Source organism: Lytechinus pictus, chromosome 10, assembly GCF_037042905.1.
Source record: "Lytechinus pictus isolate F3 Inbred chromosome 10, Lp3.0, whole genome shotgun sequence".
Lineage (NCBI taxonomy): Eukaryota > Metazoa > Echinodermata > Echinoidea > Temnopleuroida > Toxopneustidae > Lytechinus > Lytechinus pictus.
In genome coordinates this window covers 30328982-30401070 of record NC_087254.1, presented here as the reverse complement: position 1 = coordinate 30401070, position 72089 = coordinate 30328982, and the positions used below count along the sequence as shown (strand labels likewise).

Sequence of the window (72089 nt, the reverse complement as noted above, 5' to 3'; positions counted from 1 at the left end):
AGTATCAGTTTTACACCATCCAACAGGTCATCAGCACCACTTCATCAGATACCGCAACAACGTCGACAGTTTCCATACCAACAGACGCCGCGCCCACCGTATAATCCATCACGTGACCGAACACACCCACAGCCGAGCCCCCAGCCACTCCCTTTTAGATTACAATACGCGACGCCAATGAATCGTTCACAACACACACGCTATGGTAGACCATCCTACGCATCAGTGACTCGCTCTTCATCCCAATATTACATGCAAGGATGTGAATACTGCGGCGAACCCAATCACCGCGCACTGCAATGTAGGCACGGCGCTCCAGTTCAGTGCCGTCAATGTTTACAGCCTGGTCACAAGCATAAAATCTGCCCATATAACATGTACTAAGATGGTGGCCAAGAAGAGAGTGCCTCCAAGGTTACTTTAAATGTACACAACGAGTTAAATGATAATAACAACAAAACTAATTCTGTTCATGACTTAGACGATAATAACGCTACCAATAATTTGAAGATTACGTCTGTTACCGCTTCAGATAGACCTACTGTCTCCCGGGATTACCTTATTGATAAATGTTCAAAATCTTTCAATCTTGTGGATGGCAAAGTTCCCAAATTACCGAAAGGAAATGTGTTTTTGCATGTTAATATCAGGGGTCTTGTCAATAAAATCGAGTCACTTCGTTATATTTTGTCAAACAATTCCATTGATGTTCTCTGTGTTAATGAAACCTTTTGTGATAATTCAATATCTGATGAAGAGATTTCTCTTGATGGTTTGAGGGTTGAACGTAAGGATAGAACACGTCACGGTGGAGGAGTAGCCGTTTATGTATCTGATAAGATTTTTTGTACCAGAAGGTACGACCTTGAAAACCAAGATTTAGAAATGATATGTCTTCAAATCACTTTATCTTTTCAGAAAAGTATCTTAGTCATTAGTATATATAGACCCCCGTCAAGCGATGTTTCTTTTTTTTGAAAGCTTTGAACAAAGTTTGGAGTCAATTTGCTCGTACAATACTTCAATTGACGAAGTACTCATTTTAGGAGATCTAAATTGTGATTACAGTCAATTGAAGGATTTGTACCTGTATCATAAATTAGAATATTTGATGAGCTCGTACAGTGTTGTTCAGTTAATTGACACCTTTACACGTGTCACAAGTAATTCATCTACAATCATTGATCTCGCTTTTACAACTCGTTCTTCAAGAATAATCAAGCATGGTTGCATTTTCACTTCTGTTAGTGATCATTATATGATTTATTTAATACGTAAATTACATTCTAATACCAGTATTTCTGTTCCTAAAACGATAACTTACCGTCCAAAAGATTTTGACGAAGATCAATTATTTAATCTTCTTGATTCAGCGCAATGGTCTAAATTAAAGGATATTTGTGATGTAAATGAATTTTGGAGAACATGGAAAACAATTTTTATTCATATTTTGGATAAAGTTGCTCCTAAGAAGTCGGTAAGAGTTAAAAATCGGTCACTCCCATGGATTTCTGCTGACATCAGAAAAATGATAAGGCAACGTGACAATGTTCATTGTAAATTTTTGAAAATGAAAAATAAGATTACATCACAAAATGATTTTTCGAAAAATATTTTGTGTAAGGATTTATGGAATACTTACAAAAGGCTCAGAAACAAGGTCAATATTTCTCTTTTTGAAAGTAAAAAAGAATATTTAAAAAATGAAATAAAGAATAATGTTAATGATATGCATAAAATGTGGAAATGTCTTAAATCTTTATTGCCTACTAAACGTTCGTCCGTTCCATCTATTATATATGACAATGAAATGGTTTTTTATTCAGATAATGATATTGCTGATGCTTTTAATGATTATTTCATTCGAATTAATGCTAAATCCCAACAAGAGATGAATGCACATGTTGAAAATGATCAAAATAATTGTATTAATACTTTTTTGGATCCGACTTTTACAAGTGTTTTTAACTTTGAGCCTGTTAAAGAAGAATGCGTTGAGAAATTGATTTCAAAGTTGGATGTTAATAAAGCAACAGGATCTGATGAAATTGATGCAACATATTTATTAAAATCTAAAGCTTTTATAGTTTCTTCAATAACGAGGCTGATTAATTTATCTTTTGCATCCGGTGTTTTTCCCGATGACTGGAAGTATGCTAAGGTTTTTCCATTATTTAAAAAAGGTGACTTTAATTCTGTTTGCAATTTTCGACCAATTTCTATTTTACCGACTATAAGCAAGATCTTTGAAAAAATTGTCTATCAGCAGTTATATGACTATTTGATTTCCAATAATATTCTTAGCATAGCACAATTCGGTTTTCGACCGGGCCATTCCACAGCTTCGGCCCTCGGTTTTTTAACTGATGATTGGTTAAATGCTATAGACAAAGGTCAAATTACAGGAGCACTTTTCATTGATTTAAGACGTGCTTTTGATACTGTGAATATGTCTATTTTGTTGAATAAATTGAAGAATATTGGTTTAAGTGATTTGTCTTTAGCATGGTTTGATTCGTATTTAAATAACAGAAAACAATATGTTGCGATAAAAAATGCTAAATCAAATGATCGATGTATTTCCCTTGGAGTTCCACAAGGATCAATATTAGGTCCCTTACTTTTTTTGATTTACATTGATGATATGTTAAAAGTTTTGAATCATGGAAAGTTAGTAATGTACGCTGACGATACTACCCTATATGTAAGTGCTACGTCTATTTATGAAATACAAGTACAACTTCAGAATGATTTTGATGCAATCACTAAGTGGATCAAGTTAAATAAGCTATGTTTAAATGTTGATAAAACCAAATATATGATCATTGGAAGTAAAAAAAGACTAAATGTATTAAAAGATAGTGCAATTTCTATTAAGTATGAAAGTATTGAAATTGAAAAGTGTAATAGTTTCAAATGTCTTGGTGTTATTATTGATGATAATTTGTTATGGTGCAATCATGTTGACTATGTATGTAGAAAAGTATTTGCAGGACTTGCCATGCTCAGAAGAGTCAAACCATATGTTGATGAAGCTTCAATGAAATTATTATATGTATGCCTCATTCAAACACAAATGGATTACTGTTGTGAAATTTGGAGGAATAGATATTTAGGTCAAATTGATAAGTTGACTAAATTGCAAAAGAGGGCAGCAAGACTTATTTTAAACTGTAATATATACACCCCCTCTAATGAAATGTTTACTCGTTTAAGATGGATGCCTTTTAAGAAAAGAGTAGAATACTTCAGGTGTATATTTATTTATAAATGTCTTCATGACTTATCAGCAGATTGTTTTAAAAATGTTTATAAAGAAATTTCTAAAGTTCATAATGTAAATACTCGACAAAGTGCTCATCATGATTTAGTTATAGGTAAATGCCGTACTGATTATTATACAACTGCTTTATATTATGATGGCTGCGTTCTATGGAATAGTCTCCCACAAAGTGTTAAAAATGTTAAAACCCTCAATAATTTCAAACTCTCTGTTAAAAGACATTTCCTCAATCTTGCCTAGGCCGATCAACTGGGATGCAATACCATTCCCCTTTCAGGACTGATGCTATAAACTATCATCTCTTTTTTGATATATTACTTTATATAATACTGTTATCACTTTATACGTCTGTATTTTAACAATATCATATGGACTGATGATTGTATATGTATTATCACCATTGATTGTTTTTAATTGTATATAATTGTATTGTTTGTTATCCAGGGCCTCATGGAAGATCAACTTTTGTTGAATGAGCTACCCTGGTGAAATATGAATAAATAAATAAAAATAAATAAAAATATGATTGTAAAAATAGGTAATATTGACACTTGATTGGAATGTCTTCAGAGTGTTCATATTCCTGATAGTACTTGGCAGTCTATTCCACATAACTGGGGCCACATAGCTAAAAGCCCGATCTCCATAATGCTTGGTCCTGCTACGCGGAATCACAAGGGTGGTAGATGTGGAAGATCGTAAAGAATAGGGGCACTGCTTCATGACAAGGAGATCATTGATGTAAGTAGGTGCTGCATCGTGAAGAGCTTTGAACACTAATGTCAGGATCTTGTATTCAATTCTTCTCGACAGAGGAAGCCAGTGGAGTTCTTTTAGGGTTGGAGTAATATGTTCACATTTGCCCACTCCTTTAAGAACTCGGGCAGCGTTGTTGAGTATTCTTTGTAGTCTTGAGGCCGAAGAATGTGGTAGACCAGCAAGCAGGGCATTACAGCAGTCCACTCGCGACGTGACAAGGGCATGGATGACTTTTGCAGCATATGGTTCAGAGAGGAATCTGCGAATCTTCGCTATGTTTCGCAAGTGATAGAAAGCACTTTTGCAGGTAGACGAAATATGTGCATCCATGTTCAAAGACTTGTCAAAAATTACGCCCAAATCTCGAACAGTATTAGAAACAGGCAGAACATCTCCGTTTATTGTAAGTTCTTGCAGGTCGAAAGTGGAGTGCTGGTGACGTGAACCAATGAGGAGAAGATTTGTTTTCTCATTGTTCAGTTTCAGGAAATTTCTCTCCATCCATGTCTGCATATCCTTTACACAGTTCTGAATACGAAGGTATGCATTATTTTGATCAATACCTTGATTGAAAGCCACATAAAGTTGAGTGTCGTCTGCGTAGAGATGGTACTTCATGTCGTGATGCCGTGCAATGTCTCCAAGAGGGGCTGTGTACATAGTAAACAGCACCGGTCCTAGCACAGATCCCTGCGGCACACCACAATCTATGATGTATTTCTCGGATGTGGTTTCCCCAACTGCTACCTGCTGTGATATCGCCTGCATATATGACTGAAACCATTTAATAACATCACCAGTTATTCCAAAGCGGTCAGACATCCTTCTCAGAAGTAACTCGTGATCGACAGTGTCAAACGCTGCTGACAGATCAAGCAGGACAAGAAGCACCATCTGCTTTTTGTCTACAGCTGTTAAGATATCATTTGTAACTTTAATTAAGACAGTTTCAACTCTGTGGCCAGGCTTGTAGGCTGAATGCAAGTCTTCAGTTAGACAACTGTCTTTTAAGTAGGTACAGAGGCGGTGAGCTACAACTTTCTCCAGAACCTTTGAGACAAATGATAGCTGAGAGATAGGTCTATAGTTAATTAGGCAGTCAGGATCAAGGGTGCTCTTCTTCAGAATTGGAGAAACAAGAGCAACCCTGAAGCATTCTGGCACTGTAGCAGATGACAAGGAAGAATTGATTAAAGTCAATATCATCTCTGCAAACACATTTGGCGCTTTCTTCACCATCCATGTAGGTACTGGATCGAGAGCACAAGCTTTGTGATGATTTGATGATCTTTACTATTTCAGCACTTGAAGCTAGCTTAAATCCTGTCCATTGATGCTCAGGAGGTGTTTCAGACACCCTGGTAGAGGAAGCCAATCCAATCATCGGTTCTCTTATATTGCGAACTTTTTCTTGGAAAAAGACACTGAAACGCTTTTCGATATCTGTTACATCCGAGGGCAATGCAATGGATTTCGATCTGCCAAGAAGATTATCTCCAAGTCAAAAAAGTGAATCGTAACCATATAGTTCTTGCTCTTGATTGATGTAGATATTGTCCACTATCCATTTAAAGGGCTCTCGACTTTTCATGCAGGAAGTTATTGTTAAAATCTCCGTTTTAATAGAAAAGCAAGATTAATGAGCAAAAGGGTTTATTTCCAATTCGTCTAATGCCAATTCGTCAAATTGCCAACTCGTCTACTATCATTTGGTCTACCATCAGTTCGTCCACTCACCACATGGTCTTCTTTCGTTAAGTCTAATGCCATTCCGTCTAATAACCAGTTGGTCCGATAGCCATTTAGTCCATTTACCTTTTGGTCTAATTGGACTAAGTATTAAATTGTGCAAAATGAATGAAAATGAGATAGGTATTAGCCCAACTGGTTAATAGACGAAATGGTCATAGACGAACTGGTGATTAGACGAAGTGATTATTGGACCAAATGGTTATTGGACCAGATGGCTGTTAGACGAAATGTTGATGGACGGAATGGCATTAGACTAAATGAATGTAGACCATCTGGTAAGTGGACGAGTTGGCAGTAGACGAATTAGCAATTTGCCGTAGTAAAGGGGAAGGATGATTTCTGCAAGTTTTTCAATACTTGTAACATAAGAGAGTAGGCCTATTAGCAAATATCCATAGACATTTTTTTCAAATGCATGTTTGTTTGATAATTACTTTTTATCAAAAGACAATTTTAGCCCCCCCCCCTCCCCCATAGAAACAATGTTTTTATATTATGGCGTCACCCAACCGGAAAAAAAAAGAATCGAATAATCTTCATAAAAAGAAATGACGAAGAATTCGCCATCCATTTACTTTAAAGTCTCAAATGTAAACATGGTATACAAGCATATTATTCTTAATGGGTACACTCAATGCCAGAGCTCTTAAGATTTCTGAATGCAGACAATCGATATGTACATCGCGCCATTAAAAAGCACTTACTATACCTTCTCCTGTACGTGTATCATCGACTATCGAGTAGCGATCGGAAACTATTCTTTCTCCACATCAAATTTCATTGCTATAAAAGTTTGCTGTAAATATATGTTTAGTTCTTTCTACACAAAACGGATCCTTAAGAATACAACGTGCCTTCAGTCACAAGTGTTTGATCGGTGCAATGAAGACTATGTTGTTAATCTTAATTGAATATGTAACTTTAATAGTAAAAGGTCAACCATCTGTGCAGAGATTTTCGTCTTAGATGATATTAAAGGACAAGTCCACACCAACAAAAAGTTGATTCGAATAAAAAGAGAAAAATCCAACAAGCATAACACTGAAAATGTTATCAAAATCGGATGTAAAATAAGAAAGTTATGACATTTTAAATTTTCACTTAATTTCACAAAACAGTTATATTCACATCCTTGTCGGTATGCAAATGAGGAAACTGATGACATCACTCACTCACTATTTCTTTTGTATTTTATTATGTGAAATATGAAATATTCAAATTTTCTCCCTGTTGTCGTGTGAAACAACGATTAATTCCTCCCTGAACATGTGCAATTAGCATTGTTTAATACTATATGGTTCAATCAAGTTGGTCCTTATTGTCAAAATCTGTAAAAAAAATGAAATATTGTATAATTCAAACAATAAAAAACAAAAGAAATAGTGAGTGAGGGACATCATCGACTGTCTCATTTGCATGTCACTGAGTTGTGCATATCACTGTTTTGTGAAAAATAAGCAAAACTTTAAAATGTCATAACTTTCTTATTTTACATCCGATTTTGATGAAATTTTCAGCATAATTCTTGTTTGATTTTTCTCTATTTATTCAAATCAGCATTTTTCTGGGATGGACTTGACCTTTATTAAGGTTTTCAGATGGCACCGGATCGGGGGGGGGGGGAGGAGGGGCGGTAGAACTGGAAGGCTAGATACACCACCCGATCATTCCCTTAGAATTTTTCTTTTATAATATCACTTCTTGCAAATTAACATTTTAAAGGTAAATACTCGGCAGAGATGTTCTTTTGGAAGATTACACATTTTTAAAAATCTAATGTAGGGCATTAATTTCTTGTAGATTTACGCAGAAGAATCGAGCCAAATATACCATCATATCACAGATATTGTAAAAAAAAAAAAAAAAGAAATGACGTAACGAAAAATACAATCATAAAAAGTTAGAAATTATGGGTGTTAATCACAGTAAAGTCTTGTTAATAAAAAATTTATTCAAATTGCTCTTCCTCCATCCCACTCTCTTTGTCTATCCCTGTCACTCGTATGTGAACTTAGTCAGTTAGTACTTACTCTAGTTCGGGGTTAGATGTATCATCGGGATCACATCGCATTGTGATACCAAGCAAGAAAGAACAAGAAGACGAAGACAAGCCTGTATTCCAATGGAAGCAAGGAGGTCTATTGTCCTGGGGTCATTTAAGTTTGCGCGCCAAAAAACCCAGATTTCCTCGTTTAGATTTCCTAAATACACCCACGCTACTTGAAATCATTTGGTGGAATAGTTAATCTTCTGATAAACGTATAAAAAAAAAAACAGCAACAATCAAAGTACAATAAAAGTTTATCTTTCTTATTTGTTGAAGGCAGTGCAATGGCATGAGTAAAAAAAAAAAAAGGGGGGGATACAATACGGCGTGAGTGAAAATGTTCCTAAAAGTCCCGGGAAAGCCGGAAGTGAGATGGAAAAATGAATATTTTTTAAAGGAAAATCGAATTTTGTGATGAATTTTGACAAAATATTTAGAAAATAACATTATATCATAATCTTATCCTTGTTTCTTTCCCTTTTATATTTTTTCCTTGTTCGTCGAATTTTTTTCGGGGGGGGGGGCGTGGCCCCGAAGCCCTCTTATAATTATTCACGCCAATGGTAATGCTGAATCAGCATTACAATTGGCGTGTTGCTGATTAAGTATACTTTTGAGGCTTGAATTCATATTCCATAATTCAGCTTGTGTTTTATCGATGAAAAATGTTTTCTCTTGACCAAAAACACTATTATTTCCACCCTCATACCTTGTACAGTTGTATATACCATCATACTATATAGTACTTGCACGTCGAAACCGGAATTACCGACACAAAATAAATCATCTTGTATCTTGTACGTATCCATCGATTGACAACAGCATAAATGTGTACATGTAGATCAATGCAGGGATATTGTTTTGGTGGCTCTTATGTAGAGTCATGTGTCATGTGTGTTTGGCGCCCTCGAAATGAGTTCTATTCACTTTATGTTCACACTCTTAAAATGTTGGGCAACACACTGTCCACACAACAATTGGTTAAAACTTTATCAAATTCTGGGTAGTTTTAAACGTGTGTGCTTTGGGTGAAAACTACACAGTATTGATTGAAAGCTACCCAGAGTTTGATAACTTTTTAAACAAATTGTTGTGCGGACATTATGTTGCCCAACATTAATTAAAAGAGTGCATATTGACGCCTGCAGCCACACCAACGAAATCGATTCCAAACCAACCGCTAGGTAATAACGTGCAAGCATCAAACGGTAGGCGGTTTCGTCGATGCCACTGTGACATTAACAATGAATGTAGAACTCACATTACCTAATACCTCGGTCACATTTGCTCTACGGCGGCCGTACAGCGATTCGAAAACAGCCGTTTTATTCATTCTAATTCAAACCACATATGTAGCTATTAAACAAAAATGTTAAAGCGGCTGTTTTCGACTCGCCGTACGGCCGGCGTAGAGCAAATGAGACTGAGGTATAAACGATAATTCCGTAAGTCTGAATGATCCGATATCCAATCTTAAATGTTCAAGGATGGACGAGGAATGAGAGTATACAGTATATCGCCCCAGGGAGTGACTTCTGCATTGATTTATATGCCCATTTTGCGCCACATTCCCTCGGCGTTAATCTGCAACCATTCCCATCTATTAACATGTAATAGCAAATGGCGACAAAGTTCATGAATACAATCTTGCCTGTATTCTTGTTGAGTTTACTTATTTCCCTTGTTTTTGGATGAAGTGGTATTTCAAAACGACTTTAGTGTTTGTCTCAGTATGCCATGGTATTTCTTTAAGAGAAAGGAAAAACATATTCAATTTTATACAAGCATCAATGAAAATCATGTGCGAAATTATTATTATGTCAGGCTCTGAATGCAATTTTGACTGATTGTCAAATAATCAGCGAACGGTTGTTTTTCTTAAAATAAAAGTGAAAACACATAAACTTCTAGACATTAACACGGCAAATATAATTAGGCCTTATTATTATTAAGTTAGCTGTAATGAAATTTGGACTTTACTCTCTGGTCAAAATACAATTAATCAGCGAGCGATTGTATTATGAGAGAAAAAGGGGAAAACTAAAAACACGTCAAACAATGGTTAGGTCCATGGACATACAATCAAAATTATAATTGTAGGGTTAATCATCATTATGTTAGATGTAAATCATAAAGATCTGATTGTATGGTCAATATATAAATAATCAGAGGATGGTTGCGTGATCTTAAAGGTTGAAAATACAAAGGAAAACATCTCGTTCTGACATTAATGATAATTCATATGCCAAATAACCCTGTCATCATGACGTCAGTAGTAATGCAATTCTTGCTAGATTGTATATAAGGTCATAATACAAATAATCATCAGCTTATTATCTAGTGTACATCTGCCTTTTCTTTGAATTATTTCATTCCAGAAATTTGTTATACTACATGGATTCACATGAAAAGACCCAAATTAATTATAAAAAAATAAATAACAAAGATGAATAGCATGGGACTAAGAGAATTCATCATCACGAAAACTAGAAATAAAGCTGTAGAATAGAATCAATAACACAAGTAAGGATCGATATTGAGATATAGTTAAGGATAAAGTTTGGTTTTGGGTGTTATATTTTTATGTCCGTTTTTAAAAAGAAAATAACTGCATGTCTAAATGATTTAGTGAGAGATATATTCCTACTTAATAATTTGAGTTTGCTGTAAGTTTATAAAATCATCCAAAAGGTAGCTTTGCCTCAGTCTGCTGAGAGTCAACGCATACGGGAATATATGGGACTACACAAAAATAGGCGTTCTGATCGTTTCAGCCGGTATCTATTATATTTCGTCCATGTAGAATATTTGAAGATTTTTTTTAAGTGATTCATTCGGTCGTTATTCTTACTACACTTCAGATTAAAACTGAAGCCTTGTAATACCTCATGTTTGTTGTTTCATCTTGCCCAAAACTATTATAGACCTTTAATTGATTATAAAAGGGCCACCAGCGTTATGCAAACATATTGATCTGTAACACAGATGAAATGGAACATAGAAAAATCCATCAAAGATCATAATTCGTGCTTGTTATTTTGGTGGGAAGCTATTCCAATCAAAATTAACTGGTAAAAGCCATATTACTTGATTTGTGGAATATATTTTTTGGGGTGTGTAACACGATTTAAATGACTGATTGTTTTTCTAATTCTCAAAAATCAATTTCTAACACTAACTCACCGGATGACACAACTCCCACAGTGTGTTCACAGTATGGAACTCATGTTCACACTGTTTAATATCATCATGTTTATAGCGTGAATCACAATCTCACAAAGGCCTGGTCGACCATGTGAACATACTCTTAACAGTGGCGTACAGATTGGGGGGCGGGGGCTTGGGGCGCTTGCCCCCCCCCCCAAAAAAAAAATCAAGACCAAGAAAAAAAAAAGCAGAAATGAACAGAAAATCAAATAGAATGGTAAAACATATGATAATATTTTCTGAATTTCATGTCAAAATCATCACAAAATTTGATTTTTGTAATAAAATATCAAATTACTCTTTTTAAATTTTGACCGATACGCCATAATTTTGACCGATCTATAACCCTTTCCAAATTTTTGGCTCATTACGTCATTGGCTATATGAATAGACTGTGAACGCACTGCCTGAAAATGTATTCTTTCCTACACGGGATTTGTGACAGAATCTTCTGTATGTTACTTGCTATCAGGGGTAGATATGAACTAAATCCAAAGAACAGGAAAATTGAAACGCAAAAGAACAAGATGATGGAATTAAATGCGACGGTTGTTTGAAATTATTTTATAGCCATTTTGTCCATATACCAGTAGTTCTATTTCTAATTCTAATATGTTCACTGCATTATGCCCCCACATACCCTTTTCCGGTAACATCAAGATCCACAATCAATAGGTAATGTATATCTTGATATTATTATAATTTCTTCCTTTTACAATAAAAGTATTGCGTCTTCTAATCTGAATCTCACAGAAATTGTCGTCTTACCAGTACACACAGGAGATGCCCACCCCCCCCCCCCCGTTATAATTCAAATAAATCTAAATCTTATAAGAACCCGACCTATATAGACTTGTCGCCTAACACATGCCTAGCCGTGTATTGTGTTATGCGCCACATGCGAAACGCAAATAACATACATACACATATACCGTGTTCATTATAATATCACGGATTGTACTAGTAGGATCCATTATAATATGTATGGAAATTTGGAGGCAAAGCTTGGTTCGTTCCTAATGCAAATATAATTTTGAGAGACCTCTTTTGTTACTGATCTCAAGGGCCTCGCCCTTATCCTGTAATCAGTCACTAATACTTACAACTGTCCCTAGAAGCGAAGGATGTGTTCACTCACTATCTCTCTTTCAAACACACACACACAACCCACACACCCTCACACTCACACCCTCACCCACACATACACTCACACACACGCACACACACACCCTCTGTCTCTCTCTCTCTCTTCCTCTCTCTTCAAGTATATGACTGTCCTGTTTTATGTTCTAAACTTATTTGTCGCTATTTTATTATGTTAAACTATAGATAAAAGATTATAATGTTTGTAAGTATATTGATGATTGAATTATCTTAATTACAGTATATAAAACCAGAACGAAAATTGGCTATAATGGCACTGAAAATAAAGTTGATGAAAATTATAATGATAAAATGATAATACAAAAATGTCAGTGGTGGTGATAGTTGTGGTGATAATGATAATGATGATGATGATGACAACAATAATGAAAATTCCTACAATAATATTGAGCTTGATACGATCATTTTAATTACTCTTAATGATAATTTGGGAGAAAAAAAATCAAATTCCTCAGCCCGGCATTTCCAAATTTGTTAAGGTACTCATTCATCCACCAATTGTTTTTTTTTTTAATTCCTGAGTCCTAACTCTATCTTTTAAACCTTTCTCATTATACTATCTTTCTTTATATCTCACCATCTTCTTCTCTTTTTTATCTTCTCATTATTCCTATTAAAATGTTGGGTTTTTTACTCATATATTCTGTTAGAGAAATCCCCCACAGCTTCAACTCGATTCTTGTGAACAATAGAGAAAGTAAGCCTGTTCATTCAGTGGCAGGCCGGGACCTTTCAAATAGTGATAATGCTTTGCTAAACATCTTGAAGCAGTTTTCATTAAAATCCTATTATGTAACTTCATTTGTATAAAAAAAACTATTTCTTAAAAACATTCATAACTAAACATGAAAGGATTTTTCTATATAGAAACCAACTTTAAGATATGCCTTATTCTCTACATATATTTCTAATGCGGTAATTAGTTTTATGTTCGGCGAATGATACCATGGTTTATTCAAAATTGTTGTAAAATGTTTCCATGATGGCACAAATATCATGAATAAAGAATCTATTTACGGCATATATATGATCTTGCCTACTAATAAACGTCACAAACTTGCAAATAATCTTAAAGACTTTGACAATTTCGTAAAGCACCTTACAAAGCAATGTAATCGTATGAATAAAATCAATTTCAAGTATTTCTATTGACTAAGATAGTATCATATACGAAAAGGTTAAACCACTTAAAGTCCATTGATATTAATGAGGGGTAAGAGCATTTCAAATGAATATCGATATGGAATGAAAAACTACATGCAGTTCAATTTCCTTTAAACGCTACGTGCTTCGGATTTCAATACAGCAAAATGCTCGCATCGGCAATAAATCCAAACTAAGCAATAAGAGTGCGGTTATATTTCATCGATATCGAAGAATGATGACGGAATACCAGACGATATGGAACCGAATGATATAGAGGATAACGTAAGGAAAACCGAAATGCACTTATACGGTGGAAACCGAACATTTTTATCAAGATTATTTCAAATTCAGGCGTCTCCAAAGATGAATCACAATTACTCTGAGCTGACTGTATCAGTTATCGAATGTGGCTTTATTTATAGTCATGGGTTGAATGTAATCGATATAAGAAATGTAGAAACAAAATAGAGTGATAGAAAATCTAATGATACTCCACCAACGGAGTCCGGTTTTTAAGGTATTTTGTCACCTATTGAGGACAAAAAAGTCCAGAGTTAGATCGTCTTGAAGAGCTTAGTTGTTTTTGATCAAAGGTAAATGTATCGTTCATTGAACCGCGTTCCTCTTTTCATTTGTTTTAAATAATAATAGATTTTAAAAGGGTCAAATCCTCTCTGTCGAGTGATGAAGGTGCAATGAACAAAAAACCAGTAAAACAATCGGAAATGCAGGCGTTTCTTCAAATAACGTTTAAATTTATCGACAGAAGTAGTCTCGTAAAGCAAACAGGAGTCATTCCAGAGAGATGGAAATACGTGTGCAAAAACCATACACTGTAAAACAATATTGGGTAAAATTTCAAACAGCACGGGGGTAATTATGTGTCCAACCAATTTGGGGCAGTATTTTACCCAATGCGGGAAGCATATTGTCCGGTATGGTTAAAAGAATAAGCAGCAATTGCTTTAGAATGGGCAAAATTTTCATCACGCTGGATGAATGAAAATGCCCAAAAGAATTGCTCAGTGTTGGTTGGACACATAATTACCCCCCATGAACCATTTTACCCTAATTTTTTTTAGTGTAGGCCAACTTCCAATGCCTTTGTAGAATCGGGAATAACAATTAATCAAGAATTGAACGAATGTAAAGATATGATAGGAAATTAACTGATGAAATGTAACTCACCCCAGGAATAGAAGACAGAAAGGAATAAATTTTGATGAGATTAGAAACCATTTATGCAAAAAGATCAAAAACTGACATTCGATAACCATAGAACAGAATAATTTAGCCCTGCTTCAGATGCATATTAGCATCAAGATTTGAACATCTTCAATTTCACTTTCCTTAAAATTATAGGTTTAAGTAATTGAAACGTTTCCATCAATTTCAATCAACTGCCTTTTTTATTTCTTTATTTGAAACTTCAATTCAATTTCGGAGATTGTTCATCGATTTTCTCGTGCTCAACCCAATTTCTAGAAAGACAACAACGATACACATTGAGAATCAGAACAATCTGCACCTGCTGGAAAAATTAAATATTTATTATTTTTTGTACACAGTCCTCTCTAATAGCGTTTATAAAAACAAAATGCGGCATACAAGTATGGATAAATTCCTGTTCTCTTTATTTTGTCTCTGCAAATTTTCTTATTCATGTCTTTATTCTACTTCTTTTTCTCCAATCAAAATAATAAATAAAAGTGAAGAAATAAAAAAAATAAGAACAACCCGTTCCTTATGTTGTCTACTCCGATCCAGAATGTCTAGACCAAGCTTATGTAATCAGGTCCACTATCTTTTGGATCCACAAATTGATTTTGCCATTTGATTTCATTTGTCACAGTCCCAAAACTCAGAGAAAAAAAAGAGCATAATGCATTTTCCATATCTTATGTTTGTGAATAAATTCTCAACAACAAAAAAAGGTTAGGTGACTTTGATGGCTTTGCCAAGATGTTTTTCTTTCCTGTACTAATCAATGGTGACGTTTTTTTTTCTGGCAATGCCTTGAATACATGCAATCGCGTTGCTATGAAATATTATTCATGAAGATTTTGCATTCTGTTTATTATGCTAATTAAAAGGATTGTAATTTTGTTTTTGATTGAAGGTCTTATAGGATATGCTCTAGATTTAGATATGTTAATAGCACTTTGTTGTTACTTGAACGAAACGTGGGAGGCGCCACGTGGACTATTCACGATTTTTAACACCCCATTTTGCTATCTTTAATCTTCTGTTTACCGTATTTTATCCATTTATCAATCCATCCTTTACCATCCTCCTCATTTCCTTTCATCGTATTTATCAGATCGAACATTATACAGGGGGGCAAACATGCAATAAGTTATATAATATAATCAATATGCATTCGATGTTGCCTTTTATGCCTGTTGTGCTATCATGTATATTCATCTTGTATCATGCGAAGTAATATTATTCATGCCCGCTCTTCTCCTACTACTCGCTCGCCCCTCTATCTCTTTTCTTCTCCTCTCCTCTATCTCTTTACCTTTCCTTAGCACTTTCTTTTGGTATTTGTTGTTCAGTTGTATACTTTTACAGGCGTATCCCAACACAAGCACCTGCTGCTTTCCAGGGTTGTTACGCCTTCTTCCTGTTACATGAATTATATATTGGATTTACATTCACTGTTATACTACTATATTACTGATCTGTTTATTTCATTTGAAATTGGATGAAATCTGTGTAATGTCAATCTGAAGAAAATACATGATTAATTGTATTGAATTGAATTCACCCTTTTAAGATTTTCAAGGAACGACAAAAAGAGGAACAGATAAAAGAGAAAGAAAAGGAGAAGAACACACAAAAAAACAAGAAATGTACGAAAAAGAGATATAATCACTGGCGGATCCAGGTAGGGGCACATCCCACCCATGCCCCCCCCCCCCCCATTTTTTGAGAGACAAAAAATTGTAGGGGCTGTAGGGGCTAATGTCAAGCATACGCAAGTGATTAATTTTTTAAGCATTTTATTTGCCTGTCAATTTTTTTCTGGAACAAAATGATCTCCATATTTCGTTGGACTCCCACTTTTTTTTGCTTGCCAAATTTTTCCTGGAAAATCTTGGAAAATCCTGGATCCGCCCCCGGGTATAAGTCGTATAAATAGATATAACTCTTCTTTACTCCTTTTTTTGTGTATACTCGGATTTTGAACAAACATGACGTCACATTAAGATTAGTTAATGTCATTCCTGAAAATAATACAGATTTCAGAACTTATCTATCTGAATCAAATTCAAAAACTTTGTTTTTAAATCGGGTAAGCCAACGTGAAGTATGTAACATTGCCATTCGTTTCGATAACAACAAAGCCCCGATTGCTCACCTAAGATTGTTAAACTTGTAATCGAATTAATTAGCAAACCTTTGCGTCATATATTCAATCTATCGTTAACCTCTTGGGAATTTCATGATAAAATGAAATTTGCTTGAATTTCTCCAATTTTTAAAACCAGTGACATAGAGCAGATCGATTAATTATAGGCCGATATAAGAGCTTTCTATTTTTCTAAAATATTGGAAAAGATCATTTATAAAAGGACCTATAATTTTCTTGAAAATAGCAAGTGTCATTTTGAATCTCAATACGGATTTCGTAGTGACCACTTAACAGAGTTGGCTCTTTTCAAATTAACAAATACCATAATTGATTGCTTTGAGCACGACTCATTCGCAATAGGGATAATAATTGACTTGTCAAAAGCGTTTAAAACAATTAATAATAATATACTTTTATCAAAACCAAATAACTATGGTATTCGTGGAACTGCCCTCGACATTTTTTCTAGTTACCTCTCAAATCGTAAACAATGCACCATTTATTACTCTGTTCAGTCTAACTTTAGGACAATCATAACGTGGAGTACCACAAGGGTTATTTCTTGGCCCACTTTTGTTTATTTTATTTATCAATTACATTTATCGTTCGTCAAATCTCACTTCCTTTATCATGTACGCCGACGAAACAAATATTGTTTATTCTGATAAAAATCTTTATCACTTTGTGTGAAACTGTAAATACTGAACTATCTAATGTTTGTAAATGGTTTTGTGCAAACAAGCTTACTATTAACATTATATGTCGTAACTCCACGAGGCATATTAATCTTAATTATGTAGTGGTTAAGCTTCACAACCAAATTATTCCCAGAGTTGAAAATACTAGGTTTCATGGCGTAATCATTGATAGTAATTTAACATGGATACATCACATAAATGAAATTGAGAACAAAGTTGCAAAAAATGTTGGAATAATAATTATATCGCCGAAGTTTTTACTTGCCTAAAACTGTATTGCGTACATTAAACTGCTCTTTAATTTTGCCATATTTCTATAACTGTAAATTGGTCTGGGCTAACACATACCAAACCCATCTTTAAAAACTATCGTCCCTTCAAAATAAAATTGTACGTATAATCTTCCAACACAACATTCATTATACTGGCACCAAAATATGCAGCGAATCTGGATTAAAAAAAAAAAAAATCTCTATCAACAACTAGCTTTATATTAAAAAATGAAAGAAAAATTGCTTTTGTCATCCTACATATGAATATTTTCCATCTTTCGTTTCCTTTTGACATGATAATATGAACCATGTACAATTGTTGCGGCATTCGTATTATGCCCCCACTGATACATTTGTTGATCACTCTTTTACTAGTATTTAGAATTTCGTGCCCGCCTCTCCGCTCACGCCTCCCTCTCTCATTCCCTTTCCTTCTCTTCTCTTCTCTGCCCTTTTCTAGTATGGTGGCCCTGAAGGGACATCGCAAATAGACCAAAACGCGAATATTCACGACGAAATTGGCGACGAAATTCACGACGTCGCCAATTTCGTCGTGAATTTCGTCGTCAATTTGAATATTCACGACGAAATTCACGACATCGTGAATTTCGTCGCCAATTTCGTCGCGAATTTCTTTTGCTTGCCTGGGCGGTATGCGGGTTGAAACCAATTCGTCTGGTGCTAATTCCTCCACTGCAGGGTCGATCTACATTCATTTAGTCTAATGCAATTCTGTCCATTAACTTTTCGCCTAACAACCATATGGTCCAATAACCATTTGGTCCAGTCATCACTTCGTCTATAATCACCAGTTCGTCTATGACCATTTCGTCTCACAACTAGTTGGTCTAATATCAATTTTATTTTCCTTAATTTCGCACAATTAACACTTAGTTCAATTAGACCAAATGGCATATGGAATAAATGGCAGTTGGACCAACTTGGTTATTAGACAAAATGGCAGTTAGACCATGTGGATAGTGGACGAACTGATAGTAGACCAAATGAAAGCAGACGAGTTGGCATAAGACCAATTGAAAAAAAAAACATTGAAACGACAGAACGATGTCCACTGCTATCCATATGCATAGGCGGATCCAGGGGGAGGGGGGCCGAGGGGCACGCCCCCCCCCCCTATTGGCGGAGCAAAAAAAAAAGGAAAAAAGGAAAGAAAGAAAAAAAAAAGGAGGGAAAAGAGAGTAGAAAAAAAGAAGAAGAGAAGACGAGTGAATAAATTAAGATGAGGGGAAGACATGGAAATAAAAAGAATATTTCATGTCACTATATAAAATTTTCTGCTCGCACTTTGTGCTTGCATCATTAATGTAGGAATTACTCATTCTTTTCCAAATTTACAAAACATGAATAGAGTGTCCCGTATTGTTCAGTTATATAGCTATCCTGTTCACGATTACAAAAATTGATTAAAATTTTCCATTCTTTATGTAGAAATGTCAATACCTATTCTGTTTAAGTTACAAAAAGTCCTTAGAATTTCAATTTTTAAGTAAAAATGTCAAAAAATTCAGCTCGCGCATCGCGCTCGCATTATTTGATTTTTAAAATATATAACGTCTTCATGACTAACTGCATGCAGTCTTTAACAGGGACCTATTCCACCAGTTCATTTCTGCTCGCGCTTCGCGTTTGTAGTAATTATTTATTTGCATACACATTTTTTTTTGAAAACAAACATTGCCCAGAATGTTAAAATTATTTAAAAAAATACATAAGATTTCCAACAAAAATTTAGCTCGCGCTTCGCGCTCACATTATATAAATAAGGATTATGATATTATATATTTATGTTGCTTTATAAGAATAAAGCTAAGAAGACCACCCATTCACAGAAACCAAAAATCATCTTCGAGCAGCCGATCGGGGAAAATATGGCTGAAAAATAATTCCCCCCCCCCCCCATTGGCGAAGGCTGGATCCGCCCCTGGAACACCTAACAGGCAATGCGAGTGCGAAGCGCGGGCGAAAATTTTATATAGTGACATGAAAGATTCTTTTTATTTCCATGTCTTCCCCTCATCTTATTTTTTTTAACTCGTCTTCCTCCTCTTCTTTTTTTTATCCTCTCTTTTCCCTCCTTTTTTAAATTCTTTCTTCCCCTTTTTTTTTTGCTCCGCCAATAGGGGGAGGGGGCGGGCCCCTCGGCCCCCCCCCCCTCCCCCTGGATCCGCCTATGCATATGGATAGCAGTGGACATCGTTCTGTCGTTTCAATGGTTTATTTTTCAATTTCAAATGCCAACTCGTCTGCTATCATTTTGGTCTACCATCAGTTCGTCCACTATCCACATGGTCTAACTGCCATTTTGTCTAATAACCAAGTTGGTCCAATTGCCATTTATTCCATATGCCATTTGGTCTAATTGAACTAAGTGTTAATTGGGCGAAATTAAGGAAAATAAAATTGATATTAGACCAACTAGTTATGAGACGAAATGGTCATAGACGAACTGGTGATTAGACGAAGGGGTCATCAATACAAAATAAAGATTTTCGTACCAGAAAAAATTTGACAAGCCAAAAAAAAAAAAAAAAAAAAAAAAAAAAAAAAAAAAAAAAGGTCTTCAAAATCTCGTCAGGGGGAGCAGAGTGCCCCCCCTGCCCCCCCCCGTAGGTACGCTAGTGTTGTTAGGCGAAAAGTTAATGGACAGAATTGCATTAGACTAAATGAATGTAGATCGACCCTGCAGTGGAGGAATTAGCAGCAGACGAATTGGTTTCAGCCCGCATACCGCCCAGGCAAGCAAAACAAATTCGCGACGAAATTGGCGACGAAATTCACGACGTCGTAAATTTCGTCGCCAATTTCGTCGTGAATATTCGCGATTTGGTCTATATTTGCGATGTCCCTTCAGGGCCACCATATTCTAGCCCTTCATCTTTTCCGTGTATTGTTTACAGTATTGTATGTATGTATGTATGTATGTATGTATGTATGTATGTATGTATGTATGTATGTATGTATGTATGTATGCGTGTATACAGGCGTATCCGCCACAAGCCTTTGCTTTTAGGGTATACGCATTCTTATTTAAACCTAACATATACGTATTTATATATATTTTTTTAATGTATGAAATTATGTTTACGACAAATGTGGAAATTTGTGAAATGGAAGAAAAAAAATGTTTATTTGAATTGAATAGTCGTGCCTCTGTTAATATACTCTGACGCTACCCTTGTCTTCTCTGTGTATCTATGTTTTTTTTCTGTTATTTCGTTTTTCTTTTAAACTCAAATGATCTCATTGGTGCACGTCGGATGTACAATGTTTAGTTCTCTTCCCCATTTTCCTTTCTTTCTGTGACATCTCCCCCTCCTCCCTTTATCTTTCTTCCTTCCTCACGTTATTCTCATCAGTGTATTATCATCAGTGTGTGAAATCTTAAAAAGTGCTTTTATATTTTACAGAAGTAACGTTGAAATTTTATATTGACTTAATTTATCGAACGAGAAAATGGCGGCACAATTAATACGGTAGTCATAGTAACCATTGTCAGATCCTACACCTTTCCCATGGACTTTTTTAACAGCGGAACTCTTCATATTCATTAAATCATAGTCTATCTTTCAGACCAGAGAATAATGTATAGCAAATCCAAGGCTCTACTTTTTTCAATGCCAATACAATCAAGAAAGAAGGATAAATAGTCCAATACCGAAAACAAATAAACAAAAATTATTGAATATAACCGAAGGGGTGGCACTAAGTGTTAAATTGATATGGATTTTGACAATAAGTTCGGTTTTTTTAAATCTTTGCTAGCATTTTCATATAACGTGTATGATGTCTATGTCCCATAAGTTATTTGTATGATAATCTAAAAAGACAACAGTAATTTTCTTCTTCTTTTCTTGTTTTTCCTCTTTCATCATCATCTTCTGCTTCTTTGTCTTCTTTGTCTTCTTTTCTTCTTCTTCTCCTTCATTTCTTCCTCTTCTTCTTTTTTTCTTCTTTTTTCCTTCCTCCTTTTCTTTTTTCTTCTTCATCAACATCATAATCATCTTCTTCTTTCTACCCCTTCTTCTTCTTCTTCCTTCTTCTTCTTATTTTCTTCATCATCTTCTTTTCCTTTCTTTCTTTTGATTCTTTTCTTTCTTCCTATACTGTTTTTCCACGTTTACCCCGTCTTCCCCCCCCCCTTCTCCTCCACTTTTTTCCTGTATCTCTTCTTCAAGGGTGAACGTTCTCCAAAAATCAGAAACTTTGACCTCCGTGAAAGACGCCAAAGAGTCGTCGAGAATAGTCCAACAAAAAATAGCTGAAGGCTCTCCCTCATCCTACTCCGAAACAACGAAGTGACTTGATCAGGAGTGTCATGCTTTCAATGAATGTCCGTCTTGATTCTTCATCCCTTCAGTAAGCAGCATGGTCAGATATCATTTCTAATGGCACGTCATTCGAGTGCATTCTAAATTCAATAATTTTCCCCCCACGATTTTATAAACAATCGACTCTCAAAAATGTTTTAAAAGGGTTCACCTACGAAGGTGATGCACATTTCAAGATTTTTTTTTACTTTCATGATGGCTCTGTAATTGAATTTATCAAAGATAGGCCTTTATTCCTTCATTGTAAGAAAATATGATGCAAAAATTGAGAGTTAAAGAAATTTAATATCATAAAAGATAAAAAGAACATGGTAAATAAAAAGATTGTTCAAGGCAATAAAAGCCGTGCTGGGGATTATGAAAATATGTGATGATATAAAAGAGCTTTTTACATAAAATGACTTACTCAAGGTCATATATCTTGCGCCGGGAACTGAATCCGTGACTCTATGTTTATAAAAAAAAAAGTTGCGAGCGAGCGAAGCGAGCGAACAATGATTCCACATTTTTATTATAAAAATCAAAGTTTGTAATAGATTTTGACATGATATTCAGAAAGTTACATCATATTTCACCCTGATCACTTTCCTTTTCTTTTTTTATTTTCTTGGTCGTGAGAAATTGGGGGAGGGGGAGGGGCAAGAGCCCCCCCCCCCCCTCTGTACGCCAGTGGTAGCCAAATAGGTAAAATGTTAATTTACAAACGAACGAGACAAGAATATTGATCGCATATCTACCGAAGATGTGAATGCAATGAAAATGTATTCAGTCAATGCTATCTGAATTGTCTTTCCCTCTGGGGAAACAACAATGGTTTTTGTCATCGGAATGCATTATACTTCCCGGTGGTAGGTTCCATAAAGCTGTTCGTAAGTTAAGGGCGACTTTAAGAACGACTGGTGAACCATTCTTATACGCGCTCAACCATCGCCAACGAACATGTTGGTGTATACCATTTACCACAAGAAAGGATCACCAGTCGTTCTTAAAGTCGCTCTTAACTTAGGAACAGCTTTATGAAACACCCACTAGGTGTTCCATTCCATCGAGTTGTTCTTATTTTAAGCGACTTCACGCATCAGTTATCCGTTCTTCGATGCAAATCTCCATGATTCCCATCAGCTAATTGAAAACTGACCTCCATATATTTTTTTATGGTATTAGCAATCATCTGAATGCAATTTTGCATTTTTGTCGAATTAGATTAGGGCTTTAGAGATTCTCTCCTGCTAAAAACACGGTCGTCTCATTTATCAAAATAATTGGTTACCAGTTGTATGTAAAGTCGTACGCAATGACATTTAGGAAGAACTTCATAAAAAGGGTTCCAAAGTGGCTGAGAAAGGTGATTCAGAAACTATACATGTTCGAGGGAATCTCTGCATATGGGGGTTCCAAATGCGTGACAAGCATAGAACCCTCTAAGAACCGTTTTTTTTAAGAGTATACAAAAAAGCTAGTATTTTAGAGGTGATACAAGGTATAGAGGTGAATGATTATGAATAATATTGGAAGAGTTATGATGAGGGAGGAGACGAGAAGGGTGTATGCCTATGTTATTATAAATACACTGATGAAAATTTGGCTAAAAAAAAAGAACAGAGGGAAAGAAAGAGAAAAAAGAGGGGAAGAGGGGAAAGAAAAGAAGAAAAAGAAGAAAGGAAGAGGGGGAAGAAGGGAAGGAAAAAGAGAGAGGAAAAGGGGGAAAGAAAAGAGGAGAAGGGGAGAGGGGAAAGGAAAAGGAGAAAAAAGAGAGGAAAAAGGAGGAAAGAAGAGAAGAGAGAGAAAGGGGAAAAGAAGAGGGGAAAAGAGAGAGGGAAGGAAGAAGAGGAGAAAAAAGAGAGAGGAAAGGGGGAAAGAAAAGAAGAAAAAGGGAAGAGGGGAAGGAAGGGAAGAAAAAGGGAGGGGGAGGGGGAAGAAAAAAGAGGAAGCGGGGAAAGGAGAGGGGGGAAGAGAGGGGAAAAGGAAAATGAGAAAAAAGTAGAGAGAGGAAGAGGGAAGAAAGAAGAGGAAAAAAGAGAGAGAAGGGGGAAGAAAGAAGAAAAGGGGAAAGGAAGAGAAGAAAAGGGAGGGGAAGAAAAGGAGAGAGAGGAAGAGGGAGGAAAGAAGAGAAAAAAAAGAGAGGGGAAAGAAAAGAAGAAAAACGAAGAGAAGAAAGAAAAGAAGAAAAAAAGGAGAAGAAGAGGGGAAAGAAAGAGAAAAGGAGGAAGAGGGGGAAGGAAGAGAAGAAAAAGGGAGGGGGAGGGGGGAAGAAAAAAGAGGAAGCGGGGAAAGGAGAGGGGGGAAGAGAGGGGAAAAGGAAAATGAGAAAAAAGTAGAGAGAGGAAGAGGGAAGAAAGAAGAGGAAAAAAGAGAGAGAAGGGGGAAGAAAGAAGAAAAGGGGAAAGGAAGAGAAGAAAAGGGAGGGGGAAGAAAAGGAGAGAGAGGAAGAGGGAGGAAAGAAGAGAAAAAAAAGAGAGGGGAAAGAAAAGAATATAAAAGAAGAGGGGAAAGAAAATAAGAAAACAAGGAGAAGAAGAGGGGAAAGAAAGAAAAAAAAAAGGAAGAGGGGAAAGGAAGAGAAGAAAAGAGAGAAGAAGAGGGGAAAAGGAAGAGAAGAAAAAAAGAGAGAGAAATGAGGGAAAGAAAATAAAAAAAGGGGAGAGGAAGAGGGGAAAGGACGAGAAGAAAAAAAGAGGAAGAGAAGGAAAGAAAATGATGTTCGAACCAAAAGGGCGCCGAAATGATGTTCGAAGGAATGTTGTTCGAACTGGGGGCCGAATTGATGTTCGAACGGGGGGGGGGAGCGAATTGATGTTCGACGTAGGGGCGCCAAATTGATGTTGGAACTAGGGGGCGCCAAATTGATACTCGAACTAGGGGCGCCAAATTGATGTTGGACCTACATGTAGGGGCGCCGAATTGATATTCGAACTAGGAGGGCGCCGAAATGATATTCGAAGGGATGTTAAAATGATGTTCGAACTGGGGGCGCCAAATTGATACTCGAAAAGGAGAGAGAGGAAGAGGGAGGAAAGAAGAGAAGAAAAAGGAGAGGGGAGAGAATAGAAGAAAAACGAAGAGAAGGGGGGGGGGGCGAATCGATGTTCGAGCTAGGGGGGCGCCAAATTGATACTCAAACTAGGGGGGCGCCGAATTGATGTTCGAACTAGGGGGGCGCCAAATTGATACTCGAGCTAGGGGGGGGGCGAAATGATATTCGAACTCGGGAAGGCAAATTGAGTTCGAAGGGATGCCAAAATTATGTTCGAAATGGGGGCCGAATTGATGTTCGAACGGGGGGGGGGGGGGGGAGCGAATTGATGTTCGACGTAGGGGCGCCAAATTGATGTTGGAACTAGGGGGCGCCAAATTGATACTCGAGCTAGGGGGGGGGTGAATTGATATTCGAACTAGGCTCGCCAAATTGATGTTGGACATACATGTAGAGGCGCCGAATTGATATTCGAACTAGGAGGGCGCCGAAATGATGTTCGAAGGGATGTTAAAATGATGTTCGAACTGGGGGCGCCAAATTGATACTCGAACTGGGGGGGGGGGGCGAATCGATGTTCGAGCTAGGGGGGCGCCAAATTGATACTCAAACTAGGGGGCGCCGAATTGATGTTCGAACTAGGGGCGCCAAATTGATATTCGAACTAGGGGCGCCAATTTGATGTTCCAACTGGGGGCGCCAAATTGATGTTCGACCTAGGGAGGCCAAATAGATGTTTGACGTAGGGGGGGGGGTTGCGCCGAATTGATGTTCGAACTTGGGGCACCACATTGATGTTTAAACTAGGGGGCACCACACTGATATTCGAACTAGGGGGTGCCGAATTGCTATTAGGGGGGGGTTGCGCCGAATTGATGTTCGAACTAGGGGCGCCAAATTGATGTTCGAACGAGGGGGGCGCCAAATTGATGTGAGAACTAGGGGGCGCTGGAATTGTGTATGGGTATGGCTTAAAAAGAATGCAACTAGTATAAGTTATACAAGTTGCATTCTTTTTAAGCCATATACCTATAATTGCATAGGTTACAAAGCACATGTTAACATCGTCACGTTCAACACCAATAACAAGCAAGCAATGACCCACCGTGTAGCTAGTTGTAGGTCGGGATAACTTGTGCTCCATAGTTATTTGAAAAGTGGAAATTGATAATAACCGTATATTCAGACCGCCTCGATCACATTACAAGAACTTGTTCAGGCCTTAAGACTATTCGTGTTATTATTTCCGCATTCATACATTCCGTCCCGAAGAGACTTCCGAGAAATTCTCTAAGTTCTTTAAGTTGGCGAGCATGCGCATTATGGTCTGGAAAGCGGGCAAGGCGCGAATTCAAACTCGCCAGTCTGCAACTCATGGCGCCCAGGCGACCACGCCCAATTACAAAGTTCTCAAGTACCATGGCCAGCAAAAAATATTCAGGTTGCGAAAATCGAACAAGAAAAGCGGAGAGGCTAAAGCAAGCTGGCTCCCTAGACAAGTACCTCCCCCCAAATTTGAGAGGTAGGAACACATGGTGAAACATGAACATTCATCGATTCAGTGGCGTGACTACGGGGGGGGGGGGGGGGGGCATGGGGGGCACGTGCCCCCCAATCGGCTGACCCCCCAAAAAAAAAAAAAAAAACGGGGAAAAGGAGAACAAGAGGGAGAAAGGAAGAGAAACGTAGTGGGAAAGAAGACGTTATTGTTCATTATAATGTTATATTATATCATAATTATGTTATGTTCTATTGCATAAGAAACATTTTTTCATAACTTTATGAAACATAATTTGCTCAGGGCCTATGTCTTCATTGTTCCTGGTGCTCGCATTGTCTGTTTACCGAGATATATAATCCTGTTATACTAAAACCTCCCGTTTTCAAGTCAATATACACCAAACTGCCAAATATATTTCCTCGCACTTCGAGTTATTATTGTTTTATGTACAAAAGTATGCTTCGTTTTCATGACTACTTAAAGTGATTGCCCCATTTTAAGGTCTTAATATAAAACATTTCCTGTCCGTGCTTACGTTCGCAGTAGTAGATTGGTGAAATATGTCTGCTCTCCATGAATTCGTAGAATCACTCCTTGAAATGTCCCTTTTTCTAATCTGAATATCAAAATTTTTCAGCTCGCGCTTCGCGCTCGCATCATTTGGTTAGTGAACTACGTATGGTCTTCGTGAATTCCCACAAACAAGCCTTAAAATGCCCCTCTTCAGGTCTGAATTTCCTAAATTTTCAGCTCACGCTTCGCGCTCGCAAAATTTGATTAGTGAGATGGGTATATGTTAATCATGATTACAAGTGCTTTATGTGCATGTTTAGATACAATTCTAACAAAATCAGCAAGCGCTTATTGGCACTCGCATTAGATGACTATGGTGAGATGTGTATACTCTTAATGAATTCCTAAAATATAGTCCTTAAAATCTTCCTGTTTGGGGGTCAATATTTACAAAAATTTCAGCTCGTGCTTCGCGCTCGCATTATTTAGCGAGACAGGTACGCATCATGATTACAAAAGATTGATTATAATGTCCCCTTTTAGGTCTGAATATCAAAAATTTTAAGCTCGCGCTTCGCGCTCGCATTATTTGACCAGTGAGAGACATATCCGTTTAATGGAACTGTCCTTAAAATGTCTCTATTAGGTCAGTATACCTGGCAACTGGGCGCGCTTACTAAGTGACTCAAAATTTTTGCTGGTGCCCCCCCAATGCCGTGACCCACGGTACGCCACTGCATCGATTGATAATTTGATGTCTCATTGAGAAGTTAGAATATAGTGAATCCCCAGAAAAAACGAAACCGTAATTCCGTGAAAGTTTTTGCTGCCATAATCATAATTTTTCTTCATGTGATGTATAAATCGAAATATAAGATTTCTTTCTGTCATTTAAAGACCATATCAATGGTCATAAAACATGCATGACTGAGTTAGAACAATGGAAATGGTGTTACCAAATTTTCGTTTGCACGTGCAATTTTACGATTTTTTTGGCTTTTACTGCTATCTATTCAATCAAAGTTCATAACTGAAACATCCATTTCTTCTTTTTTCATAATTATGAGACCCTCTTCGTAAAATATGAATGACGCACGGTCGAGAAAAAGTTGCATGAAACATACTTGATTCCCTATACCTATTCGATGAATCGTTGGAAAAGAAACATTTCACGGCAAAAAATGTTCAGTTATGCCAAATTAAATATTTGTTTCCTTTGAATTATGGCTCAAAGCTCATGACCAGTTGACCACCATAGTCATGAATGTATTTCGACCTTAGTGATGTCGGTATGTTATACAATGAACCCTAGGCTATGAGGATAATTGACTGACGGCTATTTTGTTATTTGGGGGCTAGATCTATTTATTTAGTTCATATGGGGAGCTAAAAAAAAATCGGCCTTAGAGCTGAGTTCCAGTGTATTTCCTACCCTGCTTTGGGGCCTTCTCATACAATAGTTGACATAGACTATATGATATTTGACATTTACCAAAAAGAAAGACTGGCAAATTTTGTGCGCACGTCAACATTTCGTGTGTCACTCTGTGGACTTTGCTTGCAAACCGAATATCACCCCCCCCCCCAAAAAAAAAGAGCCGTTATTTGCCCACAAGGTCAAAACATTTCTATTGATGTATAATTACCATTACCATTACATACATAATAAAAACATGCATAAAAACATTTTGGACTTAATGATTTCACAGATTCAAGTATAATTTATTTCCATAACGACTTTTGGGGTCATTTTCCAAACGATATTGGATTCGACGTTTTCTTTGTACACTGCAAAATCATCACTACTACCAGGGGCGTCGATCCATTTTTCAGATTGGGGGGGCAAAATCATGAATCAACTTTCCAAAGGCGCTCGATCACACAAAACAAACAGACTCAAACACACACACACACATATGCCTATATGTATATATATATAGATTATATATATATATATATATATATATATACACACACACACACACACATACATCTCACCAACAAATTGAATTTTAAAAATTTAAAAAATAATAGATGCGAGCGCGAAGCGCGAGCTGAAAATTTTGATATTTTGATCTTAAAAAAAAAAGAGTTTAATTGACGTTTTTAATAAAGAACAAGAAATATATCCAACGAAAGATTATTGCAAATCGAAGTGGGAGTTCTTTTGAGGTATAGAACTGAAAACGGGACATTCTATTCACCTATTCAATCATGAAAAGTATGGGTTTTTGCTACAGAAATGATGCGAGCGCGAAGCGCGAGCTGAAATTTTTTTATATTCTAATCTGAAAACCGGACATTTTGAGCACGATTTTAGATGAAGAACGAGTTGTGTATCTCATTCTCGCTTGCTGATTTCTGTGTAACATTACAATCTTATTTTATTTTTTGCACATGCGGAATTATTGGGGGGGCAAAACGATATGTTTGCCCCCCCCCAATATTTTCATTGGTGGGGCGGTTGCCCCCCCTGCCCCCCATGATCGACGCCTCTGACTACTACATGTCTATGTATTATGAATTATGTATATACCATGTTTATTTAATGTTTGTCGGAAAAATTGTAAATGTTTATACAATGTATCAACGGCATGTAATGTTATTTTTAAGTTAGGCCCCCACAATCCCAAATCAACTAAATTAGATCTACTTCAAGAAGGTTTCCAAAAGTTTCAAAACTCCATAAACTATTATTATCTCACATACAACTAAATCTACATACAAGCTAAAGATCCATTGTATTTCAAGATTATGGTTAATTATTTACATAAACACACTAACGCCAAATAAATTCAAATTACTCAATTCATATATTGATATAAAAAAAGATATTTACATTTAGCGCATGTTTCCAATTCAAAACACTTTATAATTATATACACTACATGATAGAAAACATCTCAATGTTACTTATACCATCGAACTTGTCACATACACGGGTGTATCTGCTAGTTTATATAATACGACGTACATTTTTTATATTGTATTTTTTTAATTGAATACATCCAATGTGGGAGATTAGCTTTAATCTTACACACGCTTTGGAATATTAATATTAGTTTTTAATTTTGGTAAGATTTCGATATTGATTCTCCCAACATTTTCTAAGTTCATTGACCCAGGCGGCCAGGCCTGCAATGACCCTAAATTACCTTTGACCTTGGTCATGTTACCTTAAACAAACGTAGTCAGGATATTCCGCTATACTCTATTACCCTTATTTCCAAGTTTCATGACCTATGACATTTCAAAAACTTAACTTTGGTTAAGATTTCAGTGTTGTCGCCGTCCCCATCGTCAAAAAGAGGCGCCAATTATTGTCTCGCTCTGCTATGTAGGCGAGACAAAAATTATGTTCTGTCCTAGCGACTTTTGTAACATGTTAGGGGGCACGTAGGCAATTCGTCAATATTTAATGAGTAATTCGTGAGCTTCACGAGCTGAGCACTCCATAACTCTATTCCTAACAAAAGTCGCTCTTGTTTATTAAAGGCTAAAAAACAAAATATGAATAAGAGTTGTGAATTCTTCTTGCATGAAGCGAAGCACTCTGACAAATGTATGAGAAGCGTCTGATTTTAACTGTTGTTTTTATATTGCTTGCAACATTTAAGCCACTAATCCCAAACGGATTGGAAAATATAATGTTAACAAGTGGAATATAATATTATATATAGGTCCTATGTTTCAATTAGACGGTGAATGGAGTACACGGCCAACAATTATATAACTTTAGCAGTAGTGATAGTATTATTCTTTGATCTGAGCAGATTGAATAACCGATTTTCTTTGACATTTCTGTTAATTTCAAATTACATTTTATACTGACACTGTTTACATTTTGTACTGATACTCTTGATATTTATCAGAACAAATGAGGATTTCTATTCTTAGGTGAATGTTCTCTTGTTATTTCTCTATTGGAAAGCCGTTTAAGAAAAAAACGGTCTAGTAGTATAGTCACTAGTTACTAGTAAACGTTTTGCATGTTCTATAGGTGGGTAGACATTCATACCACAACGCATATCATATTCTGAAATGGGATGTGCAGTATACCACAATGTGAACTTAATTGTATATGGATATATTAATATATATTATTTACAGAAATGTTGAAGTTTACTTGCAATATGTAAAGGAATAAATGAAACTTTCATTGTAATGGTGAAAGTTTCGGATGCATTTTTTATTTTTTGACGAATCGTCAAATACTCAAATAACTGAAATAACTCTATGGTTTATATCGTTCCTATATTTTTGTTTCAAGTAGTAATGCGTAAAAGACAACTAGATACAGTTGATGATACGACACCTTTCTAATCTACAGTGGGAAATCACGTTGTAATTTTTTAAAACGAATTCCACTGAAACTATTACGTGGATTTACTCAGGCCTAAACTGCATTGCTATCATTTACATTTATTGTTACATCTTGAAATCGTTGATGTATACAAGATACATGGGACCTTGGAATTCATGTTTCACTTGTACTGTATGAAAAGAGAGAGATAAGAACTTATCGTCCAAAATGATGCGAACTTAAGAGCATTGTTTCCATATTTATATAGACATTGCAAATAAATTATATTTTTACAGCATATTTATCTTTAGTTTCTTATATTTGTTTTATTTACACCGTTTACACGCATTCTGTTTCTTTTGAAAATCTATTTGGAGTATATACGATTTGAGCAAGATTATAAGATACATTTCATACATAACCTTTTGATACTTGATATGATTGTTGCGAAAGCGTAAGATCCAATGTTTGTTGAATAGGACAAGACAACTCACTGTTTTGAATGGATTTCAAGCGAATAACAAAAGATTATATAATATATCCAAACACTTACAGATCTAAGTAGGCAGTGCACTCCCAATCAGTAAATGCTGAGTGCTGACTACTGAGTCTACCTCAACTCTATAATAAAAAGCATGTATATCTTTTCAGGAATATATTACCCAAAATAAAACATTAATTTTTTCTCATGCAGAATATGCAATTTAGTTATTGCACAACCAGTGTTCATACGCGGCGATACAGGGGCGTCATCCCCGTAAGATTTATCAAGCCCTGAAACAAAAAGTAGAAGAAAAAAAATGGGGGTACCCAGAAGAACGAAGTATGCCTATACAATGCAAGAGATGTTTCTGTGTGAAGTAACTAGACATTACCCATTCGGCAATGGGAGTCAATATTTTGGCACGATTATTACTTGACTTGAAATTAGGGCCCCCTAAGAAATCCTGGATCCGCGCCTGGCTCCCGCTCACATAATTCAAGCAGGGCATACTCTGATGAGAAGTTAAACGAAATTGAAAGCATTAAATGGTTAAAATAGAAATCGCTCGCGCTTCGCGCTCGCATTGATTCTTTTTTAAAGTGATATTACATTTATTCATGAACACATCATTATGAAACCATTATTCAATTGCCTCTTCTTCATGTGCCTATGAAATAAGATAATTTAACATGCATTTAAGGCACTTATGATTGCCTGGGTGAGGGAGGGGGAGGGGCCGCCATTTTTCCGAAAAGTAAACAGGGGCGCCAAAATCAGGTCGAATTTGGGCCCCCCCCCTCCCTACGAAATCCTGGATCCGCGCCTGAATACATACCAATATAGATAATTATACAAATACTAAATATAACAATAGAATGATGGTTTGGTGACCCCGGAGAAAGCAGAGCTTATAAAAAGGGGCCACCTAGTTAAAATGTACACTGATAATATATACAACAAATAATAATAATTACACTGAGTACACCGATGCAACAGCCGCAAAAAAAAAGGGGGGAAGGGGGGACTTTCAATGAGATAAAAACAAATAATTGACTGAAAGTTTTTTAAGCACATGTTAATAATTTTCTGATAAGTCTCTTGAACCTAGAAAGAGTTGAACTAGATTTTATGTCAGAGGGGAGGTTATTCCATAACTTAGGAAAACAAGTTTTAAAGGAATTTAAAGATATAGTTGATCGAGCTAAAGGTAGATGAATTTGATTGCTTTGGCGAGTAAAATGGGAGTGTATTGTAAAATTTGGGACAAAAATGTCATTGAAAAGAGGAGGCAAGATTTTAGCATAAAATTTATACATAAATACGAGGGAATTAAATGATATCAAGTCCTGTAATGGCATTATGTTCAGTTGAGAAAATAGAGGCTTTGTATGTGAGTGCGGTAGGGAGCGTTTGAAATAATACGAACTACTTTTTTTTGTAAAATACGTAGTTTATTTAAGTGTAATTAGAAGGTGTCGCCCCAGACAACATTGCAATAATTCAAATGGGGTAGTATGATGCTATTATATAAAGTAATAAAAATTAATTTAGGAACATAATGCCGTAACTTGGACAGAACACCAATGGATCTTGATATATTTGTACTAATAGAAATAATATGAGATTTCCAAGAGAGATGTTCGTTTAAAGTCACACCAAGGAATTGTATATTGTCAACCCGTGTGATGAGATTACCACCAATGTGAACATCAAGAAGATTAGATGGGACATTCCTTCCTTTTGTTCGAATAATCATATATTTGGTCTTCTAAAGATTAAGGAATAATTTGTTGCAAGCAAAACCATTTGTTTAATTTATCCAATTCAATATTTGCTAACGATACAAGATGATGTATATTTTTGTGTGATATTGACACAGTGGTGTCGTCAGCAAACAGAGAAAATTTAAGACTTGGAGAACAATTAATAATGTCATTTATGTAAACAAGAAAAAGAGGTGGGCCTAATACAGATCCTTGTGGAATTCCACATGACACATTACTAAAATGGGATCTGACACCATCGATCACCACATATTGATTTCTGTGTGATAAGTAACTATACAACCATTGGAGTGGGACCCCTCTGATTCCATAAAATTCTACTTTTTTTTACAAAATGTTGTGATCAATGGTGTCAAAGGCCTTAGATAGGTCCATAAAAACGCTTAGGCAGTAATTTCCAATGTCTATTTTATCAGATATCACATTAGATAAATTCAGTACACCGAGATCGGTTGAGAAGTTCTTCCGGAATCCAAACTGCTGGGGTATTAGAATGTTATTGATGGAAAGAAATTTGTAAAGTCTACTGTGAACTATTTTTTCTAACAATTTTGAGAAAAAGGGCAATAATGCAATTGGTCTGTAGTTAGTAATGTCACGTTTGTCGCCATTTTTGTAAATTTGAATTACCTCAGCTGTTTCTAGTTTGTCGGGAACAATACCATGAGAAAGTGATTCATTGAATATATGACAGAGAGGATTGATAATAGTGTGAATGCATTCCTTGACAACACGAGCTGCTATTGAATCAGAGCCCGGAGCAACTGACGATTTTATGGAAGAAAGAACATTAAGTATTTCGGTATTTGACGTTGGATTAAAAAATAGTGATTTGGGTACATGGTTACATAAATAATCACAAAAATGCGATGAAGAAGTTTGAATTTTTTCTTGAGTTACCTTTCCAATATTGATAAAATAACTATTGAATACCTCAGCAATGGTTGATTTCTTCGAGATCTTTTCCTGATTGAAATACATATAAGATGGTAAGGTGTTTTTTCTTTTACCTAATAAATTGTTTATCCTCGACCAGATTTTTCATATCACCCCTCATCTTATTAAATAAATTTTCGTAGTAAATCCTTTTGCTTTGTCGAATAACACATGTTAATAAATTCTTGTATTCAACGTATTTTAATCGAGTCCGAGAGTCATCATTTTTTGTATACCGATAGTATAATCTTTGTTTTTTCTTAATGGATTTCAAAATGCCATGTATAATCCAGGGTTTGTCGTTTCTTTTATGTTTAGATTTTACAAGGGGAAAAGAATCATTGTACAGGGAGCTGAACTTTTGAATAAATAAGTTATATGACATGTTAATATCTTCATTGCTATAAATAGCATTCCAGTTAGTTAAACTTAACTTTTGTTTAAATTTTGAAATATTTTCTCTTGTAATTTTCCGGATTTTGCTACTGATTGTATGGAAAGGCAGGGATATATTATTACTCAGGCAAAATATAGGAAAATGGTCCGAGAGATCCGAATAAATAATACCGCAAGTATTGTTCTTATGGATACAATTGGTGAATACATTATCTATCAGGGTAGCAGAATGCCTTGTTACTCGAGTTGGCTTATCTATACAAGAAAATAATCCCTGGGTAAACATTATATCTAAAAAATCATTTGTTTTGCGATCAATATCATGATTGAGTAAATTTATATTAAAATCTCCAACTATGTATAAATCAGTATTGGAGGGATTTATGTCTAATAACAGATTCGTAAGTGTTGCATTAAATGCGTTAATATATGTATTTGGTACCCTATAGATACAACCAACCAATATTGGTTTACATCTATCTTTTAACTGTATTTCAATAAAAATAGTATCACAATGATCACTACTGAGGGATAAATAAGAGCATAGATGGTAATCGACATACATACAATTTCGTACTCGGTCCTTATCGATATATTTTTGTAAATGAATATTAATTATTTAATCAGACAACCTATCGCAAAGTCTTTGGGAGATTTGTTTTTTGGGGGTTGAATTTTCCAATATTCTTCACACGATTTTGCGGGATATTGAAATACCTTTGAGAGTGCCTTAGTTTGATATCATCTCGTCTATCTTTATGTCAAGCTCGAGACGATATGATTCATTTAGCCTGTCATTGATGCTAAATAAGTGCTGTGGTTTATTTCCGATTGAGAGTTTCTTTGATTTTGTACGATCGATCATTTCTGTCTCCGTATCTCTCTCTTTCTCTTCCCCTCTCTTCTCAGCTTTATCATCGGATCGTATCAATGTTAAAAAAAATCAACTCCAAAAGGAAGAGAGTGAAGCGAGACGAGAATTACGTTGTGGCACTTTTTGCTTCAAAGCCTAAAACTTAAATTATGAGTCTGATATTCTTAATTTATTAAGATATTTGTTTCATTTTTCACTGTTCACATGATTGGGGAATTAACCAATAATTGGTTGAAACATAGCCCAAACTATTGTGTATATTGACCATCGGTTTATCATTTTCTTAATATTTAATATTCCCCATTATATTTATATTACTGAAACAATAAAAAATATTCTAACAAAAAGAAATATTCAAAAGATGACGAGCGTGTAAAGCGATCGAGCATAAGACTGAATGACAAGACTTGTTTTCATCGGTAGCGAGAGGCACGTGAGATTATAATATAGTATCAGGCCTGTTTAAAACAACCATGGAGCTATACCGTGTCGTAGCTCCATGAGACAAAATACAGCTCACGCCTGGGTGCACTGGTGATTGTGAAGTGTAACAAGAATTGTAATAACATTATTCATGAAATTCAGTATAGGGTTTTTGTAACCGAGGATAATTACCGTATTTTTCCTTTTAGCGAAAGCAGTATTCACTACTGCAAGTTAAGTCCCTCAACTTCCCGCGATTCTTGTAGTACATCGGTTTAGTATACTGTACATGAACATAATCCAAGGGAGGCGCGATAGCTCAGTCGGTAGAGCGGGGGTTTCGGATTCCGGTGACCCGGGTTCGATTCCCAAGTGGTGCGCTTGTGCCCTTTGGTAAGGCATTTATCCTCATTACCAGGTCCCTCGGAGTGGACCTTAAGCCGTTGGTCCCCTGGTTGCTTGCTCACAGGCATTCGTGCTTTCTTAGCAGTCAGGTAAAACAACCTCGGTATAACATAATGGCCCGTATTCTGGGGAGCGTTTCATGAAAGGACTTGTCAGACGTTTTATCCGACAAGTCCTATTTTATCCGACAGTTACCATAGTAACATTGCTTATCAGCCAATCAAAATCAAGGAAAGATGTCAGATCTGACAACATGTCGGACAAAAATGTTGATGAAACGCTCCCCAGAAGTCAGGTTTAATTTAGACCATGGTCTAACTTTGTGCTAAAATTACAGAAAGCCAAAAGTGTCAAAATTTGTATTAAGTTGTATGTTTCTTACGTTTACTGTGCTCTTTCCTAATTCATTGATGGTGCAGACAATAATCTATTTATACTTCCTACACAATTACAAATGATTTGAGAGCCAAATGAGGTGAAATATTATCTCTGTACTGTTAGTGATTTATGTAACAATTGGCTATCCATACTTACACCACAAATTTAAACCTGAGTTTAAGTTAAAAATTTATCTTGTCACTGTCATTTGCGGGGGTGTGGGGGTGGGGAAAATTCTTAACTAGAACTAAGCAAGGCACTGGGGCCCACCCGTTACTGGAATGACCCCTTGCTTGCAGCCTGTCAGGTTTCGGAGAGGAAATGTTGTCTATTTTATGTTGGTTTTTAAAAAAGATGTTTACAAACCAAATTTATTGTATATTGCATATTTTTTTAGAATATAGAATACATTATTTTATGTTACAGCATATGTTGTGGAAAGAACATCCAAAAGGCATATGTTCATACCTATTTTAGGAAAACGTCATCCGGCCGGGAAATTAACCACTACACGGTGGTTTACTTTATACGATATTTTCCCAATATCCAAATTGAAGAGCTCATGGGGTCTGAATAGCATCGGATCGTGTGACAAAATAGAAGACACTGTTGGTCTTTGGGGGTCAGTGATCCAGGGTTGTTTGGGTATCTGCTTTAAATTCGGGGATCGATGCCCCGGAGAATGGAATATGAGAAAGTACAATTTCTTCTAGATATTGAATAGATATCGCTTACACCAATTATGGCGAAAAATGGCAGGTTCAGAAGTAGAGGTTCAAAAAGAAATGACGTGGCGATTTTGTGTCTCTGTTGTGAAATATGAGAAAACGATCTTTTACTTATTTCGGGTGAAAAAAAAGGGGAAATATTACAGAAAAGACATATTGGTTCGCAGCAGTTAGTATTTAATGGTACATGTATAGGGGAAATTTCCACAGGAGCCATTCAGAAATGGGTTCAAAAGAGATGAGCAAAATAATAAATTATATCTTTTCAGTAAAATTTGTCATTTTACATTTCCCCATTTTAATAGATTGAACTATATATTACAAATATGTCTTTTGATTGTTTGATTTATTCCACGACTCGGCCGCTTTACTTCATCGCATTATCAATGCTTATTATTACCATAGGCCTATACAGCGTGTCCCACAAAAAATGCTAATGGCGCTTCAGATGAGTATAATATTTAAATTACAACATTATATTCTTTATATCTTTACACCTACAATCCATTTTCATCAACTGGGCGAAATTTTAGGGCATATGGTCTAATAATTACAAAGATATGAGCATTTTTATATTACACATCAGGAAACCTCTCCATCCAAGTTTTGTATTGTGTCGTCAGGGCAAGAGTGGTCCGTTGAGCTTTCCTCCTCATGGCTGAACGCGTACAGACTGCAGACATGACTGCGCCTTGACGGGCATCAAGTTGAAGGCAGATCAGCTAAGCCAAAAATTAGAACAGAAAAGGAAACTTCCAACACGTAAATGCTTATAAAAAGAATAAATGTAAATAATGTAAATACATGAACAAACCACATGGAAAAACAAAGCTTTTCAAGATGAGAGCATGGATTTTAAAAAATGTTTTAATTGGTACCGATGTTGTTATTGCTTAGAATTATTTCAATATTTGATTAAAGATATCATGCAAATTTTCCTAAAACCCTCATTTTTAGAAAGAAGTATTGGCCCTCAAAAAGGAAATAAAGTAAGAGTGAATGAAGACATAATAATTATTGAACTACGTACCACATTCAACGTAATAACGAAACTTGGATTGAGATGTTTAGTGATGGGTGCTGAAAGAGGGCTCATATCTCTGTGCTCAATAGACCACATATCGCTTAAAATTTGAGCCAGTTGTATAAAATAAATGCTAGTTTGCGATTCTAAAGTTATGTACAATACGATTCAGTAATTTTCACATTATATTGAATTTAAAGTATCATTAATATATCTTGTGGGACACGCTGTTTTGAAACCCCTACAATAACTTTTTATCGTTAACCTCTGATGCAATAATAATAATAATCATCATAATGATATCTTTGCGATCTTTTTCAGCACACAAGCATTACAAGGAATTAATTCCTGTCAGGTACCCATTATCTCACCTGGGTTGAGTGCAGCACAATGTCAATCAACCTCTTGCTGAGATCTTGCTGGGATTTGAACCCACTACCCTCTGTCTCAAAGTCCGGAGACTAATTCACTGGGCATCAATGCTCCAGCACATAGATACACCACGGCGTAAAAATAAACAAAAGCAGGAATTAAAGAAAGTATGCACTAAACAATATTATGGAAAGAAAATTGTATAATACATGTGTATACCTGAATGCAGTGATATTGTATGAGGGGAATGTGTGTGAGAATGTGATGTAGGTAGAAGTAGAGAGATACGAAACTAACGTTGCGATAGAGGAACAGAGAGATGGTGAAAAAACAAGTGTGGGTGTGTGTTTCTATACGAGAGGGTGAGTGTGTGTGTGTGTGTGTGAGAGAGAGAGGGAGGGGGTGAGAGAGGCGTGAAAATGATGGAGAGAGAAGGAAGAGAGAGAGAGAGAGAGAGAGCAAGTTTTTATTTTTTTATCATTTTTTTTTACATTTATCAATTCCAGAGAGAAATGATGATAAAACTATACGCTTCTTACTCACAGAAAATGCCCTACGGTTTAAAGGAATATTAAAACTATCGATCAAAATCCAACTCCAATTTTTTAAGTAATGTCTCTAAATCTGCCCGTACTTCCGTCAAATATAAGATCATTTAACATCTTTGATAGCAGTTAGTGCACAAGGGACAACGATCCGGATGTCTTTCTTTTGGATAAAAATAGAGCCATTTTCGGTTGAATATGATTCTCCGATCAATGCAGATAGGTAGATTCTTTGCCAAAAAACAGAGTTTTAACTACGCATCTGGCCCCTGGAGATGTGTGTGTGTGTGTATATATATATATATTGATGATTGTGGGTGTGTGGGTGTGTGTGTCGGTATGTGCGTGTGGCGGAGAACTATGTCGCTTGCTTTTACCCTAACCCTAAATTTCTTCTAAACTGGGTTTTTTTTCTCATGGGAAATAGTCGATCAAATTGATATCGAGAGTTGTCCACTTTGTGCAAAATACTTGAAGATGTGATTTCTATATTCACACCACAACTACAATCAAAGAAGTTATAACGTAATATATCCTGATATCTGAGGTTATCATTTTGTGAGAAAAAACTTTGATATTTTTTTTACATCGCGCAAATTCACGCACACACACACTGCACTTCCTTTAACCTAGGACCATTCCGAATGCTGAATATTAGTAAAGAAAGACTTTGTAAAAAAAAAACGGTCTGATAAAACCATCCTGCCACTCAAAAGCAGGATGGTTTGCATATTCATAATAAGTGATGCGTTAAATTTGTATCATTGCTAAAAATATTAACTTTTTTTTAACCACTGACGGGTATCATTTTTTTCAAAGTTGCATTCACACTGATAATACAAACTTGTCCTAAAAAATGAAAAGTTTGTATTCAGAACACTTATCATTCGGTCGTTGAACCAACTAGATGCATCCTGTTAACTTATTTTCCAACAATTCTGTCGAAAGACACCGGGTTTTTTTAGGATTCAAGGAATGAGATGTAATTAATGGTTGAAAATGAAACCAATCCTTTATTTCATCCGAGGAATCCCTTGGGAAAATCCAAAAGATTGATTTATATTTATTCAATTTCCTTTCTTTTTGGTTTTAACGTTTGACGTTTGAAAGTCAGTGATAATAGAAATACTAAAATACACATTGAGTAAGAACAACAGGTATACAAATAAAAACAAATTGGTAATGTCGACTGAGGAGGCGTCAGGATATTTCAATGGGGGGGGGGGTGGTTGGGAATTTGTTGGTATAATGACCTGAAATAAAATCACAAGTTGGCCATCATGCCCATCATCATTTGTAAATATGTCGGTATACTCACTTATCTTTATGTTATTATATAAGTGTTAGCGGCATGACATTTATGATGTCAAAATAGAGGCGTGAGCAGGGCAACATTGCGTGTTAGCAGTACATCAGTTACGTTTGAAATAACAATAAAAAAAAAAAACGATCTCGTGTTACGCCGACAATTTGATTTCCTAATGTAAAAAAAAAATCTTGATGTACGAATTTACGTGTAATTGTTTTTCATCGATTTAAAATTTTATAGGCCTACTGTGTGCATCAATCGAGCAATATATTTCAAATTGCGCATAAAACGAAGACTTCTGGAAAGAATATATACCAGATGTTATCGCAGATGTTGTTGTACATTCCATAAATTAAGTGGAGACACTAAATATTTATGACTCCTCCAAACTGGATAAAATGTTGTGATTTATTATGAAAAGATCAGAAGAAACTGATAGATGGAGAACGAAAGAGGACAACATTACACTAAATTGTTGAGATTTTAAATAAATCCGGATGGACTGTAAATAGGGACCAATCGAATTCCTGATTTAGTTTGAATCCTAAAGATTCATTTTTAAATTTCAAGGTAAGACCGATAATTTTTCTTGAGATTTAATTATATTTTTCAACATTGAGATATTATCAATATTAAGGGATGGCCACTAACTTAATTTTGCTGTACCAAAGTCGTCAATAGGCTGCTACAGAATACACATTCCTTCCGATCAAAAACATTCATAATATTAAACCATTTCCCTCTGAAAGTTATGTTTGTCACTGGACAGAATTCGATGAGTATGTGCTCCCTGACATATTCCGGAATGTATTGCACAGCGCATTATCATCGTGCTCATGTGACTCCAAACTAGAGATCTTTAATACCATACCTTCTCTCGACTCATTGCCTAGTTATATTCAGTCAACCCTTTTAAAAAGTAGGCAACAAGAATAATTTAATCAAGTATCGATTATGTAGAATGCATTTATCTTATAAATGGACCATTCGTTGCTTTAGTTTGAAAAAAAATACTGAAAGGAAAATTGGATCTAATTTCTCAATATGATAATTCATTGAAATAATAATTAATTGAACTTAAATGTATTATTGCTGTCTTCAGGATTTTAAAGGTCAACCCCATCCCTAGCAGGCAGTTGATTGGAATAAATAAAGGTAATCATACAAGAATGTCACTAAAACTAACTCGAAATCAAATAAATGAAAAGTAAGAAAGATATGAAATTTTATGGTTTTGCTCATTGGAATAAAGAAAAAAGGAAATCACACAAGAATGACATTGAAAAATTAATCAAAATCAGATAAATGAAAAATAAGAAAGTTATGACTTTTTAAGGTTTTGCTCATTTGCGCAAAGCACATCACAGTTGAACTACAAATGAAAACCGGTGATGTAACACATTGATAATTGTTTGTATTACATTAAGTGAATTATGAGGAGAAAATAAGCCAATAATGTAGAGCATGGTAAATTTCCCTATGGAAAAATAAAGTCATAAGTTTTATAATATGTAGTGATTTGGGGATCCAAATATTATAAGATGAACTGTATAACTGAATTACAAGATATACAGTGAGTGCATAGCATCATCGATTTGTAGTGATTTGGGGATCCAAATATTATAAGATGAACTGAATTTGTCATATTTCATAAAGTGAAGTACAAGATAGACAGTGAGTGCATAGCATCATCGATTTCCTCACTTTCATAATGATCAGAATTATCTGCTTTGTAAAAATGCTTTATTGCTGATTCGATCTCTCTCTATTATTCTAAATCAACTTGTTGGTGAGTCGAACTTGTTCTTTTTACATGACCAATAGGTAAATATCATGACAGCCAATTTTAAACTAATTCAATAGATAATTTTCAAGATTTAAACTCCATGATTCTACAAGGCAAATAATATTATATTCGAAAAGTTCAAGAGGAAATAGCAAATGAGCTTGGATTAATCCATTTAGTATCTTGAAAAGCAGTGTTGTAGTTTTGTTGTTTCATTCAAATTGCTCACAGGAAAGTTGGCTTTGGTTTAGGCATGTCTCATTAAGACACCTCACTTCTAAATGCATTCCTCCTCTACTCATGGTATAAACATGAGATTAAATCTGTTATATCTACAGTATAGGCCTATGCATTCTCTTTTCTCCCTAGTAATAGGAATATTGAAATAAATTATGGGCACGGACAAGTCAGTATCCGCGTGCGCAATTTCGATTCATATGCGGTGCGAGCATGGAACAACGCTGTTTCCTCATCTTGTAGTATTGTGGTGCTTCAGCTTGAGCTTCTGAGATCACATGAAATAATAACAGATGCGAGTTGGAGTTGCTATATAAATCCTCGACACGCTCCCAGTTTCCGTGACAACGTGAGCTGGAAAAGACAGGGGCACATCGATTGCTCGCATCTGTTTGGTGAGATTCCTTCATTTTTTCACTCTTTCTTAAGATTAGGCAGAAGAAAAGAAAAATCATTTTTTGTGGATTCTTGAACAGGCACCATCGATGCGTCTAATATTCTATCAATCTTGTATAAAGTTCATATCACGCATGTGTGCCCAAACAGAGTAGTTAAACCTACCGCCGTAGTTCGTCCAATTGAGCACGCGAAATATGAAGGATGGGATCTTTTTTTTTCTATACGCTTTAGCGTGGAATGAAGCGGTCAAGCCTAGTGCAAGTCAGTAGATGCCTTGTTTAACACAATTAAGCAATCTTTCTATGCATGGCTGGGAAGGTAACCAGAGATGATATTCATGAATTCCATTTTCGAAATACGTAAAGAATGGATCCAGTGATAATTCGTGGAAGCCAAACAGCTGGTTTCGTATGACGTCCCAAGGAGGATATCGACTATTGTGACTCTCAAAATCTTCATGTATCATTCCCTAACTTGACTTTGAAGATCAAAATAATGCAAGAAATATGGACGAGTAAGTTTATTTTGGTCAAATGGATGCTGCATTCGTTTAACGAGAAGACTGACGGAAAGTCGATTTCGGTTTCTCGAACAGAATGATGAAAGCCTTTTTTTATTGCGACAGCCTCCTGTATCTTTATTTGACCGAATTTTATCCTGGAAGTTCTGTCTGAAAATGTGTACAGTCAAATTTTGAGCTTCAGACTGGATATTCATGGATACCATGACTAACCCCAATTATCATAATTGACTGACATTTCTGTTTAATTTCAAGACATGCACAGCATGACCTATGTACAAGCCAGTAATCTGTTGAGAATATTCAGAGCACAGGATGATATATAAAGAAACACTGTGACATCTCGAGAGAGCGAAAATGCCAAACCATGTATGCTTATGACCCCAGTTAGCATTTTTATGTCTTGACGCTACTTCAAATACATCAACACATTAGATGTGATGAAGTTTACCAACTTCTGTTCTGTGACTGGTGAAATATGATAGCTACGTTGACGGTTGTACACAATCGAATTATATACATGTATTATCTGGTTATGGTATGTAAGAGATCATAATCATATCCCAATCGCATTCTCATCTGACAAGGCACACTGCGTCGCTTCTAGTATTGATACGTACACACTTTTTCCGTGTACTTTCTTGAAAAGAATTCCCCCCCCCCCTTTTTTTTTAATGACATCAGACTGTTCTCGTCACAAGAAGGAGAAAGTTGGTTTCTGCGAGGCTTCTGAAACTTACACGGTTACAATCAGGTTACAATCAAGCACACATTTCTACATTTATCAGTCCTGGCGATCAAAGCTGTCAACGAGTAAACCAGCCGAATAATGCCGTCATCTACTGAGAGTTGGTCTTAACGCGCCCCTGTATAGATCATTTTGGCATAATTGTGGGTCATGAACTGACTTAATGAGAAACCCTAGACACTGCATGCTTCCCCGCTGTCGCCATTACGATGACTTGGTCGATAGAGAGATAAGCATCAACTTTTCATTCCTCTCTCACATATTCGTCGAAGTGATATTAATAAGTAATATGTGAAATATTTGTCGCCATCCAGTATCAGCGTTGTGGATTATTAAACAGTTGTTGAAATTTTGACGCTGGAGTGCCATGCCAATATTGGCAGGTTCCTCATTTCAGAGGGAAAAATCAAGAAAATGAATTATAAAACTTGATGAAAATCGCATTTGTAATTGAAAGGCTTTGTACCAAACAAAACGGAAACACTTCTTGGTATTATTTAGTGACAAAACGCAGCTAATTTACACTCTCATTATTGATGGAAGTATATTCGCAGTGACTTGTCCTTTTACAAAATTATCAATTGATGTAATCTGCCCCACTTATCTTTCGAAAAACTAATTAAACTAATCAATCGATAGACAAATTGATCGATGATATACGTGGGATGCCTAGCTGATGTGCAGTTTAACTCATAAGGCAATGTCAGACAGCTATTCCCGCATGAACGAATCTGGAAGGCGTGGGCATGAATACCTGATGACTGGAGATCTTACATCTTCGGTTACTGAACCCTGAAATTTCTGGATTTCCCTCATCTGCAGCATCACTCACTTTCCTGTTCGTAATTATTACGGAATTATTATTCATAACTTACACTTTATGCAACGGTTTCAATGAATGATTTGGCGTTGCCTGTATTTTACTCCAACGAACTACAGTCCGCCCTCATTCTTCATAAATAGCCATTTACTGAAACGACTCGGCAAAGAGAGGTGCTGCAAACTTGTGTGCCTTAGTTTACGAACGGGTTGTCTTGAAGGAAATTAGTTACTATGAGACACTATTAGAGATACGTTTGCTGTGACTGATCCTTAGTATTATGCCGTCAAAGTCAATATTCTCAGACTGAATGAAGTATTTCTTCATTTTTATTTGGATTTCTCGAAATCAAATGTATAGGAAGTGTTGTTTAGAAGTCTCTTGGTGATTATTTTTTCTGTAAAACAGGGGACATTCGAATATTTTTTCTCTGTACTGAAAACTTTTCAAAACGCACCATGCTCTTCAAATCCATTCTGATTGCGGGGTTCCTCTGCATATTTATCATCGGTGTCTGTGCTAACGCCCTGGTAATCCTGTTATCTTTCAAACCCAGTGGAAATGTCAATGTTAACGTCAACGTCAATACAATCAACACCTACCTCGTCAACATGGCCGGAGCGGACCTGCTCTACATATTCGGCTGTCTATTCTACACACTGACGAACTACAACCAAGACGGTTGGCTCTTCGGTGACGTAGGCTGTCGGTTGATCCTAAGCATCGACGTCCTCACCATGCACGTTAGTGTTTACATCCTAACTGTAATGAGCATTGAGCGCTATGTGGCTGTTGTTCATCCGATGTTGTCTCTGAAGTACCGAAGTGTCGGCTTCGCTCGGGTTATCGTGGCGGTAATCTGGGTATCTGCCATGGTATTAGCAACACCAATGGTGGCCAGTATGGCATTGACTCGAATTCATGACGGTCACGGATCTGTGAAATACACTTGCGCTTGGACGATGAACGGAGATGATTCTCTTCCCACCTACATGATCTCAGTCTTTCTTATCACCTTCGCCATCCCGTCCATTATCATGGTAATTGCCTATTTGCTCCTCATGGCACATTTTTGTCAGGTCAGGTCAGAGCGTACTGGTAGTCAACAGGTGCGACGATCGAAACGTCGAGTAGCACAAATCGTGTTTCTGGTAGTTCTGGTCTTTTGGATATGTTATACTCCATTTTGGGTCTACCAACTTACCGTCCTGCATGTTGAAAACTTTGATCCTAAGCAGATTATGGGGCTCGTCGCTCTGATTATATCATACCTCAATTCCTGTTTTAACCCTTTTCTATATACGCTTTTGCCCAAGAGGTATAACGTCTGGCAAAAGATGAGGAAACAGAGTTCTTTTTCCGCTCCAAAATATCGTCTTACGGGTAGACCAGAAGTGTGCGACTCTCTTTAAATGAGAATAGGGAGTTTCCGCAATTACGACGCAGAACGCTTTTGGGAACACAGAGAACGTATTGTCAAATGCCCTTCATGACAATGGAGTCTTTGTCGAGGGTTGGTGACTTAAAACAGCAGTTTCGTCCTGGACTCTGCTGTTCCGATTCTCTAAATTTCGACAAAGCCCTCCGAGCATTTCATTATAATTATACTTGCATTTCCAATGCATTTGCTGTGTTCTAGGATTATTTCTGCGTATTATTCCATTAAGAAGACATCCCATAGTTATTTGTCTACTAAGATAGACGGTGTAATTTTATGTCTATATTAATTGTTAAAACAGTCTTTGTGATCAATGGTTCCACCAAAATAATTTCACTGCAATTCGGATCTGTTACACTATTAGAATAGTGCCAGCTCTGAGCCACGTTGCATAAAAGTTCATATTATGTATAACTTTATCATCTAATGGTAACTTTCCTAAACTCCTTGATCCTGATTGGCTGATTAGCATTGCTACCATGGTAGTTACTATTGGATGGCAAAGTTACTATAATATTAACTTTTATGCAATGGGGTCCAGAACTTCAAAAGTGGACAGTTGTGATCCATTTTTCCAGTGAAATTATGACTATTCTCTTGTAATTCATTCACTCATCTTTTTGTATAAAGGTGGAATAGAAGATTAGAAATTTGATTAGAACTGGAAGCGGAAAACAGAAATTACATTACATTTCTGCCATCAAAATTGGTTATCCATCATTAGTGTTAAACATATTTTTACATTTATATTATTTTTCTAATGGAAAAATGTACAAGCAAAGAAGCACAGAATACCAATTTGATAAGAATGACATGAAGAATGTCGAAGTTGATGAAGCAAGAAATGTGTTATAGGTTCAAAGAAGTTAATCTTATTTACTCATTTCAACAATATTAAAACACGAATGTCTGACAAGCTACAGACTGTAGTCTTCTGCATACAGGGTCCCGTAACACAAAGGTTAGCAATTAATCGTACGTTTGATTGTACATTGTAGTCTATGCAATCAATAGTTGTAAAATGTTTTACGATCATTGCTAAGCTTTGTGTCACAGGCCCCTGGTGTTTCTTGTCCCTAAAGAGAATAAAAATAGAAAAGACTCAAGTTTATCAAACAAGACAAAATCATTTATCTAACTCAGGCATTGATATGAAGACAGTCGATCTTCATGTCGCATGATGAAACAAAAAAAAAAAGTTTAAAATTCGAGTCAAGTGCAATTCGAGAGTATTAAATATTATGAATTATTTTCACGATTACTGTGATTTTTTATCAATAAAATTATATGATATTGTATTATCAATAATTGTGTTTTCCTTCGTGAGAGTTTGATTATTAAACTCTTGTTCTTAACGTCTTATTTTACGCCCGACCACACTCATTCACAAGACTTTTTAATCCGCCTTATCGCTTTTGTCGATGTGTAAGAAATTATGAAATGTCTCTTAGTTTTTGTTCGTCATAAATTATGCATAAAGACGTGTGGTTGCAAAGCAACAATACAATCATGCTCTATGTGAGACCGTGAGTTGCTATTCGTAGTAAGAAGTCTTTAAAGGTAAATTATGTGCACGTTCGTTGATGCCCATTAAAATTCAACGCTTAACAGTCAAAACCGATTTCAGAACTCCTTTCCTATAGGCCCTATGGAAAGAAGTGAAATAAATCCTTTCTTATAATGCAGTTTACTCATCCCTCCAAGGAGTATCATTCGGAACATTAAACTAATAACATACATATTGCTATCATAATAAATCGCTTGTATTGCCATCGTATTTTTTCAGTGTTATTTATGCATATTACAAGACGTTAAAGAATCATCATATTGTGTCATGTATAGACGTGTTGTATATAGAGAAAGGTGAAATGACCAATGATGGCGGTGAGCTGATAATGTAAATGATCTCTTGAAGCACTTTCTCGACGCCACTATAGAGATAAGTGAGGGTTAATTGAATGCTAGGGGAAAGGAACAAAAGAAAATATTACACTTTCAAATGGCGAACGCATTCATCATGTTATTCCTTTATTCTATTGTTACACCTACAAAACGGATCCACACTGATCCAAGTTATGACATTATTCTATATGGGAAACGATTGGTATAGGTCTGGATTATTTCGTTGGTGGGTGTGCCTGCGGGTGAGGCTATTCTTTGCAATGGTATTTTTACACCTGACATCTGCCTGGCATCAGGGGGAAGTCGTCTCATTGTGACGTGATAAGGAGGAAACTATTGCCACTTGCTAATACCTCGGTCACATTTAAATTACGGCGGCCGTACGCGAGTTGAAAACAGCCGTTTTAACATTTTTTGTACCAGCTATACATATAGGTGGTTTGAATGAAAAAGAATAAAACGCTGTATTCGTCTCGCCGTACGGCTGCCGAAGAGTATTAATTGTGACTGAGGTACATTGTCAACGTGTTAAACAAAGGTGTTTCATATACCACATTCGTCATCGAAAGTGATGATCTCGACACCCTTGCAAACGAACTGAAAAATTCATCAAGTTTGCTAAATAAAAAATGTTGAAGTTACAGTGAAATTCCATATATTCATTGAAATGAGTTGCCAGTCGAGGCAATTATGTATACTTAGGGTGCAATAATTCTCCATCTATATATGACTAAAACTATAAACCTTTATTCATTGAAAAGCACCTGGTACTTTATGAAGGTGATGGAAAGGTAACAAAGAGAATTCTCGAAGTATCACATCAGTCAGTTCACGAGCTTACTTGAAGCCATACATTGTCATGATTGTAAAGCGCTTAGAATGGCTTCTGATGAAGTAAGTGATGAAGGCTAAATATAATTATGAACGCATGATTAACTTAGTAAAGTGAAACCGAGTCTCACAATTCGCTATCTTACCCGCCAATTGCATAATACAACTAAAAATGTTAGTTATATTCAACGTTGCATTGTATATGATTTATCGATTGAAATTCAGTGAATATACTTCTGGTTTTCTTTGCTCTGCCGATTTGCCTTACAAATTATGTGTGTATTATAGCGAATTGCAATATTTGTAATGCTGGTAATGTCATGTATGTGAAATATTCTTTTATTCTGTACACTGTGCATTCGCACAAACATATTATTGAGATGTACTTTTGCCTAATAAGTAAAAGTATTACACTCTAAAAACACTGAGTAAAATTTTCCCCAAAATTGGGTAGAAAGGGAACATGCGTGTTTGCTGGGTATTTTTTTTTACCCCATATTGGGCTATTTCAACGAAACATTGCGCAAAATTTGGGTAATCTTTTTACCCAACCAACATGCATGTTCCCATTTTACCCAATATTGAGTAATCTTTTGTTAGAGTGTACGAGCTTTGTAATCTTATTTTTATTTATCTTGGTGGCATATGTATTTAACACATGATGAGTACCGTATGGATTCCGTTGAAAAATGTAATAGGCTAAAGCTACTTCGACGGACTCTTCGTCTTCATCTTACTCTTCGTTTTTGAGAGAGTAATTTTAAGCGATATATGTATGTATGTATGTATGTCAGATATAGATATATAATGTATATTAATCATTGGGAATTGAAATCAACGAAATGAAGTCAAACATACATTTATACATATCCTATTCAAAATAATAAAGTTGTGATAGTAGGCGCAATTGTATTTTCTTTTATGAGTAAAATGCACCTTACAAAATTGATATTATCCTTGTTAAAAGTATTAAAGTAGGCACATTCACATTTTAGAATATGTATTCTCTTTAAACATGCTTCATGGCGGTTGATATTACGAAAAATAAATTATGCTCTCCAATTAATTTTATGATACTGGCCTCTGAAGTTTATTTCCCTTCCTTAATCAATTGATATCAACAGTACCAACACGAACATTTATTTACCATTAAATAAAACTATTTCTAATATTAATTTTATTTTATTAATTAAAAAGGTTGTATGACCGAAAGCGCACATCTATATATCAGAAAAAAAATATATGCTTGGAACTATCCCAAGTGGAATTTCAAAAGAAAACTTACAAAAAACAAAAACATACTTTAGATGTCTTTGTTTTTTCAAATTGAAAAAAAAATGAATTAAATTTAAAAGCCGATAGTGTCCCATAGAAAACACACGTTCGGCAATAGTGTAACGTTTTCAAGCTGTTGTATCTATCCAATTGGAGTGCACAATAGGAATCTGGATAACGATATCCCATGTTTGTTTTGTTTTTGTTTTTTAATGTTTCCTTTTCTGAAAGATTTACTCATTTAAATATTCAATTTTTTTACCGAATTTTGCATCTTGAGTTACTTTAATTAATTGCAATATATTTTCTTTTCAGTAAAAATATCCTGGTACTTTATGCTCCCGTTTGATACATTATGTTTAATACGCCGTGCCTGTGTCAGTTATGCGACCCTGTGCTCTCTTTTATTATGTCTAATTCAATGTAGAAAATTTATTTTTGTTCATGCTTTTTGTTCAATAAAGTGATGCAAACGATTGCATACGCGAAGAGGGGTAGAAATTAGAAAATGAAATCGTAAAGACGAACAAAACAATCTTCGCCAAAAAAATATATGAACGCTTAAATAATGTCCTGATTTTCTGTCGGTATTTTATCGAGAAATTTAATGAAATTTCATTTCATACATAATTTTCATATTAATGATACGATTTGATAAATGAAAAGTGTTCGCTTTTATAATACATTTCCAGCCTACTTTATCCATTCCTCTGATTCGTGATACTGTAACATTACAGCGATGAAATTCCTATTAAGTTCTTTTTCGAACAATAGCGAGTTTTCGAACCGCCATGCAGAACGAACACAGTGAATGTATTAAAAATGCAATTTAAATCGCTGAGAGATTTTTGTCGAAAACTGGTGAACTAGAACGGCCGTTCGTCCTTAGTATCGGAGCTGACGAAAAAATTGCAAATATGTCGTTTGTGTGGAGTCGAGGGCGAAACTGCTGTTTTGATTCACCAGTTATCGACAAAGACTTCTTGTTGTTATATATCATTGCGAGCATTTGGCCATAAAATTTCAGTGCTCTTGAAAGCGCTCTGCGTTGTGTGGCGAAAAATCCAAATTAACAAGAGCGACGGGACGAATTTGAAAGTATAGGGGCTGAATTCAAATTGAATTGAATGCTGTGCATGCGTAACATCACACTTCTTTTGAACATCATTCCTGAAAAGTTAGGGCTGAGGCCGACTGCCTCCCCCACTCCCACAGCCCCTGAATAAGGCTTATGGTAAGACAGAAGTGCAAAAAGGGACAAAACTTCATCACAATATTAAAAAGCCACTCGAACTTAAAGAATGCATTTGATAAAAGTAGCATCAAAATTAAAGAGGCAAAGCATTGCCTCTGAAGCCACTTTCTCATTTTTTCTTTTGTGTTTTACCGTAAGAAATATAAATATTTGTTTCACTGTTCTACTAAAACTATAAAATTAGGGTCGGCATTGATCAATGCAAGATAATCAATATGCTTGAAGTGAGATACTTTGTAATTATATGAATCGCATTAAACATGATGAGATGAAATAAAAAAAGGAAAAGTATGGAAGGGATATCATTAGCCCACTCATCGCATGGATTACTCCGAGTAAACGCATGCACTTTAAAGTGCAATACCATGCCATACAAAGCTCCTATTTTTTGTCTTTCTTTCATAGTTTCATTACTTTACAGTTACAAAGTGAATGTACTGCACGATCGTACTAGGATAAATTTACAAATATGATTATTACCTGAAATCCTTGAACAAATTCCATTTTGAAAAAAAATATATATTTACCAGCATAATCATTAAACGGAAATGCCATTTTTAATCACTTTCGAGAAGTTCATTATCACTCCCATGCATATACATTTTCTGCCAGCATAAGCAATACAAACTAAGGGTCAAAATAAAAGACATTAACTTTTGAATAGGATTTTATCACTCGAAGTTCTTCACAGACCAAATTTTTACTGGTTCAATATAAAAATGATTGATTTTATATTTTTCACACTTCAAGGCTGAGCCCACACCACCACCACAAACAACTGCAATTATATTATATTTGTAAATCGAAAGTTTATTAATTTACATTAAGTGGCATTGAATTGCAAAGTACAAGCTTTATTTTTTTAAGATGAATCTGCTTTAAAAAAAAGTCTGACACGTAAAATGTGGAGAATAAATTAGTATAAAGATTTTTTTGATATACTGGTGTTGAAATGGCGTGAAAGTAATTTTCTGTCTTTCACATATCATGTTCTTATTGGATGTAAACCGTGTAAATCACACTTCAAGGCTGAGCCCACACCACCAAAAGATAGATAGATTTGAAAAGATAGAGAAATTCAAAGAAACATTACTCTGAAATTTTCATCACTTGTTCGTGTATAGGAGGTATTTCAATAAAGGTTATTCAAACAACTGCAATTATATTATTTTTGTAAATCGAAAGTTTATTAATTTACATTAAGTGGCATTGAATTGCAAAGTACAAGCTTTATTTTTTTAAGATGAATCTGCTTTAAAAAAAAGTCTGACACGTAAAATGTGGAGAATAAATTAGTATAAAGATTTTTTTGATATACTGGTGTTGAAATGGCGTGAAAGTAATTTTCTGTCTTTCACATATCATGTTCTTATTGGATGTAAACCGTGTAAATGACATATTTTTGTGTTACACTGTATTGAATTAAATTCACATTTTGAATTGAGGGAACAAAGTGTGATAATGTGTATTGTTTATTCTTTGCCGTTTAGTCCATTTTACATATTCATTATTCTTTTTTTTTGCGATATTCTTCTCGTCCTTTCTGTCTATTCTGTACATCGAACATTTACACACAAAAAAAATGATGAGACATGGAATAAACATCAAAGAAAGAGGGAGGGGTGGTATTTGTATCACAAATGTTGAGGTCTTCCATGACGTTATAACAATTAAAACTAATCAAATAGGACAAATCTTCGCCTACGTTTTTGAAGTGAGTAACAACACAAGCCTTGATATAACCAGCGCTTTCGTAAAACGATACTGGCAATGCCCGGGCAAATCATCTGAAAAACTACCTCCTTAATTATTTCTGGGAAAGTCTTCGGAGGTTCCATTAATTTTCTTTAGATTTGATTTTTTTCCCCTTTATTTATGCGACATTTCAAGCCACTTACCTTTTTTATCATATCATACAAAGTATGACGCGCAATAGAGCATATACTAATTGCGCTGTATTATTATTATTATCATTATTGTTGTTATCATCATTATTATCATAATCTCCATCTGCTCCCCACCCTCCTCCCCCTCTCTATTTTGAGGAAAGCGAAAATGCCCCCTAACTTTTATGGAATGGGAGCGACCACCCCCTGTCACCCGACCCGCTTCCAACGCCCGGTTAGTACCGTAAGTCATGTTCTAATTTACATTATGAACAGCTTATGAAACAGCCCAGAGAGGGCATTTGTGGCTTGTATAACTTGCGGTATGATGAACAGGTGCAAAAGGCGTTAAAAGGCAAAAACTTTGTATTCACCTCTTACCAATAAACGTCTGAGGTGTAAAACGCGAGATTATTAGGCTTGCGTTTGGCAAATCATTTCAACCTTCATCTCCGCAATAGGAAGGCTTCACAATTGCGACGGGGACTGATTTTGCAACACAGAAATATATTGTCAAAAGCCCATCATGACAAAGAAGTCTTTGTCGAAAATCGGTAAATCAACTCAGGAGTTTCGTCTTGGACTCTGGACAAACGACATATTTGCATTTTTTTTTTTTTGGGGGGGGGGTCAGCTAAAATTCTTACGACGATCAGCTGTCCCGGGGAGCGTTTTATGAAAGGACTTGTCGGACGTTTTATCCGACAAGTCACATTTTATCCGACAGTTACCATAGTAACAGTACCTCTCAGCCAATCAACATCAGAGAAAGATGTCAGATCTGACAACTTGTCGGATGAAAATGTTGATGAAACACTCCCCCGGTTCACCAGTTTTTCGACAAAGACCTCTAACGCTGTCCATTGTGATTTGACGGGTATTTTCAATTCGTCCAATTGCCAAGTCGTCTACTATCATTTGGTCTATCATCAGTTCGTCCATTCACCACATGGTCTACTTTCATTTAGTATAATGCCATTCCGTCTAATAACCAGTTGGTCCAATAGCCATTTAGTCAATATACCATTTGGTCTAATTAAACTAAAGTGTTAATCGTGCAAAATGAATTTTAAAAAATGGGTATTAGACCAACTGGTTATTAGACGAAATGTTAATGGACGGAATGGCATTAGACTAAATGAAGGTAGACCATGTGGTGAGTGGACGAGTTGGCAGAGGATGAATTTACCTTTTCAATAGATCTACTATGTTGTAGAATCCATCCCTGTCGCAATTGCGAAAACGAGCTAATATCAGGTACACACGCACGCCAACCTTCCCTCACACTCACCCCATTACCACACACTCTATCTTTCTCTCTCTTTAGCACATCCTCACACAACCACTTTTTTTTAAATACTGTTTTTATTCTGATTTCATGAACAAATAGTTACATAACATTTCAATTAAACATTTCAAATCACGTATAATATTTTACATTTCATATTTTCACTTTTTTTTTACTAACTTAATATAATCATGAATCATATATATCTTAAAAGAAAACAATGAAATCAGTTATTATAAAAATGCTTAAACACCAATCTTCCCCCTCCCCCCTCCCTCGATCCCCGCCCCGCCCCAACACACACACACACACAACACACCACTGTCCAGAAGATCTTTTTTTCTTGCTTTTTACACACCTATCTTCATATCACCACACACATCCTCACACACCCACACACACCCTCACACACTCCGTGCATACATTTGGCTGCCAAAACCAGATGGGGGACCAGCAAACGTGCTGTTGGTGACAAAAGTAGTAATTTGCTCCCACGTGCATTTTGCAGTTAAGCCTGTGATGTGCATATTTATCAGTTCATTATGCACCGTTCAGTAAGGGTCAAGCTAGCGCATTGATATTATCGACATTATGGATGTATTAATATTATTGTTCTTCACATCTACTTACTATGTACTGTTCTATCCATTGAGAAAGTAAGTGAGATTGCGTATTTATATTAGTGAAAAACGACGATGGTGTGTGTGTGGATGGGTGATGTGTATTTAGGCGTGTATGATTTTCTTATTAGTGTATTTGAGAGGATTTTTTATGTGTGCATGTGTGGAATTATGAAGATAGGTGTGTGAACAAAATATTTTAATTCGGGTTATTTCTGCTAACGAAATCAATGAAATCATTAATTTTGATAAAAGTAGGTTCGCGCACAGTAAGCGTGGAAGGGTGTGGGGGTGGGCGAGTGTTTGTGCGTGTGATTGAGCTGACTGAGAAGTGGATAAAAATGTAGTACATTTTGTTGAAAGTGTAAACTTTAATACAAAAACAAAGCCCAACCTTTGTTAGCAGTATAGTCTCTATTACTACAGTCACAATGAAACCGACTCCAGGGGCCCGACTTACAAAGAGTTGCAATTAATCTGATCAATCACAACTATATATGGACGGCCAGCAACGTCAACATCTATTATGCATGTTTGTTTGCAATATTTTCTATGATGCATATTTCATGCATTCATTGTTTTCTTGAAAAATCACTGTGCTTCTCTTTGTTTACAAAGGACATTGTGCAAATTTCCTCTAGAAAAAAAATGACATTGATGGATTTCCATAGAGTTACGATTGATTGGATCAATCGTAACTCTATGTAAGACGGGGTCCAGACGAACCAAACCTTTTACGTGATTTCGAATAACACATCATCGGTCGGATTGGAGTCGGTTAAACTATTGTGAGTGACTGAACACAGCATCACATTGGACCTTCCCCATCTTATCGACCACTTTAATCATCCAAGCATCATATCTCGGGCAATGGTAGTCCACAATTTACCGCAATTATCGACTCACAAGTACAGAAAACACGGCGCATTAACATCGAACGCAAATATCCACGACTCGCATCGAATGCGCGTCGATCTTGGATGTTATCGGATCATTTGCACCTAGTATTCTCTTAGTAGACCATCAGCTAATTTGATGGCATATACCTCTGTGCTTGTTATTCTGTAGCGAAATATAAATATTCCAACTCTTACGAATTAATTGTATGATATCCTTTACTTTCGTAATTTGTATCGTTCTGAACTCCCTGTTGATACTGCGCTCACTCTCCCGCCTGTAACATGTTTAATAATAAATAACACGACTGCGCTCAATGCAAAAATTGCATTTTGAAACATTAATGCAACTGTTGCTAACAAAATGGAATAAAGGAAGGAAACGTTAAAAAATTGATTCTCAATTGTAGTAATTTCAAAATGTGATCGCTAAACGATGTGGACGATATAAACAGTAATTTGAAAGCCTCTAAATGATACAGGCAAACAACCCGCCACACACACCCTCACACACTTACCCCGTCTCCACCCACACTTCCCCCTCCCCCTCTTTACAGGCATGTCAATCTCCTACTTTCTTTCTTTTTCATTCTCCTCCAACTCTCCTTCTCTCCTTTCCCTCATTTATTCTCAATCTATGTGTCGCCTGTCTCTTTCCTCTGTCGCAGCCTCGACGTCATTCTCCAGGCCATTATCTGCATCCTTCTCACTCCTTTCCTGCAATGCATTAAGTCATCTGAAAATGATATCAAGCAAGTTTCAAATACACTGTCCACAGTTCAACATCTGTATTTAACTAAAAACAAACAAACAAGAAGAATATCAGATGACAGTTTTTCTCTGTTTTCTTTCTTTTCTCCTATTTGCCACAGAGACACATAACCCGGCACCTCATTTTCACTCTGACCTCTGTTATGAATCTAGGGATTTTGTTCATTATTGGCGTAAGCGATATTAGTTGATAATGGGAAGAAAATGTCATGACTTATGTTCCAGAGAAGAAAGCCTAAACAAGCACGGATTACTGACGCATTAAACATCAAAATTATTTACCACTTTTCTCATGTGATGTCTGCCCTTGATCAAGGTTTGACGAGTAGGTCTGTGATTATGTGGGCTCAAAGGGGGCAAAAGTCCTCTTCCCAAATTCATTGACTAAATAAACATTTCTCTCTCTTTTTAGAAGGTTCATCAATACAAAATTTAATGTCTCTGACGAACAGTTATAAAAAAAAAATGAGTTATCGTTCCTCCCCCCCCCCCCTCTCTCTGATCTAATGGGCCTGCTAAGCTTTTCACCTTAAGAAAAAAAACTCTGTGAATAATGGCAATACTCTGATTTCCACAAATATGTCCTTGGAGGTAGGGAAATTACCCCGGTTTTTGAATAAATTTTATGAAATAAGTCCCGGGATCGGACATTTTTCACAATTTTCACTTGGCTTTTTCATCACATTTTCCCATTTTTCTGCTTCACGGTTTTTGCGAGGTCGCAACTTCAATGCCACCGCCCCCCCCCCCCCCGTCACTGCATCATCTATGATTATTAGGAAGATACCTGTAAATGTAAACTTTCCTGTGGACTCTTTTGAAAAAATACTTTGAATCGTATATATTGTGTCTTGCTATACCTGAAAATCCTCTGACAAGCTTTAATCTTGCCAATTACAAGGAAAGTATTACTTGATCGTAACAGGGGGCAAATTACAGTTGATGACTTTATACATAATACCAGGGGCGGATCTAGGATATTCCAACAAAGGGAGGGGGGCACATCCAGTCCGTGTCCCCTCCCCCGGATCCACCACTGCAACATACAATTACACAGGTTAAACCATCTCTAGACCGAGACGAGCTGTTACGTGATTTACCTGTTGACGGAGTTGTGGACAGGAGTGGATAAATCTCTGTGCCGACCGCACAGAAACGTTGTTAGCCTAACGGAGCATAGCCCCTTGTCGATCCCCTGTCGGCTGCTTTCCGAGCGAACATGGCGAAGCAAGGGAGAGAGCGAAGCAGAGCGCCGCGAGACGGGCCTAATTCGCCTAATTCGCCAGGCCTAATTCTCGCTCGCTTCGCTCGGGAAGCAGCCGCCAGGGCCTCGACAAGAGGCTAAACAGAGCAGGGCCTCTGTTAGTGCACTGTTAACGTTTCTATAAACCACGAGTTCCATGGTTTCTTTCTTTCTGTGATCTTTTCACCATTAATAAATAACTATTAACTACCATATCCATCAAAGTGTTAAAAAAAGGCGTTCACAACTTTTATAATCCTACATACGAAATGCCACACAGGAAAAAAAACTTGTTCCTCTAGCACCATCATCGTCATTATAATTTTCAATGGAGAAATCTCTTTGAATTACCCTTGACGGACAGTTCAAGCATTTGAATGCCTGAAGATATGTAATCTAACTTAAAACTGCGCTTGGCTTACAAGCCCTCAGGTCAAAATGATTTCTTGACAAGGAAAGCCAATTAGGACAGACATTACTATATTAAACAAGTGGAATGCCTCTGGCCGTCTCACCTGCATCACGCGGTTCAATATAGCAGCAGTGCTGATTTTGAAAACTACTATAACTCGCACAAGATGTTCAGTGATACTTGGTTACTCTTATTTCCACGTTTTATGAACTAGACCAATACACTTATAGAGATATGATGGCAATTCAACAAATACCCCCAACGTGGCCAAAGTTCTTTGACCTTACATGACCTTTGACCTTGATCATGTGACCTGAAACTCGCACAGGATGTTCAGTGATACTTGATTACTATTATGTCCAAGTTTTATGAACTAGACCAACACACTTTCAAATTTATGGCTGTAATTCAACAAATACCCCAATTTGGCCAAAGTTCATTGACCCTAAATGACCTTTGACCTTGATCATGTGACCTGAAACTTGCACAGGATGTTCAGTAATACTTGATTACTATTATGTCCAAGTTTCATGAATCAGATCCATAAACTTTCAAAGTTATGATGGTAATTCCACAGATACCCCCAATTCGGCCAAAGTTCATTGACCCTAAATGACCTTTGACCTTAGTCATGTGACGTGAAACTCATGCAGGATGTTCAGTGATACTTGATTAACCTTATGTATAAGTTTCATGAACTAGGTCCATATATTTTCTAAGTTATGATGACATTTCAAAAACTTAACCTTAGGTTAAGATTTTGATGTTGATTCCCCCAACATGGTCTAAGTTCATTGACCCTAAATGACCTTTGACCTTGGTCATGTGACATGAAACTCAGGCAGGATGTTCAGTAATACTTGATTAACCTTATGGCCAAGTTTCATGAACTAGGTTCATATACTTTCTAAGTTATGCTGTCATTTCAAAAACTTAACCTCAGGTTAAGATTTGGTGTTGACGCCGCCGCCGCCGCCGCCGCCGCCGCCGCCGCCGCCGCCGCCGCCGTCGCCGTCGGAAAAGCGGCGCCTATAGTCTCACTCTGCTATGCAGGTGAGACAAAAATCGTGACATAATTGATTAAGTCACTCACTTTAAAGAATGATGAATAGGAGCTTTCAGCCATTTTCTGTTTTACTCTTCTCAACGACTCTTTGGCGTCTTCGATGGAGGCTCAGAATATTGACGTCGGATTAAAGCATTGTTCGGGTTGATCTCATCATATGGTATAAGTATCCCCTTTATCGTTGCTGTTTCCTGTGAAAATTCCCCCTTCTCTCCCTTTCTCCTCCTTTCTCCTTTTCTCCCCTCTCTCAAGTATATTTTATCACAAAAATGTTCATAATACATTTTCTTCTCGGTTTTTTTCCTTATTTTTTAAGGGTGTTATTGAATATCTAGATGGGATATAAATACGATCATAATAATATTTGGCTCATGGAAATCGCAATTGATTTTTTTCTTAATCTGTTTCTGTTTAAAGTAACTTTCGTATGATCTCGGCAGGACAGCTTTTTGCTGATAACGCCAAGCTGAAAAACAACCAATTACCTAGGAAACATTTTACGTCTAGTTTAATCAGTCATAGTGGCTGACGTTATAGACAGTTATAGACAGTTGGTCTTTTTATCAAAGTGGAGACGATGACAGAGTTGGGATTTGAACTCACAACCTTGCGATTATGAGTCCAATGCTCCAACCACTGGACCACATGACCCATTTTATCTGCAATCACAGAATAGATATTGATATTTAATCGAAAATTGTGAGTTTACATGATTATTCATAATAACGAACGTGCAAATGGGTAGACACGGAATTAATTCTGATCCAGGTATCAATAATCATGGTTCAATGACAGAAAAATAATCATTTATATCATTCCAAAAGAATTAAAAATTTCATCAAGGATTACTTTGGCGTTTATATTATAATGATGGTACTATAAAATGAACTCACATTTTGTATATTACCAAGCTCAAATAGGCATAATCGCTTGTACGTTGAGGGTATATCTTGCTCGTGTGACGGGGAAGAACATCTTTTCTATGTATTCTTTCTAATTATGACGTCATTGATTGCTGTGCCTGATGGTAATATCTCTGCCATGATTTAAATGACAAATAATAGTCATATTATAATAGACCTAGCAACTAGAGTTGGTGAAGAAAATTGTAACTCTCGTTTAGATCAGACGGCTTACACATGAAAATACATGAGTTAAATAATGGTTTATGCTCCTAGTTGTGGAACACGTACACAATAGATGCTCATTTATCCTCAGAAAATACACAATTTAAAAAAAAAATTAGATTGTTAACATGATACTAAAAGACTTTGTTTGCAAAACAGCTTTAAAACAATTTTCGGGGATGTGTGTATTCATTTATTTAATTCTATTTATTTCAATTCATTTGAACCTGTTTAAACATGATAGAAAGCATCAGCAACAGCTTTCTTTTTTTACACCATGGCCAGATGTGGACATGACACAGCATGAAATACTATGTCTTTATTTCAATAGATGTTACATGGAAAATTGAATAGCAGTTTGGGAAAATATATAAAATGAGAAAAAGAGAGAAATAAGACAGAGAGTATGGTCACATTTTTTAAAAAGTAGAAACCCGTAAATAGAGAGAGAAAATGAAATAGAGTGCAACACCGTAATACGTAATAACATCAGATATGGACAAAATATCAACCTAATGTTTATTTATAAAATACTGATTTTTGTTTGAAAACTTGAAGGGTATAAGTATAAGTATTTTGAAGTTAATTCGGCAAGGAGTTCCATTTCTTGATTGCACTATGTGAGGAATGAGAGCGTGATGAGTGGGTGTTTTTTGTGTACATCAGCATGTGTGATGTGTGGGGATTTAGCACAATACCATCTGTATACTGCAAAACGCCGGTGTTAATTTAACACCAGCCTGGTATCTATTTCGGTCCACACCAGAGAGGTGTTGAAACAACACCGGTTAAGAATTGGAATTGCTTAAAGGGATGGTCCAGACTGGAGATATTTATATCTTTATAAATAGAGTAAAATTCACTGAGCAAAGTGCTAAAAATTTGAACAAAATCGGATAACAAATAACAAAATTATTGAATTTTAAAGATTTGCATTATTCCGGTGAAACAACATGTCTTCATGAATACTCATTAGGTGGGCTGATGATGTCATATCCCCACTTGTTCTTTTGTATTTTATTATATCAAATTAGGTTTATTCAAACATTTTCTACCAAGAACAAAACAATTGGATTGACAACTGACTAAGTGCATTAGTTATTTATTGCTTCTTCATCATAATGGAGACACATCATTTACACATGTATGAAAAAAATGAATCATGATTCAAAATGAATTATGATTTCATGTAATAACATTAGAAAAGGGAAAGTGGGGATATGACATCATCAGCCCACCTACACTGCAAAAACTCCGGTATGAATAATTTTAGCCTGGACCATTCCTTTAAATGCCAAATTGGTGTTAGCCTAACGCCAAAACCGATGCTTTTTCAACACCTCATTAAATTAACACCGGCGTTTTGCAGTATACAGGTAGTATTTTGTCAAATATCTGTCATATTATCGTATAGGCCTACTGACAATATGATTTTAATGAGCCACACTAAAAACTATTCATTTTCTGATAATTATTTCTTTAATTTCATTAAGCAGGTACGAGAAAAAATGAATGGATTTTTTTTTTCGAATATGTCCACCGTCCACTACGGTCTTATACTATAGAATTTTCATCAAAAAGCGAATTTTATCTTTTCCCGTTCTATCCTCCCTATTCCCTGCTATACTTTGCCATGAACTTCCCCATGAACCCATGCTCTACCTTATATGGTTTTGTTTATTATTACAAGCCGTTAGGCACACTTACATGAATACTCTGTTACAATCAACACACGCATCATATACCATCCGGTTAAGAAGGTAGAAATTTTAAACGTTCTAAAAATTTATTGTACATCCATGGAACTTATATCCCAATATACAGCTCCGTTTGATGCTTTCCTTTCTATTCTAGTCCATGTTTTCAGTCCGTCTAATCAGATATACTAAGTTGCGTCATAATATTGCTATCAAACTGAAACTTACCTGGGCCCCGAAACACAAAGGTTAGCAAATAATCGCTAATTTGAAATAACAATTCTGATTGATTATAAACTAATCATACGAATTAGAAGACGAGCAACAAAAAATCATTTATTTGAGTCTTGAGGCAAAATGTGCAAGATCAAAATACTTCCACTCCATCTCAAAACAGCATTTTTCTATAATGACATTTCGTTCAGATACAGCAGTATATGGAAACTCCAAGAACCAAGTAACGGTGAAAATAAACCAAGTATCACCGCATCCCAGGTACGCGATTTGAGTTTGAGAAAATCGATAAGCAATCTTCCAAATTGGTATCAATTCGAATATTATAACTATTGGAGAAAGGTTCGAGTGTTTAAACGACACCCCCTGCGAATAAAGAGGTCAGGTGTGTCAGTCAATTACTCGTGTTTATTTTCGTGTAATTCTGATCAAGCTAATTGTAATATATAAGCTTCATGACCAAATTAAATGCACTATAGGCTATTACACTCTTCTGCAAGCAGTAACATTTGAGACTTTTTAACTGTAAGGTTTTCGTTATATCCGTAATGTCAATGCTAGCGCTTAAAATTTATCATATATCTCTTAATTCCTCTGATAATTTACAGACGATTTTGTGTTTGTGCGAGGGTGTCTTCGTGTTTGTCAATGGACAGAGACAGTGTTCGATACGTTTTTCTTCGATTCTCAATCCAAGACGGAAATCCCGAAAATGACGTTCCGAGTTGGCGGACTTGTATTGAAGATCATAATATCCAGTCCTATTCCGTACTATATAAATACTAACAAACCTTAACTTGGGCTCGGATGAGAATCTTTTTATCCTGTTTATTAGGAGGAACAAGAAAACAAAATTAGAAAGACAAACATGAATACAAAAACACAGACAAACAAAGAGAGAGAGAGGGAGAGAGAGAGAGAAAATGAGGGAGAGATTGACATAGACTCATAGAGAGAGAAAGCTAGTGAACAAAGCAATCCCTTCCAAGGACAGTTGTAAGTATTAGTGACAGATTATAAGATAAGGGCGAGGCCCTTGATATCACTAACGAAAGAGGCCTTTCAAAATATATTGCATCTAGGACGAACCAAGCTTTGCCTCAAGTTTTCCATAAAATGAACACAGTATATACGTATATGTATTTTATTTGCATTTCGCTCGCGGCGCCATTATACGATAAACGACAAACGACAAGTCAGGTCAGGAAGCTTTTGAATTGTCTGATTTTTATGACCTATTAAAGATATTATAAGTTGTACCGACTTCCTTCCAAGGGGATTCTAGACCAACGATGTAATGCATGTACTTTTCATCAAAACGGGAGGATATTAGCCTTTTGTTTGTTTGTTTGTTTTTATTTCCGAATCAGATAAAAAAAAATACACAATATACAAGAAAGATACATACAATAACGGAGGATCACCCAATTCAGCTGTATTTTCAAAATACTGCTGTTCTTCCTTGGGGTCCTACATTTACCATACAAAGTAATATACACCATAAAATTTTCAGAGTAAAATACATTGACAGAAAAAAAAAGAAGAAGAAGAAAAAAAAAAAAAAAATTACTAAGACAAAAAGAAACTAGATTTTAATTCGTCATGCGGACGAATTAGGTGGTCTGTCCTTATTCTCGCCATCATGATCACCAATACCATGTTCCAGCAGATCAATATGATGTTCATGATGACAACGGAATGTTCATTATGGATGGAATACTTGTGAAAGACGGGAGATGATAAAGCACTGTGAAAATGGTCTCTTTGATATATATGACAATACATGTGATATGAAAAAAGTAATTATAGTCTGTTTTATCTTGCTAAATTTAAACTTTTATACCTTTTAATTATCATAAAGGATCATGTACGAGGTGGTAAAAAAGAAAGAAAAAATTTAAAAAAAATCATCTTGTTTACCCCAGGACTCGAACCTGCGCCCCCGAGAACGCAAGTCAAGTGCGTTATCCATTGAGCCACGACATTCCCCATAGAGATTACACGTAAGCAAATTTGAGAATTGCAAATCCAATTTTGCAAGCGAAAAACGGGCATGATCCCGGCATCTGATCAAAAAATGGAGGGCACACTTCCAAAAGCTTAGAATCTCAGCTACAACATTTTAAAAGCTCAGAGACAACTGACAAGAAAAAGTGGAGATATAGCTCACGAAATAGAGGAATGTAGAATCTAGTTTTGAGAAAAAGTCATGTCCCTTAGAGATTACACGCAAAATGAGGAAAAATGACATGCCTCTTTTGATCGCTATTTTACGCCATGATGCGTTTTTCAAAATGAAAATTCATGTTAACTAAAGAGAATGAATACATCCTAAACTACAACATATCGAAAATTGGGCGAAAATTCACGGAGTTAAAGCCTAATTTGCATAATTATTATGACGTCATAACAAGGAAAATTGATATTTTAACCTCCGACGCCATTATGATGACGTCATGATCAAATTGAGGGACAATGGTGACATGAAATCAAATCTACAACTCATACTCTATCAATATATGAAAAAAAAATGGGGGTCAACGCACTATTTAAAGAGCTACAGTGAATTTTTAATAGGCATGTTTTTGCCCATATATGGCCTATAGTAAGAGCTCGCGCGCACACGTGCTGCAAACTTTAACGGGTGTTAATTTCGTTATTAATGGTCGTAGAAGGTTGATGAAGGTATCAAATTGCTCAGAATTATATTATCAATGCAATGATATAAAAAAAACGGCGTTTCTGCGTTGCGTTGAAGGCGTTACGCGCGGAAACGCGCGCGCATACGTGTGCGTGCGCAAATTTTTGAAATGCTTAAAATGACCTGAAACGTACTCTACTTTGGTCAAAAAGTGATTTTGAGCAATTTGAAATTTTGACGTGCGCGTACGCGCGCGTCGTGACGACCAGGTAATTTTTGATGACATGAACTGTTGACCCTTGACCTGAAGTTAATGTGATGTAAATATTGTTAATTTTTGATAATTGATAATGGAGATATGATTGATAATGTGATTTTACAAAATGGCGTCTAGATGACGTCATCATGACCTGATGACCTTGAAAATGTTATTGTCACGTCTTATGACAATGACCTTTGACTGTGCCAAAATTGAAAGAAATTGACAAAACCGATCTGGAGTTATCCTTGGAACAAAAAATTGGCGGAAATAAATAAAAATAAATAAATAATAATAATAATAATAAAGAAGAAAGAAAATTCTGACAAAACTAATAGGTGATCTGTCGTTGACAGACCACCTAAAAAGAAATACAAATGCTCAATCTAAATAATCATATAATAGAGTATGAAAGGAACTTAAAGTTGGTGCATTACGAATTTCATTGGGCAATTGATTATAAATTGATATGCCCCTATAGAAAAATGTCTTTTTACAATTGTTAGAATTTGGTTTGGGTAAATTAAGGTTTTGGTTCGAACGAAGCGAATAATTTAAAGTTCTTCTAGAAATGTTATCAGACATATAGTTTGGAAAAAGATTGTGCAATATTTTATAAATCATTGTACATATATGCTTTTTATAGCGGCATTCAAGAAATTCCCAATTCAAAGTCTCATGAATATGTTGATTGGAGACAAAAGAGTAGGGATTTATTTTCATAATTATACGGCCAGCTCTATTCTGGAGTTTTTGAAGGGCTGACAGAGAACCTTGTGGAGCGGAATACCAAATGACGTTAGCGTAATCAAAATGTGGCAAAATGGCGGATTTGTATATCAAATTTAAGCTTGATTCGTTAACAACATGTCTTAACCGTCCAAGAAAACTAACCAGTATACTGATTTTGTGACACATGTTATGTATATGAATATCCCATTTCAATTCAGCGTCAATGTGAATTCCGAGATATTTCGTAGTATTAACTTTTTGGATGTTGGTATTGTTTATTTTTACATCTAGTGCATTACACTTGGACAACATATTTCGTACCAAAGAGCATACTGACAGTCTTCGTATAGTTAACCAATAACTTGTTTTGAGACATCCACTTATCTAAAACTTGCATATATGTGTTTAAAGTGGATTCCACAACTTTAACATCTTTGTCGGAATAATATATAACCGTATCATCTGCATAAAGATGAACACGACATGATTGAAAAACGTTAGGTAAGTCATTAATGAAAATACAAAATAGCAAGGGGCCAAGAAGTGAGCCCTGAGGCACGCCATGGGTTAAATATTGTTCATTGGACAAAGCATCGTTGACCTTAGTCACTATCCTCCTCCCAGTTAAATAACTCCCGAACCACTGAAGTACTACACCTTTTATCCCAATATTAGACAATTTGTTCAACATAACATAGTGATCGACTGTGTCGAAGGCTTTTCGTAAGTCCACGAAGATTGCCCCTGTGTATTCACCTTTATCCATGGCCAAAAACCATTCATCTGTTACCGTAACAAGGGCAGTCACAGTAGAGTGTTTTGCCCTGAATCCCGATTGAACTGGCACTAATACATTGTTGGCGTTCAGATGATGTGATAATTGTAACAAAACTATACGTTCAAGTACTTTCGAAATACAAGGCAGTAAAGATATTGGCCTATAATTATCGGGGTTTAACTTATCTCCTTTTTTATGTAGCGGTATTATCTTCGCAATTTTCCACTGTTCTGGAACATTGCCCTCTATAATAGATTTATTAATCAAATGAGTTATAGACTTAATCAATATATCAGCACATGCTTTCAGAACCTGAACCGATATTCCATCGACCCCGACCGATTTTTTATTTTTCAATTTATTAATTACATCCATTACCTGAGCCTCAGAGACAACCGTAAATGAGGACATAATGTTATGACATGGTACTGACTCTGAACTAGTAATATTCACTTCATTCTCTCTAAGCTTATGTTTACTTAACAAATTTGTGGTGACATTAGCAAAGTGTTCATTAAATTCAGAAGCTTTACTGAAGGAGTCATCGCATGATAGATTGGATGTTGCACTATTACTTGGCAAAAAAGATTTAAGAACATTCCACGTTTGGTTTCTACCAGAGCACTCAGATAGTTTATTAATATAATATTGTTTCTTAGTTTTCCTGATAACATAAGTGACTTTATTTCTCAGCCGCCTATACTCCTTCCACAACTGTTCATCATTTTGAGAAACCGCTTTCTTTTTTGCTTTATCTCTTTTTCTCATTAATCTATAGATTGACTCGTTCAGCCAGGGGGAGTAATTTTTGCGCATGCGCTTTGTCTTTATCGGCATGTGTTTGTTAATAACCAGTAACACCTTTTCTTCCCATTTCTTAACGGCATCACCCAAATTAACAATAGCCTCAATTTCTTTCCAGTTTTGCTCAATGAGATCTTTATGAAGCGAATCCCAATCAACATCCTTAGACTTTCTAAAAGTTACATAATTATGATCATGGTTGGGGGATGGTTTGTTTTCCAAATTAAGTAATTCATAAAATGATCACCCATGCACACTTCAAGAACACCTGAGGTTTTTACATACAAACAATTATTTGTCAGCATGTGATCAATAAGAGTGGTTGTCTCATTCGTAACTCTGGTGCATTTTGTAGTATTTAGATACTGAAATCCATAAATGTTATTTATTTGATCATATTTATTTGTATGCAGAAGGAAGGGTTTTCGGTAGATATCAAAATTTGTATCACCCATAATAATTGAATGATGATTGAAGTTTGCCATAAATAACAGCAAATCTTCGTATGTATCTAAGACTTCACGTCCAGAACTAGGTGGCCTGTACCAATTTAGGAAAAAAATGGGTTGTGAGTTTTTTAATTCAATCGAAATGAGAATAGCTTCTTACTCAAGTAAGGACCTATTTTCCAAAACTTTGAAACAGATACTATTATGAACATAAACGGCCACTCCGCCTCCATTTCGGTTTCGGTCTTTTCTTACAATGGAATAACCAGGGATTTGTACTTCACCATCTTGAATTCATTCGTCTAACCTGGTTTCGTTGAGTGCACACACATGAACGTAATTTTTCAAGATTATTGATTTCAACTCATCAAAATTTTTGATCAGACTAACAATATTCAATTGTATGCATTTCAGACCCTTTTTACACAATGCCTCAAATTTAAATTCACTTGGCCCGTCTGCATATTTCACCGCTTGAGGGTTGTGATGTATTTTTTTGTTTGAATCATTTATAACTTTCTCATCATAAAATGGCAATTGCTTCATTAAGCACTTTGGACACATCCAACAAAGAAACTGTTCTGATAAATCATTGTAGACATCTACGGGGATGCTTGCACATGTTATATGCACCCAATTTTCACAATGTGTACATAAGAGTCCCCTTTGATTATTTTTGACACATTTAGAGCATAAGTTGCATGGGTATTGCTTAACCATAACAAAACACGCAAAATAATTGTGCAAAAAAAAAAAAAAAAAACTGAAAAGTTAATCAGCAATAAGTCACTAAACACTGCACCAAATCATTGAAACAAATTTGTTATGTCACTAGTAAGACATTTGACAAATTAAGCTACAAGTATACTCTTTGCCCTTAATTGCGCTGTAAAAATATATGTACACAACAGCCACGTTAATTGCAAGACACAGGTTTACTATGTGGAGCATATACATGTAAAACAACACGACAAAATAAACAAATATTACATGAATTGGTCTCAAGCCCATAACCGTCTGAGCCTAGTACCGTAACTGCAATATAAAGCGAGCACTCGGCTTGTGTGCCAATGTAATGTCATATGTACAATAAGATAACGAAAAATGGCAAAACCAGCCGGAATCAAGCTAAAACGCTTTTTTAAAGTTTTTTATTTATCGTTGAGTATCATGCCTTCCAATGCATTGTATAAAATGACACGATTAGGTCAACTTCACTCCGTAGTTAACAAATAATTAGCTTGAGAAAAAGACTGCTGATCGGGAATTTATGTGACCACTGAATATCAGGGCAAATACAAATTCACTATGCATGGTTACCAATTTCTTGTTACATTATAACAATAGGAGCCATGGTCGTTGCAAAACACGAGCTCATTATGTCAAACATAATAAAACGACGAAAACGCTGACTTTGTGTACAAAGTCGGGATTAAATTTTATCGAAGCGCCGCGTAATCCGGAACTCCCGGCCTTCATCACTGGTGGATACTAAAATATGAACGAATACTTAAACTAAGAAACCTACTCAGAGGTAATTTTACCATTTAATCAATAGACAAAATGACAATATAACCGAAGTAGACTATAAGGCTCACTCGGTACGTAGACCAAATACAACATTGAGGCCGAATGAATGAAGACCAAATACATACACCTATAATGGATCTTATTGGTATCAATGATTATTCTAGGCAACTCGTAAGTACGGAAGGGTAACAATAAATTGATAGTATCTCTTCAAAATACTAGGCAGGGGGGGGGGGGGTTCAGCCAAAGATGTTAACAGGTAATCGCTAGAAAATTAGTGTCGAGAATTAGACCAACTGGCAAAGGACCAATTTTTATCGACAGCCCCGTTTAACTAACATAGCGTGCCAGATGAATTTCAGGTGCATGTGGATAATTATACCAACTGATGACATCTGCATGTTAAGAATTGATCATATTCCCTTCATCCTTGAACTTTGTTCATATCTACCAAAGAAAGCATCTTGCATTTTATGATGACTTATGCCAAAACAAATATAGATTTTCTGCTACTTTTATGAAGAAATTAAACGCACGCATGCGTTTGTAAGGTAAGGATTATTAATGGATAGGTTGATTTTTTTCAAAAGAAATGGTACTCGAATCCCTAAATCCATGTTAATGATCAGCAGTGTTCAATGATCACGTACCGATGTACAGTATTCAATTTCTAGTCACAAAATACACTGAACCAATATAAAATGGCGAATGCGAGTTACTTTATTATAGAAGGCTGTCGTATAGCAACTGTTTGGAATGAATTCATGCACATACAAGAAGGATTTGTAATGATAGAGTTGATGATTGTCTGACCATTCAATTCATAATTACATTACGATTGACGTCATATATGACTGTCCTATTATTCGTATCCTTGATTATTATCTTCAAGAAATGGTATGCTTGCATCTTCCTACCGAAAGTGACATATCACATGCAGAGAGAGATTTTTCCAACTTTCTTTGTGCGTGAAGGGGGGAGGGGGAGTGAGTGCACTTTTTGTGTTGTGCGTGAGTGCAGTGTACAAAATAAGTATTGCCGAATGCAGTTGATTTACCCGAAATTGTCTATAGCTGACATGAAGGGAATTGTAGGGTAGCCACTTCAGCTCTGGTGAACTGTTCTCTCATTTATCATCATTGTCTTTCTTCATTCCAAAACTTCGAACGACTAACCACAATGCAGAAGGCCACATTTTTAAGTCTCTGGTATGACTCGGCCGGGAATCGAACCCACGACCTCCCGTTCACAAATACGCAACCGGAAAATTAAATGTCCTAAAATTCCATCAAAAACATTTCGTAATCAAAAATATTTCCCAGCTTGATTTCTAAAAATCTAGGTCGAAAAATATATAAAAATATAATAACGTTTTATTACCCAGGGTAGCCACTTCAGTTAGGAAACTGTTCTAATGGCGAGCCATGCATAACATAATATGTTATTATTACACTTCTCCAA

General features: G+C 36.0%; 1 protein-coding gene across 1 annotated transcript; it reads left to right on the top strand.

The window, feature by feature from the left end:
• The first annotated feature begins 43353 nt into the window (after positions 1-43353).
• On the top strand, positions 43354-53636 carry LOC129270085 (urotensin-2 receptor-like). The gene has a single exon (XM_064105785.1). It carries the CDS (start codon positions 45953-45955, stop codon positions 46904-46906), a length of 954 nt encoding a protein of 317 aa, XP_063961855.1. The 5' UTR covers positions 43354-45952; the 3' UTR covers positions 46907-53636.
• The last annotated feature ends 18453 nt before the right edge of the window (positions 53637-72089 follow it).

Excerpts from the sequence above, each read along its gene's own strand:
- LOC129270085 (XM_064105785.1), top strand. The coding sequence starts at position 45,953 with ATGCTCTTCAAATCCATTCTGATTGCGGGGTTCCTCTGCATATTTATC.